The 67183-nt window shown below is 52.2% G+C and overlaps 3 protein-coding genes and 1 pseudogene across 3 annotated transcripts; all 4 read left to right on the top strand.

The window, feature by feature from the left end:
• The first annotated feature begins 6446 nt into the window (after nt 1–6446).
• LOC138063005 (olfactory receptor 10H1-like) lies at nt 6447–21082 on the top strand. Its single transcript, XM_068922681.1, has 4 exons — nt 6447–6468; nt 7629–7724; nt 12230–12405; nt 20129–21082. The coding sequence occupies exons 1-4, from the start codon at nt 6447–6449 to the stop codon at nt 21080–21082; spliced, it is 1248 nt and encodes a 415-aa protein (XP_068778782.1).
• Nucleotides 21083–34774: 13692 nt separating this feature from the next.
• LOC138063004 (olfactory receptor 14A16-like) lies at nt 34775–35621 on the top strand (annotated as a pseudogene).
• A 4737-nt stretch (nt 35622–40358) lies between these two features.
• Nucleotides 40359–41270, top strand: LOC104152665 (olfactory receptor 4E1-like). Its single transcript, XM_009688081.1, has one exon. It carries the CDS (start codon nt 40359–40361, stop codon nt 41268–41270), a length of 912 nt encoding a protein of 303 aa, XP_009686376.1.
• Nucleotides 41271–63421: 22151 nt separating this feature from the next.
• On the top strand, nt 63422–64544 carry LOC138063003 (olfactory receptor 12D1-like). The gene has a single exon (XM_068922680.1). It carries the CDS (start codon nt 63576–63578, stop codon nt 64542–64544), a length of 969 nt encoding a protein of 322 aa, XP_068778781.1. The 5' UTR covers nt 63422–63575.
• Nucleotides 64545–67183: the final 2639 nt, after the last annotated feature.

Here is a 67183-nt window from a genome sequence, read left to right as displayed (position 1 = left end):
GTCTCCTGTTCCTAGAAATGCTCTGAGCTCCCCCTGGCACCTTGTTTCCTCTCCAGGGGGATGGACATCTGCCACCAGCCCAACCACATGTGGCCCAGCCTCAGGATGTAACTCTGGGATCATTCACCGTCTCCATGGACAGATGGCCCAACAAGGAAGCCCTGAATCTCACCCTCCTTCCCTAAGAGGACACCATTCCTCGGCAACATTTGTGACTCCAGCTTTGGAAGAAGAGCCCAGCATTCAGGTACTGAACTGAGGAGATTGCTTTGTATTGCAGAGATGCTATTAGAGAGGTCCGCTCTGTCCCAGATGAGGAAGCCCTTCATGTCCTCACAGCTGTCCTCTTCCCCCCGGGCAGCCACGTGCTGAAACAGAAGGGAACTTTCTGTCAACAACCAAGCGCTCTCCGCGCTCTCCCTCCAACCTGCCTCTTTCTCCATCCTCCCACAACCTCTCAGCCCTCCTGCGCTGCCCCTCGCCCTTAACTTGAGCACTTGAGCTTGCTCTGCCTCCCAGGCTACAAATGCCTTTGAGCTAGGCTGACAAGAGGGCTGGACGGTTAGGGGCTTTGGGGGAGCAGCTTCGGGTTTAGGCCTCACAGAATCAAAGAATGGTTTAGGTTGGAAGGGACCTCCAGAGATCATCTAGTCCAACCCCCGCTGCTCAAGCAGGGTCCTCTAGAGCACGTTTCCCAGGATTGCATCCAGGCAGGTTTTGACTATCTCCAGTGAAGGAGAGGGACCTCCGGAGATCATCTAGTCCAACCCCCGCTGCTCAAGCAGGGTCCTCTAGAGCACATTGCCCAGGATCGTGTCCAGACGGGTTTTGAGTATCTGCAGCGAAGGAGACTCCACAGCCTCTCTGGGCAACCTCTTCCAGTGCTCAGTCACCCTCCCAGTCAAGAAGTCTTTGGAACTGCCTGTGTTTCAGTTTGTGCCCGTTGCCTCTTGTCCTGTCGCTGGGCACCACGGAGAGGAGTGTGGCCCCATCCTCTCGACACTCTCCCTTCAGATACTTGTAGACATTGATGAGATCGCCTCTCAGTCTTCTCTTCTCCAGGCTCAAGAGGCCCAGCTCTCTCAGCCTTTCTTCAGGGGAGAGAGGCTCCAGTCCCCTCATCATCTTTGTAGCCCTCCGCTGGACTCTCTCCAGGAGCGCCATGTCTCTCTTGTACTGGGGAGTCCAGAATTGGACACAGTACTCCCAAGTGAGGCCTCCCCAGGGCCAGGTACAGGTAGAGGTAGTAGAGGTATACAACTCCCACCCCAGCCTTTGAGCCTCCTCAGCCAGCATACTACACAAGATGTTATGCCTTTTAATCCGGGCGTCCAGAACAGCAGGACAATATCCAGTAATAGGAGAACGAGCTTCCCATTCCGCTGGACAATGCCCGCACCCCTTCAGAACACCCTCTCCCAGTCCTCACGCCAAATACTCCCGCATGGGATAGACATTGGCACATCGTTGTATTGCTGCTGTTAACTTCCTGTGAGGAATGCCCCGATTGTGGACCAGCCAATCATTACTAATGGCATCGTTTTCACAATTTATGATGCCGCGGCCTGGAGATGTTAGGTTGGCCCAATTCTCTAGCTCGTTCTTCCTCCGTTTGCTAGGAACAGGATAGAGGACCGTGGGAGCTGGAACTTCCCTTTCGGCCTTTGTCTCGTCACCTTCCAGGGCAGCGGAGATGACCATAGGGGACTCCTCCCCGATGAGCGGAATCTTGTCGGCCCTTCCTCCTGCGGCAATCCACACCTTCTCAAACTCCTTCTGGATGCCTTCTGCGAGGACCACTGTCCTCGTGATGTCATCGGAGGACTGGGCGACACGATGGAACCGATGAGCCTGGATATTCAGAATCTGGCTCGCCAGCCGCCCGATTCTGAGACCGCCGTCCTTGTAGCTGGCGTATAAGATGGCATCACAAGTACTGGAAGGTAAGTGAAGCCAGCTCTTCACCGCAGATCTTATCATCAGGTCCAGGGAGTGGAGGTACGTGGCGTTGACACTGGCCTGATCCGCTGCATACAGCAGCCGTGGGATGGCATAGGTCCTCAAGATCTCCACTTTATGGAGCGGTTTAAGCAGGGCTACCCCAATGTTTTTAACCCATGTGCTCAGTTTTTCTTGCAGCTCCGGACGGGAGAGACCCACCCCAGGATCCACCCCCAGGCCCAAATACTTCTCAGAGCTGCCGGGCTCGATCATATTGAGCGGAATGCCACCGATTGTCCAAGTATCACAGTTGTTAACCGTGAAAGAGTCTTTTGTAGGCCTGATCATAAATCCGTGGCATTTTTTTGCTTGCACGCGTAGCCCGGACAGATGACAAAACTCCTCAACCGCTCTAATGTTCTTCTCCATGCCTTCCCACGAGTCACTCAAAAGGACTAGATCATCCGCGAACGCCAAAGATGACACAGAGCGATCGCCGTACTTAAATCCGTTCTTAGAATCTTCCAAGCTACATAACAACGGGTCCACTGAGAGGTTGAACAGAAGCGGGGACATTGGATCTCCTTGCTTCACCCCGGTGAGGATCTTAATTCCCTCGCAGGACGCTTCCCCCACCTCCCGCCGAGTCGCACAGTTGGAATACATATCGGCAATGGTATTGATCACATGACCATCCACGCCTTTTTGCTCGAGGACTCGAAGGATGTGTCGATGGTGGACAGAGTCAAAGGCTTTCGCCAAGTCCACAAAGACCACTGCTAACGCCTTATGATCTCTCTTGGCGTGCTTGATGAGCATCTGGAGGAGCTTCAGATTTTCCGCGCAGCCCGGGGCTGAAATAAAACCCCTTTGGCGGCTGTTAATTGGACATGCTCGTCGCAGGCGTGCCGTCAAAATTCGAGAGAACAGACGCAAAATAACCGACCCGATGGTGATGGGCCGCCAGTTGTTAATGTCCCCTCATAAGCTAGGGTCAGCAGACTTAGGTATTAAAATAGTTCTACATTCTTTGATTCCATCAGGAATCTTCCCGGCCAGCAGCCACAAGTTGAACAATTCAGCTAACTGGGTGCCTTGGGGGGTCTAGTTTGACAACATCTCCCAAAGTCAACCCATCCGGGCCCGGGGCGGAGCTCTTATTCGTTTCTGCAATGTTCTTCCTGACCTCCGCAGGGGAGATCATCTTCTTGAATGCAGAGTTGTCCGCCTCTCCCGCACTACAGAACGTACCGAGACCAGCGAAGGGGCCGACCTCCTCCCACTTCCTTCTGAACGTGCAATACAGCACATCCATCAGGAGGGGACACTTAATACTCTCGATGTTATCCAAAATGATACCAGCGAGCTTTCTACGATCGAGCCCAAAAGCCGCTGGTATCTCAGGTACAGGCCTCTTCTCGCCGCCCTGTTCTTCATCCACCTCCTCTCCGCTTTTTCCGGCACGGGTTTCGCTCGGTACTTCCTCCGATGTTTCAGTCTCACTGCGGCGGTACGTCCCACCAGCTGCGTCAACCACTCCTCCGACGTTTCCTCAACGATGTCCCGGAGGTCTTCCTCCACACCCTCCAACGCCCTCTCAAGGGTGCTCTTCTGACCAGGGGTGAGGGAAGCCCCTCGAACCTTTTCCGCAATAATCTTCCTATATTCCATCCTAAGCATTTCAATCCTCGCTCTCTCAGCCGGTGCCTCCCCTTCGCACGAACTTACAGCTCTTCTCGGCGATGGGAGTCCCTTGGCACCAGCCGCCAGCTGCCGTCTCTTATCACTGATCTGCTTTGCCGATTTTGTGGGCAAATGCTCAGAAATCCGCTTATTGATGTTTCGTGCCTCTCTAAACCTCTGTTCCAGCTCCCTCAGCAGAGCCCTCTCTTCCTCTGACCAAACGCTCTTGTGCATACCCTGCAATCCCTTTCCCTTCGCGCAAGACGCCTCAATCCTTTCCCTGTTCCTAGTCTTCGGGTGAACGAGACGTTTATGTTGGGAAAGGCCGCTCTTTGTCTTGAACGCCCGGTCGCATTCCTCACAGTTCCATGGGAGAGGGGCCTCCGAGGCTTCTTCCTCTTGCACTTCCCCCAGGGTTCCGCGGCACCTCGGGAAGCGGCAGGCAATGCTATGATGTTTCTCATTCAGCCTCCCACACCGGGAACACTGAAATAGCACTCGTTGCCGACCGTGGGCTCTCTGCAGATGTTCGGTCAACGCCGCGATTTTCCCTACCTTGACTCCACAGCATGGACATGCTGGATGTTCATCTGGGATCTTCACAACCGGCATGCCACCGTCAGCTGCTCGCCCCCGCCCCAGAGTCAAGGATAGGGGTCGCCAAAGCCGGTAAGATTGCCTTGCGAGAGGGAGACTCCAGAACCGCTCCTGCCGCCACCTCCCCCCGGGCTTCATCAGCCCGGCCTACCAGGGGCGAAACGACAGGGGATTCCAGAGCCTCATAAACCTCTGGCAGATCTTTCACGCAATCGAGACTTGGTCCGGGAATAGTCCCATGCCAAGGGTCATAATCCGCGTTATAGAACGTCAAATTCTGCAACACAGCAGGCCACCCATTCGATGTTAAAGTCACCGGCCTGACGGCAGTGACATGGACAGGAAACTCACCTGTCTGGGTGCCCACGGAAACAAAATTGACAACCCAAGGTCTTACTAGGTTGTCGAACATGACTATGGGGCTTCGGTATACAGCAGAAGAACCAGTCCCCCAAGGTCAACTGGCATGCCTGAAAGCAGCCCCTAGGCCAAGGGCTCTGGACTGCAAGTAAGCCAGTTACTTAGCAGTTGAAATTTTGATTCACCTCGAGGAACTATCGAGTGGTCGGTGAAGCCAGTCGATAGGGAGGAAGCAGCTATAACACTGCACACTGGGGCAGAGGCAAACTTGGTTACCCACGAATGGGCATCCAGCGGGACCACGAGGAGGTGTTGCCTCCGCAGCTCAGCCCAGTCAGTAACTATGGTCCTGTCTTCAGAGAGTCATAGTTACTCCCGCCTCTCATGTCTCTTCACAGCGCCAGACTAGAGTCAAGCTCAACAGGGTCTCCTTTCCCCGCTGGTTCCGCCAAGCCCGCTCCCTTGGCTGTGGTTTCACTGGAGAGTAGGTAGGGACAGTGGGAATCTCATTCATCCATTCATGCGCGACACTAATTAGATGACGAGGCATTTGGCTATTTTACGAACCATAGAAACTCTAGGGCACCTTTTCCGGGTTGAGATGACGGGCGGCCCGTCCGCCCGTGTCAAGATTAGTGGTCATTAGGGGACGAGATCACACAGTCCCAAAGGTAAAGCTCGACCACACAGAGAGCTGGGCAAGAGCAAAATTCAACAGGTACAGAAGACAGAGCAAGCTCAGTCGTCTGTGTGAAGAATTTTACTGTTGCCTTTCCGAAGAAGGCGTACAAGTAGTCATATCAAATTAAAACTAACACATCTTACCTTTACTCGCAAAGATGTGTAGTATATCCACAGAAGATAGGAGAGCTCTCCGCGAGAAGAGCCTCGCTATCTTCTTCATGCGGCTTCCGGAGAGTCCAAGGTCGGCGAGGAGAGCGTCATTGCCAGCATACCACTTCCCTCTTGCTCCAAGCGGAAACCCTAGGAATTGGACCTCCCCAGCTCTTGTCAAGCTTCTGACTTGTTCGTCCAAGTGTTGGTATTTTCGGACTTTCTCTCCTGCTGCGTCACCTAAAGTTGACAAATTACTTTCGAAACGGACTGTAACATCCACCACCCTCGCCCCGCCCTCTTTTACAACAATCAAATCTGGCTTGAGGAACTCGTTGTCGCGTCCCCTGAGGTGGGGTTCAATAAATACTTCCCACCCCAGCTTCTTGGCTTCCTCCGCCAGCAAACCACGCAAGACGTTATGTCTCTTAATCCGGGCGTCTTGCACAGCAGGACAGTAGCCGATGATGTGGGCGCAAGTCTGCCACTCTGCAGGACAATGCCTGCACCCCTTAGGGACACCCTCGCCCAAGCCCCGAGCCAAATACTGGTGAGTGGGATAGACGTTGGCTCGAAGCTGTAACGCTCTTATTAACTTCCTATGAGGAATGCCCCGGTAATGAACCAGCCAATCATTACTAATGGCATCATTTTCAAAGTTCCTGATGCCGTGGCCTTGAGATATTAGATTGGCCCAGTTCTCCAGTTCTTTCTTTCTCCGTTTACTAGGAACAGGGTAGATGACCCTGGGAGCAGGAGTTTCCCCTTCGGATCTCGTCTCGTCACCTTCCAGGGCAGCGGAGATGACCAAGGGGGACTCCTCCCCGATGAGCAGAATCTTGTCCGCCCTTCCTCCTGCGGCAATCCACACCTTCTCAAACTCCTTCTGGATGCCTTCTGCGAGGACCACTGTCCTCGTGATGTCATCGGAGGACTGGGCGACACGATGGAGCCGACGAGCCTGGATGTTCAGAATCTGGCTCGCCAGCCGCCCGATTCCGAGACCGCCATCCTTGTAGCTGGCATATAAGATGGCATCACAAGTACTGGAAGGTAAGTGAAGCCATCTCCTCACCGCAGATCTTACCATCAGGTCCAGGGAGTGGAGATAAGTGGCGTTGACACCAGCCTGAATTGCTGCATATAGCAGCCGTGGGATGACATAGGTCCTCAAGATCTCCACCTTCTGGAGCGGTTTAAGCGGGGCTATCCCATTGTTCTTAACCCATGTGCTCAGCTTCTCCAGCAGCTCCGGATGGGAGAGACCCACCCAAGGATCCACCTGACCCGATGGTAAGGGGCCGCCAGTGGTTAATGTCTACTCACAGACTAGGATCAGCGGATTTCGGTATTAAAATCGTTCTGCAGAACAGCCTTGTTCTCACCGCCGTGTTCTTCATCCACCTCCTCTCCGCTTTTTCCGGCGCGGGTTTCGCTCGGTACTTCCTCCGATGTTTCAGTCTCACTGCGGCGGTACATCCCACCAGCTGCGTCCACCACTCCTCTGACGTTTCCTCTACGATGTCCCGGAGGTCTTCCTCCACACCCTCCAATACCCGCTAAACGCAATCTTCTGACCAGGGGTGAGGGAAGCCCCTCGAACCTTTTCCGCAATAATCTTCCTATATTCCATCCTAAGCGTTTCAATCCTCGCTCTCTCAGCCGGTGCCTCCCCTTCGCACGAACTTACAGCTCTTCTCGGCGATGGGAGTCCCTTGGCACCAGCCGCCAGCTGCCGTCTCTTATCGTTGATCTGCTTTGCTGATTTTGTGGGCAAATGCTCATAAATCCGCTTATTGATGTTTCGTGCCTCTCTAAACCTCTGTTGCAACTCCCTCAGCAGAGCCGTCTCTTCCTGCGACCAAACGCTCCTATGCATACCCCGCAATCCCTTTCCTTTTGCGCGAGACGCCTCAATCCTTTCCCTGTTCCTAGTCTTCGGGTGAACGAGACGTTTATGTTGGGAAAGGCCGCTCTTTGTCTTGAACGCCCGGTCGCATTCCTCACAGTTCCATGGGAGGGGGGCCTCCGAGGCTTCTTCCTCTTGCACTTCCCCCAGGGTTCCGCGGCACCTCGGGAAGCGGCAGGCAACGCTATGATGTTTCTCATTCAGCCTCCCACACCGGGAACACTGAAATAGCACTCGTCGCCGACCGTGGGCTCTCTGCAGATGTTCGGTCAACGCCGCGATTTTCCCTACCTTGACTCCACAGCATGGACATGCTGGATGTTCATCTGGGATCTTCACAACCGGCATGCCACCGTCAGCTGCTCCCCCCTGGAGTCAAGGATAGGGGTTGCCAAAGCCGGTAAGATTGCCTTGCGAGAGGGAGACTCCAGGACCTCTTCTGCAGGCCAGCCTACCAGGGGCGAAACGACAGGGGATTCCAGAGCCTCATAAACCTCTGGCAGATCTTTCACGCAATCGAGACTTGGTCCGGGAATAGTCCCATCCCAAGGGTCATAATCCGAGTTACAGAACGTCAAATTCTGCAACACAGCAGGCCACCCATTCGATGTTAAAGTCGCTGGCCTAGCGGCAGCAACATCAATGGGAAACTCATCCATCTGGGTGCCCACTGACATGAAATTGACAACCCAAGGTCTTACTAGGTTGTCAAACATGACTGCGGGAGTTAAGAACATGCCAGAAGAACCAGTCCCCCAAGGTCAACTGGTATGCCTGAAAGCGGCCCCTAGGCCAAGGGCTCTGGACTGCAAGTAAGCCAGTTAGCCGCAATCAAAATTTTGATTCACCTTGAGGAACTATCAAGTGGTCAGTGAGGCCAGTCGATAGGGAGGAAGCAACTGTAACACTGCACACTGGGGCAGAGGCAAACTTGGTTACCCACGAGTGGGCATCCAGCGGGACCACGAGGAGGTGTTGCCTCTGCAGCTCAGCCCAGTCAGTAACTATGGCCCTATTTTACGAACCATAGAAACTCTATGGCACCTTTTCCGGGTTGGGATGACAGGCGGCCCGTCTGCCCATGTCAAAATTAGTAGTCATATGGGGACGAGATCACAAAGTCCCAAAAGCGAAGCTCAAACCACATAGGGAGCTGGGCAATAGCAAATTTCAACAGGTACAGAAGACAGAGCAAGCTCAGTCGTCTGTGTGAAGAATTTTACTGTTGCCTTTCCGAAGAAGGCGTACAAGTAGTCATATCAAATTAAAACTAACACATCTTACCTTTACTCGCAAAGATGTGTAGTATATCCACAGAAGATAGGAGAGCTCTCCGCGAGAAGAGCCTCGCTATCTTCTTCATGCGGCTTCCGGAGAGTCCAAGGTCGGCGAGGAGAGCGTCATTGCCAGCATACCACTTCCCTCTTGCTCCAAGCGGAAACCCTAGGAATTGGACCTCCCCAGCTCTTGTCAAGCTTCTGACTTGTTCGTCCAAGTGTTGGTATTTTCGGACTTTCTCTCCTGCTGCGTCACCTAAAGTTGACAAATTACTTTCGAAACGGACTGTAACATCCACCACCCTCGCCCCGCCCTCTTTTACAACAATCAAATCTGGCTTGAGGAACTCGTTGTCGCGTCCCCTGAGGTGGGGTTCAATAAATACTTCCCACCCCAGCTTCTTGGCTTCCTCCGCCAGCAAACCACGCAAGACGTTATGTCTCTTAATCCGGGCGTCTTGCACAGCAGGACAGTAGCCGATGATGTGGGCGCAAGTCTGCCACTCTGCAGGACAATGCCTGCACCCCTTAGGGACACCCTCGCCCAAGCCCCGAGCCAAATACTGGTGAGTGGGATAGACGTTGGCTCGAAGCTGTAACGCTCTTATTAACTTCCTATGAGGAATGCCCCGGTAATGAACCAGCCAATCATTACTAATGGCATCATTTTCAAAGTTCCTGATGCCGTGGCCTTGAGATATTAGATTGGCCCAGTTCTCCAGTTCTTTCTTTCTCCGTTTACTAGGAACAGGGTAGATGACCCTGGGAGCAGGAGTTTCCCCTTCGGATCTCGTCTCGTCACCTTCCAGGGCAGCGGAGATGACCAAGGGGGACTCCTCCCCAATGAGCAGAATCTTGTCCGCCCTTCCTCCTGCGGCAATGCACACCTTCTCAAACTCCTTCTGGATGCCTTCCCCGAGGACCACGGTCCTCGTGATGTCATCGGAGGACTGGGCGACACGGTGCAGCCGATGAGCCTGGATGTTCGGAATCTGGCTCGCCAGCCGCCCGATTCTGAGACCGCCGTCCTTGTAGCTGGCGTATAAGATGGCATCACAAGTACTGGAAGGTAAGTGAAGCCATCTCCTCACCGCAGATCTTACCATCAGGTCCAGGGAGTGGAGATAAGTGGCGTTGACACCAGCCTGAATTGCTGCATATAGCAGCCGTGGGATGACATAGGTCCTCAAGATCTCCACCTTCTGGAGCGGTTTAAGCGGGGCTATCCCATTGTTCTTAACCCATGTGCTCAGCTTCTCCAGCAGCTCCGGATGGGAGAGACCCACCCAAGGATCCACCCCCAGGCCCAAATACTTCTCGGAGCTGCCGGGCTCGATCATGTTGAGCGGAATGCCATCGATTGTCCACGTCTCGCAGTTGTTAACCGTGAACGAGTCTTTCGTGGGCCTGATCATAAAACCGTGGCATTTTTTTGCTTGCACACGTAGCCCGGATAGGTGACAAAACTCCTCAACCGCTCTAATGTTCTTCTTCATGCCTTCCCACGAGTCACTCAAAAGGACTAGATCGTCCGCGAACGCCAAAGATGACACAGAGCAATCTCCATACTTGAATCCGTTCTTTAAATCCTCCAATCTACATAACAACGGGTCCACTGAGAGGTTGAACAGAAGCGGGGACATTGGATCTCCTTGTTTCACCCCGGTGAGGATCTTAATTCCCTCAGAGGACGCCTCACCCACCTCCAGCCGAGTCACACAGTTGGAGTACAAATCGGCGATGATACTGATCACATGATCATCCAAGCCTTTTTGTTCGAGGACTCGAAGGATGTGTTGATGATGGACCAAGTCGAAGGCTTTCGCCAAGTCCACGAAGACTACTGCTAACGCCTTATGGTCTCTTTTGGCGTGCTTGATGAGCATCTGGAGGAGCTTCAGATTTTCCGCGCAGCCCGGGGCTGAAATAAAGCCCCTTTGGTGGCTGTTAATCGGACATGCTCGTCGCAGGCGTGCCGTCAAAATTCGAGAGAACAAGCGCATGATGACCGACCCGATGGTGATGGGCCGCCAGTTGTTAATGTCCCCTCGTAAACTAGGATCAGCAGACTTGGGTATTAAGATCGTTCTACATTCTTTGATTCCATCTGGAATCTTCCCGGCCAGCAGCCACAGATTGAATAATTCAGCTAACTGGGTGCCTTGGGGGTCTAATTTGACGACATCTCCCAAGGTCAACCCATCCGGGCCCGGGGCGGAGCTCTTAGTCATTTCCGCAATGTTCTTCCTGACCTCCGCAGGGGAGATCATCCTCTTGAATGCAGAATTGTCTGCTTCTCCGGCACTACAGAACGTACCGAGACCAGCGAAGGGGCCGACCTCCTCCCACTTCCTTCTGAATGTGCAATACAGCACATCCATCAGGAGGGGACACTTAATACTCTCGATGTTATCCAAAATAATACCAGCAAGCTTTCTACGATCTATCTCAAAAAGCCGCTGGTATCTCAGGTACTGGCCTCTTCTCAGCGCCCTATTCTTCATCCATCTCCTCTCCACCTTCCTCGGCGCGGGTTTCACTCGGTACTTCTTATGATGTTTCAATTTCACTGCAGCGGTATGTCCCACCAGCTGCGTCAACCACTCCTCCGATGTTTCATCGACGATGTTCCGAAGGTCTTCCTCCACACCCTCCAAAGCCCTCTCGAATGCGCTCTTCAAACCAGGGGTGAGAGAGGCCCCTCGGACCTTCTCTGCAATAATCTTCCTGTATTCCACCCTAATCAGCTCAATCTTCACTCTCTCAGCCGGGACATCCCCTTCGCACGGACCCGCAGCTTTTCGCAGCCACGCGAATCCTTTGGCACCAGCCGCCAGCTGCCGTCTCTTATCACTGATCTGCTTCGCCGATTTTGTAGGCAAATGTTCAGAAATCAGCTTATTAATATTCCGTGCTTCTTTAAACTTCTGTTCTAACTCTCTCAGCAGAGCCGTCTCTTCTTCGGACCAGACGCTCTTATGCATACCCCTCAATCCCTTTCCTCTTCCGCGAGACGCCTCGATCCTTTCCCTGTTCCTAGTTCCTGGGTGGACAAGACGCTTATGTTGGGAAAGGCCGCTTTTGGTCTTGAACTTTCGGTCGCATTCCTCACAGCTCCACGGGAGGGCGGCCTCCGAGGCCTCTTCATCTTCCCCTTCACCCAGGGTTCCGCGGCACTTCGGGAAGTGGCAGGCAATGCTATGATGTTTCTCGTTCAGTCTCCCACACCTGGAACACTAAAAAAGCACCCGTCGCCGACCGTGGGCCCTCCGCAGATGTTCTGTCAAGGTCGCAATTTTCCCTACCCTGACTCCACAGCATGGACATGCTGGATGTTCATCTGGGATCTTAACAACTGGCGTGCCGTCAGTTGCTTCCCCCCCGGAGTCAAGGATAGGGGTCACCATAGCCGGTAGGATTGCTTTACCAGAGGGAGACTCCAGGCCCACTCCTGCCGGCACCTCCCCCCGGGCTTCATCAGCCCGGGGTACCGGGGGCGATGCTACAGGGGACTCCAGAGCCTCATAAACCTCTGGCAGATCTTTAACACAATCCAAACTTGGTCTGGGAATACTCCCATCCCAAGAGTCATAAGCCGAATTGTAAAATGTCAAATTTTGGGTCACAGCAGGCCACCCATTTGATGTTAAAGTCACCGGCCTAATGGCCGTGACATCGACAGGGAACTCACCTGTCTGGGTGCCTACTGATACGAAATTCACAACCCATGGTCTTACTAGGTTGTCAAACATGTCTGTGGGGGTTCGATATACGCCAGAAGAACCAATCCCCCAAGTTCAACTGGTATGCCTAATAGAAGCCCCTAGGCCAAGGGCTCTGGACTGCGGGTAAGCCAATTACTAGCAGTCGAAAATTTGATTCACCTCAAGAACTATCGAGTGGTCGGTGAAGCCAGTCGATAGGGAGGAAGTAACTATAGCACCGCACACTGGGGCAGAGGCAAACTTGGTTACCCACGACTGGGCATCCAGCGGGACCACGAGGAGGTGTTGCCTCCGCAGCTCAGCCCAGTCAGTAACTATGGCCCCGTCTTCAGAGAGTCATAGTTACTCCCGAGTTACTCTCGGCCCTCCTGGGCTACCCCTCGCCCTTCACTTGAGCACCTCCCCAGGTCAGCCTGCTGCTTCCTCACCAAGCAGCTTCCTGCAGCACAACTGACCTCACCACCTACAGCCCAGCCCTCACACCTTCACCTCCAGCTCCCTCTCCCCTGCCCTTCCCCTTCCCTCTCACCTCCCTGTGTGCTTTCTCTCCAGCACCCCACACACCCTGCCCTTCCTCTGCCTCCCCAGCCCCAAACGCCTTCCAGCTAGACTTACAAAAGCAGCTGGACGGTTAGGGGCTGTCAGGGAGCAGCTTAGGCCTTAGGCTTCAGGCATCCGTGCAGGGTTTGGGGCTTTCACAGAATCCCAGAATGCTTGAGGTTGGAAGGGACCTCTGGAGAACATCTAGTCCAACCCCGCTGCTCAAGCAGGGCCAGCTAGAGCGCCTTGCCCCACTTTGCGTCCAGATGCCTTTTGAACATCTCCAAGGATGGAGACTCCACCGTCGCTCTGGGCAACCTCTTCCAGTGCTGTCCCGGTCCATAGCAGAGGAGCGCCCACACCAATTGAAGGGCATTGTGGGAAAACTGATTATTCTCCTCGGGACTTACCAAATATAAAAGAATTGGGTTCGTTTAGGCAGTATAGGGTTACACTACTCAGATCAATGGATTTACAGATAATCTAACTTTACTAATTTCAGTTAAACAATCAATACAAACATACAGTAACTATACAATGGTAAACAGTCAAGACAAACATATAGTAACTATATACAATGGTATTTAGTGGGAGCTTCCAGGAAAAATAACAACAAAGCAAATAAGGTTTCACAGCAAATAAAATTATGAATGATATTGACGTGCCTTTATAAAAAAAGAGAAGGGGTGTGGGGGCTGCGGGGGTGGGGGGCATTGCCCTGATCAGGCCCTGCTGGACAGGCGTGCCAATCCCCGGGAACAAAGCCCGTAGAAGTGATCTAGCCACACTGGGTGGGTAGGTGGGTGGGTGGGTGTGCTGATCCTCGGTATAAAACCGTGTTCAGGTACAACCCGTATTTGCGATCCGGCCGCACCAATGAGGTATGCCGACCCCCGGGAACAAAGCCTGTAGTGGTTAACTTACAACACCTCGTGCAGCTGCTCAGGAGTGGTGGACTCCGGCGGGCTTGTCCTGGTCCGGCGTCCCCTACCAGGAGGGAGTGGGCGGGGGAGCACTGAAGGAGCACTCGTCTTCCTACCCGGTGCTTTTGCTCCCAATGACGGCTGTCCCGCAGCCATGCTCCTTCTCGGTTCTTCTCTTCTTTCTTCGGTTACCACCACCAACTCCGGCAGCCCCCAGAAGCTCCCCTGTGGCGCCAGCAGCCACCTTTTATACCAAGGGCCAATTGTGGGCGTGGTCATGCCAAGCGTGGTTTCCGCCTCTCTTCTGGAAAGCTCCTGGTGATGGACAGCCAGGGACCCTAGTAACATGTGACCTCTCTTCACCAATGAGTTTAAATGGACACTGGCGGGAATCCCAACCAGGGCTGGGCAGTCTGATGGAGGTCAAATAAAGGTGAACTGCAAACCCCAACAAGTGCTCAGTAACTCTCACAGTAAAGAAACTTTTCCTCATGTTCAAAGAGAACTTCCTGTGTTTCATTTTGCGCCCGCTGTCTCTCATCCTATTGCTGGGCACCACGGAGAAGAGGCTGGCCTCATCCTCTTGACACCCTCTCTTCAGGTATTTATGCACAGTGTCCAGATCCCCCTTGAGTCTTCTCTCCTCCAGGCTCAACAGGCCCAGCTGCCTCAGCCTTTCTTCAGAGGAGAGAGGCTCCAGTCCCTTCACCATCTTAATAGCCCTCCGCTGGACTCACTCCAGTTGCTCCATGTCTCTCCTGTACTGAGGAGACCAGAACTGGGCACAGTACTCCCAAGTGAGGCCTCCCCAGGGCTGAGGAGAGGGGCAGGAGCACCTCCCTCCACCTGCTGGCAACACTCTGCCTAATGCACCCCAGGATCCCATTGGCCTTCTTGGCCACAAGGCCACATTGCTGCCTCTTGGTCAACTTGTTGTCCACCAGCACTCCCAGGTCCTTCTCGGCAGAACTGCTTTCCAGCAGGTCAACCCCCAGCCTGTACTGCTGCATGGGGTTATTCCTCCCCAAGTGCAGGACCCTGCCCTTGCCTTTGTTGGATTTCAGGAGGTTCCTCTCTGCCCATCTCTCCAGCCTGTCCAGGTCCCTCTGAATGGTAGCACAGCCCTCTGATGTGTCAGCCACTCCTCCCAGTTTAGTATCATCAGCAAACTTGCTGAGGGTGTACTCTAGCCCTTCATGCAGGCCATTGATGAGTACGTTGAACAGGATTGGCCCCAGTATGGATCCATGGGGGACACCGTTAGTTACGGGCCGCCAACTTGCCACTGACCACAACCCTCTGAGCTCTGCCATTCAGCCAGTTCTCCATCCACCTCACTGTCCACTCACCTAGCCCGCACTTCCTAAGCTTGCCTATGAGGATGTGATGGGAGACTGTGGCAAAAGCCTTCCTGACAACATCCGCTGCTCTCCCCTCCTCTACCTGGCCAGTCATCCCATCGTAGATGGCTATCAGGTTGGTTAAGCATGATTTCCCCTTCATGTATCCATGCTTTTTGAATCCATCTGTGTCGAGGGCACTTTCAGGGGAGCCTGCAGCAGCAAGTGCAGCACCTTTCCAGGGAGGCCTGCACCAGTGGGTGCAGCATGCAGTGCACTTTGAGGGGAGCCTGCAGGAGCAGGCTCAGCCCCCGAGGAGAGAAGGGAAATGCTCTGGCTGAAAGGCCAGTTTCCTCTGGGCTCCTGTGCTGGGCAATGGCATTGTCTCGCTCTCCATGCAGCAGCTGGTAATGTTGGCTGTTCTCCAGGGGAGAACTGCAGCCCCAGGAGGCGGGAGTGCGCATTCATTAAGAACTGCTATGTGCTCACCCCGTGCTAGACATCGGGAGTTGGTTGCAATGGGCATAAGTAAGAATCGACCTGCCTGAGGCATCCTGACAATACCCTCAGCAACTCTCAGCAGTGGATGTGTGCTGAACTCAAGACACAGCGCCTTTTGCTAAGCAATAACTGGGCTCCAACAGGCACTTGTAGGTCTTTCTTCCTTGCTGGAAGTGGGCCCCAAAAGTTTCTGCAGCAAGAGTGGCCCTGCCCTTCTGTGCTCCTTTCCACCCCGTCGCAGCCCACCACCTCTCCCTGCACCAGGACAGGGCCCTGAGGTGTGTGCTGTGACTCGGTGCGGACAGTGGTGTGATGGGCCAGCAGCAGCAGTGTGTTTAAGAGGTAGCACTGCCCAACCCTCGGTGAGAGCCGTCTGTCCTTATCTTGACTCGTCTGAAACGCACAGCTGTGGTGCACAGCTCTTCTCCTGAGCGAGGTGCCAAACGCAGGCCAGGGGCTCGCTCCCTGCAAGGGCCCTTTTCTCTCTGCTGGGACAGGTACAAATGTCTGTGCTGCAGCGAGAGGAGACGAAACCATGCGTGTTACCAAGAAGCCATGGCTGAGCACACAGCAACCCCTGCCAGGTGCCTGTCTGGGGCTACGAGCCACTTCTGGAGAGGAGGTAGAAGGTGAAGCAAGACCTTGCGCTCCGTAGGAAGGCTGTCTCCATGTGCGTGTTGGAGGTGGAGGAGCCGCTGCTGAGCAGATTGCGGACTTTTGGGTCTCTGTTCTCCAGGCTTGAGAACATCACCTGGGCTGCAGACAAGGGGGCTGTTGCATCGACTCACCGCTAGCTCCCCCTCCAAGCTCTCAAGGCCTTGGGCATGGAGGGGTGGGGGAGGACCATCTTCTGAGATGGCTGTGTCTCCAGGGTAGGCCCCTACACTGAGCAGGTCACCCAGGCCTGCCTGGAGTGGAGCCTTCAGCAGAGATTTTGCCAGACTGCACAAGGAGGTCAGTGTGGTTGGTGGGAAGGGCACACGTGTCCTTGGTCAGGGGAATGTTGCTCTCAGCTCTGCTGGCAGCAAGGACTAGGTCCCTGCTGGCTCTAAGGGAGCTCTGGAGGATTCCCTCCGGGATCAATGCCAAGGCCATGGAAAAAGGCGTTCATCTCCCTCTCTTTGATGCCTCCAGCTCTGAGACAGTCCCTCGGGCTCCTTTGATAGTGTGAAGAGCTCATCAAGACCAGCAGAGTTGGAGGGGCGCTCCTCCACCGGAGCAGCTCTCAGAGACATCTTTCATGTCATGTGACACTGCAGCCTTCCTCTCCCAGCCTGTTAGGTGAGGAATAAAAGCCCTTTTTTGCTTTGTGCCTTAACCTGCCTTTCCCTCCATTTCCCCCAGAGCCAGCCTTCCTTTGGGAGTCCTCAGGCTTTGCGGGGTTGAGTGAAAAACCACGCTGTGAGACAACTTGGCCTCCCTGCGGGCAGACCCAGCACCCTCCCTTGCTCCTGCTGCTGCTGCTTGGGATGCCTCATCTGTGCCAGGGCCCCTCCAGGCCGACTTGGCCTGAGTGGTCTTGGCTTCCAGATCTCTCTGAGTGTCCTGAGAGCTTCTTCCTTCAGGGACCCCCTGCAGGCATCTTTGTTGTCCTCCTCTGAGCTGAGGTGGGCAGGGGAGATGGGTCACTTTGGGGGTGGTTTGCCCAGAACTATCTTGCCTGCTGAAGCTGAGTTGGGCGCACACACTGCTGGCACGGACAGTCAGAGAGTCCGTGCAAGGTTTGCCAAGGGCATTGCTGGCACATGCTGCTGCTTTTGGCTTCCATGCCTGGCCTTCTGCTTTTCCAGCCACCGGAGGAAAGGGGTTCAACATGCACATGGAGCAGTTCTGGACAGCCCGGACTTGGGAAGGGGAGCCAATTCTCCCAAGGACTCTTGTCCCGTGTCCCCAGAGCTCTCCAGACTGGCTAATGCCAGGTAGCAGTAAGGTGGGACACTGGAGCAGGCCAGTTGCTGGGATGCTCTTGGCTGTCCTGAGTTGCCCTTGACGGAGACGGAGACTGAGGGTGTGCAGTAGGATGAGCTTGTCTCAGAGGAGGCTTTGCATTTCCCTCTGCATTCAGGCAGCACCATATGAGCCATGCCTTGGCAGGGAAGCCAGGGAAGCTGGATCTTGGTGAGAAGGTCCTGAGATATGGTGTTCTCGCCTCCTACTGGTGCACGTGCTAAGACAATCTTTGCCAAGCTCTCAGGACGTCATATACCTGGCAGAGCACCAGCTCGCTAGGTACAGTCCCAGAGAGCTTGATCAGCTCTTCACACCGACCCTGGAGAAATCTGTGCCAAGACCCTCTGACTAGAAGCTTCGGGAGTGCACTGAAGATCTGCTTTGGAGCGGGTGCCGTGGGCTCTCTGGGTTGTCAGTGCAGGGTGCATTGTAGCACAAGACCCAGCACATCCTGGAAGTGGGCATCCATGCCTGGGAGATGAATTGTGCCTGGACTCCATGGTCTAGCTCTTCCCTGGCTACCTAAGGAGTCCAGTGAAGCAGCTCCGGTGGAGATACTTGCACTGAGGACTTGTGGAGTTAGGTGAGCGGAATCCTAGCCCTACACATAGAGTAGGAAACCAAAAGGCCGCGATCTACCTGCCCACCCATGGGTTTTCACTGGAGACCTGGCTTGCCCAGAGCATGACCCTTGAAAGGCTGTGAGAACCTCCCCCTCCTCCCACCACCACCACCTTCTTATTTTGGGGTCATTGTTGTACTGTTCAGGAGTTGCCTTAATCTACAACATGACACGATCTCAGGCCCAAGGAGAGGCCCTGCGGTACCCCAAAGAGCCCTTTGCTTTGTGTGAAGGGGCATTGGGGTGATGGCCAGGAGCTTGCTGGGAGTGGTGGGGGTGCAGTGCCACCTCCTGGCTGGGCTCTTTGAGCATGGTCCTGAGCTCTGCTCTGCAAGGAGAGCAGACTTGCCCATGGGGCACACAAGGAAGATGCTGTGGTGCCAGGGAAACCTGGGGGAGATCTGCTGAAGCCAGGGCCCGTGGGGTGCTGACCTGCTGTTTGGCTATGCAGCGAGCTGCTTGTTTTGCTAACGGTCCCGTGGGGGATGCCTGGCCTCTGGAGACCTCGAGGAGGGAGCCTCATCTCACAGCTCCCCATGGACTCTTCCTCCAAGCCCTGGTGTCAGTCTCGTGGGGGGCCGGGCCAGGGGCAGGACTCTGGTGCCTCCTTGTACTTCGGCATCAGGCTGCTTGCAAGGGGGAGGCAGCATCAGATATGCAGCCCCTGCTGCTGGCCGGGCACCTGCACTCCAGTCTTTGGAGGCACGGGTGTAAAAGCAGGCAGCATCTGGCCTCGGATAACAGGGCTCAGTCTAGTGCTCCAGGTGGGGGCTGAAAGCTATTGAAACCCTTCTGTATGAGCCATGCCTGTGGGCAGGTCGGAGCTGGGGAGCAAAGGGCCGTGGGATCATCACGGGGCTGATGCAGCTGGGGGTGGTGGGTCCATCCTTCCTGGAAGAGCAAGTGCTCACCACTTCATCAGCGCTGTCTTTTCCTTCTGAAGCCTGGAGGGCAGAAGCAGTAGCAGGAAACGCAGGCAGAGTTTTAAAGGTATTTTTCTCACCCTTTGGCTCCCTCTTATCTGATCGGGGATTGTACGGGCTTGTGGCTGACGACTGCCATTAAAAAGTCAAGCAGTACAAACTCTTTCCAGCTCATGGGCAGAGCCGGGAAGTTGATAATGTTGTATGTCAGGTGAGGTCCTGTGGCAAAGCGTGACCTTTTTTTTTAAGGTGAGATGCGTGGGCCAGAGCTTGCTCTGAGAGCAGCCAGGCTTAGAGTCTCATTGCTCGCAGGGAGATGAAGACCACCCCTTATGTGTGGTCCCTGTAGGACAGTGGCACGGGGCAAGGCAGAGCAGGGAAGGAATTCCTACAGTGCCAGGACAATGACCTCAAAATGCATCTCCCCTGATTTACACCACCTTCCCTGTCCATAGACATCCCCCCACAGCAGGTCACGCGGGGCCCCTCTTTGACAGTGACGGGGACAGGCACTTGTGGAGCGTGAGCCACCTCCTCCAAAGGTAAATGACTGATGGGATCAGAGGAATCGCTGTGAGAAATGCCTCTTCCCCTCTAGAAGGAGAAGAAGAGACACCGCTCAGGCAGAGACATGTAAACGGTGGACATCCAGAATCAGGGGAGATGATTTTCCCCCCTCACCCAGAATAAATAGTGCCACCACCCACGTCCTCTCCAGAAAGCCTCCTCAGCAGCTATGGTGGCTGCAGACCCGAGGTGGCAGCAAAGTGCTGAAACGTGATATTGCTCTATCAAGAAGAGCAATGCTGGAGAAGTGAACATCATTTTTTGCAATATTTCCCCGGGGAGGTAAAAGGCAGGAACTTGTGTCTGATGTAGATGCTGTTTTCTCTGCAGAAAGCCGATCTGACGGTGCTGTTAGAATGTCGTTGTTGTCATGCTCTTTTCAGACAAAGCACAAATGCGAAGGGGGAATCAAACCATCCCGGCAGGGCTCGTTTAGATTGGATTTTCCCGCTTTCCTGAGCCCCGGGTCGTGCTGTTCGTGCTGTTTCTCCTCATGTACCTAGTGACCCTGCCTGGAAATACTGTGATAATGGTTGTTATCAGGGTGGACCGGAGCCTGTACGTGCCCATGTATGTTTTCCTAGGTGCTTTGTCCTTCTCACAAATCTGCTACTGCTACACCTTCTCCATCACCCCGAAGATGCTGTCTGGGTTAGTGCTGGGGAGCAGAGCCATTTCTTTCCTCGGGTGTGCTGCACAGATGCATTTCTCCTTCATGTTTGGCTTCATGCACTCTTTCCTCCTGGCGGCGATGGGCTATGATCGCTACGTGGCCATCTGTCACCCCTTGCGCTACAATACTGTCATGACCCCCCGAGTCTGCACTCGGCTGGTGGTCGCCTCGTGGGCAGGGAGGGTTTTCCTGGGGCTGCTGGTGACCGGCGCTGTGTTCCAGTTCCCCTTCTGCCAGTCCCACCGCATCGACCATTTCTTCTGCCACCTGTCCCCCATCCTCCAGCTGGCTTGTGTTGGTGACGATGCGGTTGGCACCGTGCTCAATGCCCTTTGCATTGCCACCCTGCTGTGCTGCTCTCTCTTCATCCTGCTCACCTACGCCTTCATGCTGGGCCGGATCCTGCAGGTGCCGTCAGCGGAGGGGAGGTGCAAAGCTTTCTCCACCTGTGCCTCCCGTGTCACCGTGGTGGTGGTGCACTACAGCGGTGCCTCCGTTGTCTACTTGAAACATGGATCACCCAGCGCTGCGGGAGCTGGTGCTCTGATCGACATGGCTTACACCGTCTTCACGCCCTTCTTGAGCCCCATCATTTTTAGTCGGAGGAACAGAGACTTAACAAATGCCTTCTGGAAATCTCTGAGGAAAAGCTTTGTCATCAGGAATGCAAATGTTTGCCCAGGATGGAGCTTCAGTGGCAGGAGTGGCTATTGCTAAGCTTCGTTCTCTTTTTCTTTTTCTTTTTCTTTTTCTTTTTCTTTTTCTTTTTCTTTTTCTTTTTCTTTTTCTTTTTCTTTTTCTTTTTCTTTTTCTTTTTCTTTTTCTTTTTCTTTTTCTTTTTCTTTTTCTTTTTCTGCCTGTGGTGGTTCCTTGCTGCTTCCCAAACAACACCTATTTTCTTTCCAGGCAAAGGAGTCGTGCACGTGGCTCTCGTGCCTTTCGTAACCCTTGCTGGGGTTTGCAGGCCTTGCCGTGAGACCTGGCTGAAGCGTTTTGGTTTAACTGGTCACACCCTAAGTTCAGCATCACGCAGAGGCAGGAGCTGCAGCTCTCAACCCTCCCAGGGGCTCCTGTGCCCTGAAGGCGGAAAAAAATCACAAGAAGATCTCCGGAAGGTTGTGTGGCAGCTCCTGTCTCCCCATTTTACCCCGTACGTGCACGGGAACCCTCAGCCAGCCAGACCTCAAAAGGCGGCTGCTTTTCCCACAGTGTGCAATCACACTCAAGTCATTGCCGCAGGGTGTAAAAATGGCTGGAAAGGGCTAAAAAGAAGCACTCTAGAGCAAGAATGCTGGGAGGCAGAATGAGCCATGAAGTGCCAAAGGGGTTGGATTTGGAAACAGCCTTCCCACAGGAAGGTGTGAGGGAGAAGCCTCTCCGGTGCAAGGTGGAGGTTACTGGAGGAGGCTGGTCACACGCTTGTGTGCCACACCAGAGGGTTTAATTTGGGGCAAGAGCTCATCCCTTCTAATCTCCTGTCCTAAAGCACCCTACCAGGTAGGCATGGGTGGCCTGGAAGAAATAGCACATTTCCTACATCCAGCCTCCTGGCTGGTATCAACCACTGTCGGTGGCAGGTCCCTAAAGAGACTAAAGAAATCATGGGGTCCAAGGCATGAGGCAAGGCCAATGTATGGTGTTCCTGCAGAACTTGACGTAACTTCCAAGCGATCAGCAGCAGAAAGGTGTCTTTGTCTCCTGCACAGCTAGCTGGCATTCATCTGACTTTTCCAGGGGTGGGAACATCCAAGTGAAGGGCCTTAGTCTCCCTTTGTGCTCAGTGATCTAGTCCCTATGGTCCCTGCGGGTCCCTCTCAGCCTAAAGCAGCCGCCCCGCAAGTGTCTCTTTGTAGAGACACAGAATAATGGAGTGTATAAGACAATAAAGTTTCATTTTAAGGTGCGTCTCTGCCTTCCTCTGTCGGTGTGCGCAACAGAGGTCCCTCCTGCCCCGGATCTTAGAGGAGGGAACTGCATCCTCTCCATGCGGCTTGCTAGATCCATGGCAGCTGGAGCCATGGCAAAACACGCTCTGTCCCCTTTTGTGGATAACAAAAATCACATTACTTCTATTGCCCAAGCTGCTACTGCAAGACCCATGCGCCGTGTGCTGCATGTGGCATGAGAGCCATAACCTGAGATCCTTCTGAGCTGATGGGCTTCCAGGTGGTGAAGTGTGATGCTCCATCCACATGCTACCAGGCACCGTTGCCATCTGCAGCCCAGCTGCAGCTGCACCAGGCAGGCTCTGGCTCTCCTCTGCCACTGCTGAGCCCTGCTAGGGAACAGCTGCCCCCAGCAGAGGGACCAGAGTAGGTTTCCCCTTGTGCCAGAGAGGTATGGGGAGGCTGGCCTTACTGTCACTACCTACATGGGTTTTTAAGCGGGAAATACTTCCCATGCCAGCAATAGCTACTACTAAAAAGTTACCAAAAAAAAAAAAACAAACCCAAAAAGGACTCTGAAAGGACTCTAGGTATTGGGGCAACATAGAATAGTCAGTAAAGGAAGCTTATTGCATTGAAGAAGTTTTTCCTCATGTTCAGATGGAACCGCCTGTGTTTCAGTTTGTGCCCGTTGCCTCTTGTCCTGTTGCTGGGCACCACGGAGAGGAGTGTGGCCTCATCCTCTCGACACCCTCCCTTCAGATACTTGTAGACATTGATGAGATCGCCTCTCAGTCTTCTCTTCTCCAGGCTCAAGAGGCCCAGCTCTCTCAGCCTTTCTTCAGAGGAGAGAGGCTCCAGTCCCCTCATCATCTTTGTAGCCCTCCGCTGGACTCTCTCCAGGAGCGCCATGTCTCTCTTGTACTGGGGAGCCCAGAACTGGACACAGTACTCCAGGTGAGGCCTCCCCAGGGCTGAGGAGAGGGGCAGGAGCACCTCCCTCCACCTGCTGGCAACACTCTGCCTAATGCATCCTCTGGATCCCATTGGCCTTCTTGGCCACAAGGGCACACTGCTGCCTCTTGGTCAACTTGTTGTCCACCAGCACTCCCAGGTCCTTCTCGGCAGAGCTACTTTCCAACAGGTCAGCCCCCAGCCTGTACTGCTGCATGGGATTATTCCTGCCTAGGTGCAGGACCCTGCCCTTGCCTTTGTTGAATTTCATAAAGGTCCTCTCTGCCCATCTCTCCAGCCTGTCCAGGTCCCCCTGAATGGCAGTACAGTCATCTGCTGCAGCAGCCACTCCTCCCAGTTTAGTATCATCAGCAAACTTGCTGAGGGTGCACTCTGTCCCTTCCTCCAGGTCCTTGAGGAATACACTGAACAAGACTGGACCTAATGTTGACCCCTGGGGGACACCACTAGCTACAGGCCTCCAGCTAGACTCTGCACCACTGACCACAACCCTCTGAGCTCGGCCATCCAGCCAGTTCTCCATCCTCATCTCAATCACCCCACTGTCCACTCATCCAGCCCACACTTCCTGAGTTTACCTAGGAGGATGTGATGGGAGACAGTGTCTCCCAAGTGGCCTGTCCCTATATTCCTCCCAAGTGGCCTGTCCCCTTTCCCACATTCTGTAGACTTCCTTCTGCTGTTGGAGTTTTGTCAGGAGCTCCTTGCTCATCCATGCAGATCTCCTGCTCACTTTGCTGGACTTCTTACTCAGAGGGATGCACCTGTCTTGAGCCTGGAGGAGGTGATGCTTGAATATGAACGAGCTCTCCTGGACCCCCCTTCCTTTTAGGACCCTACCGCAAGAGATTCCCCTAAGTAGGTCCCTCAAGAGGCCAAAGTTAGCTCTCCTCAAGTCCAGGGTTGTGATCTTACTTATTGCCTTGCTTCCTCCTGGTAGGATCCTGAACTCCACCATCTCCTGATCACTGTGGGTCTGTGGTATCACTTCTTTGTCTGGACTTGTCAGTCAGGGCTTCTTAGAGGGTGTGCCCCCAGGCTGCAGCAACCCCACAGTGTGGTGGTGCAGATGTTTGTTAACTCCCGGGGATCAGCACAGAGCAGACGCCTCTTCTACGGGCTGCACCATCCGGAGTCCCACGCTTGCCTGTGTGGTGCCTGTCACAACCCCCACCACAGTCACTGCAGGAGATGGGAGCATGCTTGCACTTCCCCTCCACCTTCAGCTCCACAGGGGCTCTGGCCTCCCCTACCTCCTGTGCAATAGCTGCCAGCGCCAGGGAAATACCTCAGAAGCACTGAGGCCTCTAAAAGTGGCACCTAATGCTTATGTTTGGGAAACTGAGTTCTGACTGGAAGGTTACTTGGAGGGTGAGGGTCAGAGCCAGCCCTGGTGGCCTCATGGAACTGTTCCCCAGCTACAGCACCGCACAGGGCTGCCCCTAGAAAGGCCCGTGTTCCTGGTGCGGTGCTGCACCACACCAGCAGTTGTCTGGGTTGCATGGCTGCCATGACGGCGTCTGAAGGGAGCTGTCTGCGGTGACCTCCTGTTGTGCAGTGACCAAGCAATGGAACTGCACAAGAGTGGTGCCAAGTACAGCAGCCCTGCAGCATAGTGGTGCCCTCAGCACAGCACAGCCTCAGCACCAAGGTCCCTGCCTCACTGCAGCTGCCACCAGAGCCACAGCCTGCACCAGGAACTGAAATGGGCATTCATCAGAGCCCCCTTCCTAGTCGACCCAGACCCCAGCCTTGAGCTCCACCCCTCCTTTCCTGATGAGGTGCTCCACCCTGCCTGGTGATGGGGCAAGGGCAGCTACTGGCTGCCACAATCACTGCTGGGACTCACTAATTACATGATGAGGCATGTGGCTGTTAATTGACCCCCCCCCCCCCAAAATGCAACACCTTCTTCACAATGGGATTGGAAGGCTGCCCATCCATCCAAGACAAACCTAGTGGATGACATCATTTGGAGACGAGTTAGCTTGTCCCCCTGCCTCCTGGGGGAAATTGGCTGGACCTTCAGGCCCAAAGTGTGAGGACTGGCATGCACAGTCCTGGGCAGGAAGTGTTTTGGGGGGCACTAGCTTCTGTGCATGATGCAGAAATAGGCTTAGAATGGTGTAGGCCAGATGCATAGAAAATGCCAATAACAAAATGAAACAGTAAAGAAATTAAGGAAAAGAAATGAAGCAAATGGGATAGTTTATTATAGTTTTCTTTTTTATGTGTGTGTGTGTTCTCATGGGCTTCCTTTTGTTTTGTTTTAATATATTGGACTCTGGGGAGTTGTAATGTTTTTGTTTGTAAGGGAAACCAATTTTCAAAATTGGGGTGAGATTCAGTTACAGAAACACAGACCTCTTGGTGCCACTACAGACAGCCTGCTGTACCCTCTGTCAGCCTCCACCTTCAGCTCCACAGGGGCTCTGGCCTCCCCTACCTCCTGTGCAATAGCTGCCAGCGCCAGGGAAATACCTCAGAAGCACTGGGGCCTCTAAAAGTGGCACCTAATGCTTGTGTTTGGGAAACTGAGTTCTGACTGGAAAGTTGGAGAATGTTCTTCAGCATCTGGGGGGGAAAAAAAAGGTTACCAGCTGAAATCATTGACCATTTTAAATAAAATGTTAATGTTTTCCCACAGTGCCAAACTGGACATTTCCAGGAAGTGTGTTAACCTCAGGAGAAGAAAGATTGTTCTTCCCCAGCACTTGTGTTGCTACTGCTCTGCCTATCACACTGTGTATTTAATCCCTGTAATCTTTCCTGTCTTTCTGCACGTCCTTACTAAGCTGACCATTTCTAAAGTCATCTGTTCAGCAGACTATCTGGACGTACACAGTAGCCATTGTCCATCCAGTTTTCCTCCTCCCATTATTCTTGGTTCATTCAGACACCTATCAGCCACCTAGCTGCTGCTGCTTTGAACTGCAGGGATTTTAAAGCTTGCCTCCTCTTTCAGTAGTTTGTCTAATTGTCCTGTTAGCCAGCTCCTTAACTGTGTTTATAGCTATCCTCTCCTAGCTCTCTATCTACAACACTTCCAGGGAGGCTATTCCCTGTGGAAAGTGGCCTTCAATGGCGACAACTTGGTCTCAAGGTACAGTGGAGGAATGTATTTCTGTTTTTGTTTAAATTAAACTGTACCATGTTTTCTCTTTTTCCACAGCCAAGAAAAATCTTCCTGTGTCTCTCTGCAGGTAGTTCTCTAAATAAAGCAGGTGGGAACTGATGCCTATGAGCTGTAACATTGGGCTGCAGACTTCAGTGGGAAAAGGAGTTATCTGAGTCCCAGGTGGCTGAGAAGAGAAATGGTGGGGCTGGGGGCCCAGGGGAGAAGATTGTCTGTGCCGTGCCTGACCACAAGTATCCTCCTTTTCCTACATGTCTGAACTTTGTTAGGAGACACTCTGGATCAACATCAGTTATAGAATGCTGATAAAACTTATTCTTTAAGGGGAACATTGAGGAAAATTAAAAAAAAAAAACAACAAAAAACAGAGCTCCTTTTTTGTTAGGTGCTTATTGAAACCTTCCTTTTTCTGCTACATTTCTGCTACATAATCTCTCCAATTAGCGGCATGACACTTGAAGACTTGAAGAGAGTTATGGGAAGAGAGATGGCTCCTTTGGGTACTTTTTGTGTTTAATGAGCCCTCTGGTGCATTCGTGCAGATACTGAAAGGAGATGGAAGAACCCTCTCCAGAAGTTAAAGTCAGAAGCAAACCCAAAGGTTTCTTAGAGCGTTAATGGGTCCCACCGAGGGCCATTACCAACACAGCTGTTAATGGGGACCACAAGTCGAGGTGCCCTTCCCTGGAGGCTGGTTAGCGTAGCAAGTCAGAGGCACCGGTTGCAGTTAGTGAAAGGAACTGTACAGGAGGCCTCAATTCCAAGTAAGCCCTTAACGTGTGTTATCAAGCAAAACGGTCAAGCACAAGCATCCGGCCCTGCAGAAGGGCGATCCTTTCCCTGCCACGTTGCTCAGGGCTCTTCCTGGGGCGGGTAGGAGGGGCAATGCCAAGCGTAGGACAACGGTACGACACCTCCTGGGCTCCCTGAGGGGTAAGCAGGCAACGAGGCCCTGGTGCTGTAAGGAAACGATGTCTTCTTGCTGGCAGAGACAGCAGCCATAGCCAAGGTGACAAAGACCTCAGTTCTGTCAGGGGCTTTCAGCCTTGCCACCAGCCTTGGCCGTCCCCATCACAAACACCCTCCACTGTCCCATGCTTGCTCCTGTTTCCCTGCACACCTTAGCCACCTTCTCCCTCCCCACACACTCTGTTTCCCCACCTTACTTTGACCTTTTTCACTCTCCCTCCTTCTACTGATGTCTCTCCATCCTCACCGGGTGTTGCTTGAAAAACAAAGCTATGGGCTCCTGTGAATTTGCTGATGCCTGAGTTCCCCAGCAAGCCACCTGCCTTCTTTCCAAGCCCTGCTAGAGCTCCTCCCTCACCTAAGAAATTCCAGCCCCAAATGTGCTTGCATCCTGTGCAGTCCATCCTCCTTCTTGTGCTCTCCTAAAGTCCCAGTTGCGTTTCCCTTAAACGTGACCATGGCATGCTCCCTGTGTTCTCCATCCTACCTGCATCAGCCTCACGCCTACATGTACCCGGCTCCTTCCCTGCACTCCTATGTGTCCCGGTAATGTTCCTGCTTCCCCTGCTGTAGTGGGACCTCACTCCAGGAGGTTCACACATCCTCCAGGCTCATAGGTGTTTCCTGAGGTCCAGCCTCAGTGTGGGGCATGAAGGCGAGAAAGAGAGACAGGTCAGCTCTTTGGGCATGATGGAGCTCTGTCCCACCCATGCCCCCAGCGGCATGCATTCCCCATCTCCCAGGCTAAGGCATACATGCCAGATGGAAATGTCTCTATCATCGCTCATATGGTGAGAGGCCTTCAGCCCTGCCATGTTCCTGGGACTCAACTCCTCCCCCTCTACCCACAGACATAATTTCCTTAAATTGTCTGGGCTCAAACATGTGTGTTTCTCACTGCCTTCTGCACAACCCTCTAACCCACTGGTCAGCGCTGCCTCTCAGCTGTGACCCACTGGCCCTTCAGAAGTCTTGGGCTTCCGGAATTTTCCTGGTGCTTATTACAACCTTTCTGGCTCCCTCCAGAGAGCTTAGGATGGCACAATTTGCTCTTGGCTCTCATAGGGGCCTTGATGTCCCTCTTTTATGAAATGCTTGCATCTGAATGACTCCCGTGTGTGGGGGGGGGAGGAGCAGAGGTGACGGAAAAGCACCAACTATACCAAAGCAGGCAGCGAGCGGACTGCCAGGAAGAGCCATCTGAGAGGTCCACAGGCCTGTGGCTTCTCACCCTAGAAGTGGGTTCAGCCTCATCCACTCTCTGGAGAGGGAAATCAGCAGTGTCCATGCCATGGGAGGACTCAAGGGGTGAGTTTTGGTGAGACCACCCTTTGTCTGGCCCATTTTACCCATGGGTACTTTAGGATGGGGAACCATGCCTTGTATCGATCATGTTGATGACATTGACACTGCCTACGCAAGAGGTCCTCATGTAAGTGAGGTTAAACAGGGGAACTAAGCCCTGGCTCGCCCTTTGGGGCTTTTTGGAGATGCATACATTTGCTTTTCATCAGTCTCAGGATCTCCATGACCTTTCAAAGATGACAGAGAGCGGCCTCACTGTGACCTTGGCCTGTTCCCTCAGCATCCTTGGATGCAGCTCCTCCAGTCCCATGGACTCTTCAGGACTGAGTTTGCTCCACACCCCTGACTTGAGTCTCCTCTGCTAACGGATGTTGTTTTCTTCCTGGAGTCCTGACCCTAGGCACAAAGGCTTGGAAGGCTCTGCCAGCAAAGAGTGAGGCAAAGAAGACTTTCAGTACCTCAGACCTATCTGCATCTACTCTCCCTAAATTCTCTGCCCCATTCAGAAGTGAGCCCACGTTTTCCTTGTTTATTCTTCTCTGTTCTACTGTTAATGAAGCAGTATCAGCTCTTCTTGGTGCCTGTGATGTCCCTTGCAACTGTCGGCTCTAGGGGAGGTTTGCTTTTCTTAATGCCATGCCTCGATAGCATTCCTAAATTTCTTCTTCTTTGTAACCTGTCCCTGCTTCCTCTCCCTGTTTATTGCTCTTTTGCTGTGGAGCTCAGTCTTGAGTTGCTTGTGTGGCCAAGCCATCGCCTGAGATGAATGCTTGTTTTCCTGACTGTCAGGATGGACCATTCTAGTGCTTGAAGGAGGCTGTCCTCAGAGACCTGCCAGCTTGCCTGAGCTCCTTTGCTGGTCAGAGCTGCTTCCCACAGGATCCCTCTTACCGGTGCCCTGAATATGTCAAAGTCTGCCTGACTGATGTCCAGGGTCTGAACCCTGCGACTCTCCGTTGTAAATTCCCCTCAGGATTGGAGATGGTCCTATTTTCATGGTGACTGCAACCAAGGCTGCCCCTGAGTATCACATCTCCAAGCAGGTCTTCTGTGCTTGCAAGTGCAGATCCAGGTGACTCACCTGGCAGCTGGGCTAAGAAATTGTCCTACTATCCACCAGGTGCCTCCTGGACCGTTTGCACCCTGCTGTGTTGCCCTTCCAGGGAATGCCAGGGAGACTAAAATCCCCCACAAGGACTAGGCTCATTGCTCTGGAGACTTGCTCAGGTTGCTTAAAGAACACTTTGTTCACTTCCTCACCCTGTTGCAGTGGTTTGTAACTGCTTCCGCAATGCCACCCTTCCTGGCCTCTCCTCTGATCCTCACACGTAAGCATTCACGCAGCCTGTAACCCCTCCCATCGAGGAGCTCCACACATCTGAGCTGCTCCTTCACACAGAGGGCAGTTCCCCTCCTCCTCTTTCCTGCCTGGCTTTCCTGAAGAGCTTCTGTCCATCCATTGCAGCACCCCAAGCCCTGTGAGTGATCCTACCACAAATCAGTCATGCCCACAATGCCAGCACTTCTGGGACCACGCACAGAGCTTCAGCTCCTCCTGCCTGTGCCTAGGCTGAATGCAGTTGTGTACATTTGGGCTGCAGAACCTCAGCCGTGGCACCAGGGCTGAGCACAGAATTGCCATGGCGAAACCTGTTGCCCAAAGCCAAGCACCCTGTGTATGCTAAGGCCCCATTTTGGAGCAGAGACATGCTGGACTTAAGGCCACAGGACAACGCCATGATGAAAGGAGGTTCCCGCTAAGAGAGCAAACCCTGCAGTCCCCAAAGCCAGGCAGAGACAGCGCCTGGTTGCGCAACTATGGCAGGAGGCAGTTTTCTGCTTGAGCTGTCTCTGCAGCCCCATTGGGCCTGCAAGAGAAATGAAGCCAATCTCTAGGAAGGAGTAGGTGCTGCTGAGAACATCCCTGGAGGTGGGCAGCCTGAGATCCAGCTACACTGTGATCATGGTTAGCATGTTCCCTGTTCCTGTCATCAGGTGGCTGAGTGAGGTTCAGGGAGAGGAGAACCATAAGGGTGTGAGAACATGGGTGCATGAGTGGAGATGCTGATGTGAAGTGCCTCCCATTCCTGCAGCACCTTTGGACATAGATGGGATGGGTCTTGCCTCTGCCCCGTGGTGTTGGCATTCAGTTCCTGACATACAGGCATCTCACCCCTCTGAGATGCCCTGGGGAGTCTGTCCAGCACCCATCCAAAAGGGCATGGTGTTCCTGTCGGTCCTGTGCTGTATTTTCCAGGGGTTGTGCTGGGCACCCCAACTGCCTGACACAGCACTAGAAGCCTTTTTTTATTCCTTATTGACATGAGAGCCCTGAGTTAAAGTAGGACTCTGCAATGCAGAGATGAACACTTGTCTTAGCTTTGCAGTAACTTGAGCTCTAAGAAATGCAGTTGATGGAGCCTAGAGAGACACCTCGCTCTCCTTATGGTGCACTCCTCCATTTGGTCCGCTGAGTAGGTCTGCAGGCTGCCAGGATCTGGTTGATTAAGGCATGCTCAGATGCCCTAAACCTCTACCTCTGGTGTCATTTCAGGTCACCAAGGACAGTTCCCCTCCAGCCTTCCCCAGGCCATGGCTGATGCTCTGGAAGGATGTGGGTCTTTCACAATTGCTCCATAGGAGCTGGAAGACATTTGAACATGTCTTGGATCACCTCTGGCACCTCAAATGTCACCAGGTGTTTGTGTGTGAGCAAGTGACTCCTCCCCTCCATCTCCCTTGATCAGAATGGGAGCTTAGTCAAGGAGCACACATTTTGTGCCCACCTGAATTGAGGGAAGAGGAATCCTACCTCCCCTGGGTCTGTGGCATGCACAGGAGGGAGTTGGATTGCCCCAAAGCCTCTCACCAAAGAAGAGACACCTGTGTTGACTCATCTGAATCACTGCCCTACATGGGAAAGCAAACCTCTCCCTATCACTTTGTGCATGCCCTGCCTAATAGCTGGGGAGGAATAGGGATTTGCAGAGGGGGACAGTTCCACCTCTCTTAGACAATGATGCTCTGATAGGAGAAATCACACTGCTGGACTCCACTGCTCCCTCCGCAGGTTAGAGAGGGAAGATAGGTGATTACTTTAGCCTAGTTGAACGTACGTTCCCCAGGAGGGACCCTGCTGCCTTTCAGGAGCTGTCAGCCCTGGAGCCCCTGGGGACATCTCGAGAAAGCCGGTGGGGCAGAGAAAGTCACGCCTTTGGCGGTGCCTCTGCTGCTGAGCTGGACCAGGCTCCTGGGACTGGGAGAGCTCATGGTGACCTGGCAGGCTGTGCAGAGAGCTGCTCAGTCCAGGGGCAGCTCCTCTGCAAAGAGCAGCAGGGCTCGGGGCACCGCCTGCAGGTGCCCAGATGAGGTGAGCACCTCAGAGAGAAGTTAAGGGCAGTCTGGAGTGGGGGGACAGCTGAGAGCTCATTGGGGAAGAAACCTTCAGAGCCCTTACCACAGTAAGTCTTTGGCCACAGGCAATGCAGCTGTGCTTCCTAGAGGGGTTTCCTAAGCCTGGCACCTCCCACAGCTCCCACAGAGGATCTGCCAGGATGGCTATTGTGGTTTCTGTGATGTGGAGGAGGAGGATGTGCTGCAGAGCAGGGATTCCCTGCCACACCACCAGAGGGACAAGACCTCACCATTACCTTCTCCTAGGGATGGCCTCAGGTGTATGAAGCCAGCGTGTGCACACATATCTGCATGGGGCTGCAATTCAGAGCAGTGTGTCTGCAGCCCGGGGTACTGTGTGCCTGGGGCAGTGACTGCTGCCTGCAAGGGTCAGTGCTCAGCCTGGCCAGGGAACTCCCCAGGTGCAGCAGGGAGAAGCTCTGGGTGGAAGGAGTGACCTCCAATAGGGCAGGTTCATTCTCCATAGGTCAGGGCTGCTCCCAGCTCTAACTCACCATGAGGACGTTTCCAGATGGGGACTTTTCAAAAGGAAGGATGAGTCACTGGGTACCTGAAAGGAAGAAGCTTTTCTCAGTCTGCGATGTCTGTTTTCTACCACTGGCAGAGGGGAAACGGAAGCAGGTTAGGGGGGTTTAGACATGGGGATGAGACTCCTAAAATGTTACTTTGAACGATCAAGAGGTCTGTGAGGGTCCTGAGAAAGCCTCTTCATTCCCTCTACCCCCACCCCAACACAGGTAGCACCACCATCACCTTTGCAGTTATCATCATTCTCCTCAGAGCTTTTCTGAGCTGCTCCTTAGCAGCTGCAAAAGCAGAGATGCTCCTGGAAAGTGTCCTGCCCAGGAGGTTTCTGTAGGGCAGAACGACATGCCCAGAGGGTGGGATGAGGCCCATGAGCACTGCTAGGGAAAAGACAGAGGGACAGAGAAAGAGCTCCAAGCAGGAACAAGTCAAGGCGGTGGAGATGGAGTCAGGGAGGGAGGGGAAATGACTAACAGAGACTAACAGAAACATGGTGGGAGAGGAGATTCAGGCAATGCCCTTTGGCCTCTGCAGTGCAGATGCCTTCCTCTGAACAAGCCCCCTTGTCTCTCGTCCCACCCAACAGAGCGCTCTGCCCTCAAGGCTGTGGGGTCCAGGGCATGAGTCGCTTCCTCTGCCGCCAGACCTGCAGCAGAGGAGAGGTGCCTCTCTCCTGTGACATGCCCATTTCCTGCTGCACGACAAAGGGGCTGAGAGGGACTGGCCTGCAATGTCACCATCTGGGAGGTGGCATGTACGCCTAGGCAAAGGGAAGACTTTCCTTTTTGCCCATCTCTCTCTCTCTCCTTGCTTCCTTCTGTAGGAGGATCATGGTGACGCTCCTTGTTTCTCCAGCTGTCTGGGCTGCTTGTGTTTCTGTTTTCAGGATCTGTGGGGATAATGGGAGTGGGGTGCAGCTGCAGTTCAGCTACTGACCCTGGGGTTCCTTCCAGGGAGGCATCTTCATGGTAGTGAGATGCCCAACTGCCTTTCTAAGCAGTGGAGCTCTGGGCAATGCAGTGCATGGGGCTGGGGAATGAGCCCCCTCCCTCCTGAGGAGACCCACCTTCAGGACACCTGACTTCTTCCCTGGGGTGTCCTGGCAGGCTGTGAGCAGCACTCCAGAGCAGCACAGCTCTCCTGCAGGGTCCTTCTGATAGCTGGCAGTCTTTGGTTTGGTCATCTGAGTCAGGAGCCCTTCCCAACCCTCTCTAACAGTCTCTCCCCATCTGGACTAAGAAAGAGAGAGGACTTCAGAGGTCTGCACTTGGAAACTGGTCTCCTCTGTTCTCAGCACAGTCTAGATTCTTTTTCAGAGGAATATGTGAGTGCAATCATCCTCTAGCTGAGAGAGGGGCAAGCACAGGGCAGCTGGCAACAAGACTAATGAGCAGACCAGCTCTGCTGAGGCTGCACTAGGTGACAGGGAGCCTTTTTGCCTCTAATGACTCACTAGTGCTCACATGGAGAGCAAGAGAAAAGTCAAAGATTTCTACCGTTGAAAACACCATGTGATGGAGGCATCTGAAAACTAAAGAAGTGTCCAGCTAGACTCATCTGCTGCCCCTCGTTTCCTGGAGAGCAGGGTGTGAAAATGCTGAACCTTCACCTATGGAAGGTTAGGGTGTCTCACCCTCTGTTATCCATATAGAGCCTGGAAAAATAGTGCACCTGGTAAATTGGTGTGAGGTCAGGGACAAAGCCCTCTGCAAGGGGTTGGGCCACCTGTGCCTTCCCTTGCCTTGAAAGAGGGCTGATGGTGATTGATTCCAACACAGACAAATCTGCCCAAGAGGGGAAAGGAGGAGATCAATCCCTTCCTCTTTCCTCTAAGGAGCACCTGGGCATGCTGCTTATTTCATCTTTCGTGGTGGTAAATGAGATTATACGCACTGGGTCACTGGACTAACTCCCCTTCACTCAACTCAGGGCCTCCATCCCCAGGAACTGCCACCTCCATGTAGTCACAGCTATAGAGCAGGACTAAATCCTCTGTTGCCCACGGGCAGAGGTCGCTGATCCTCATGGTGCACACAAACTGGAGTTCAAGCTAGGGAACTGACAGAAGGTCCTCTAGAGATGGAAAGGCAATGTGGAGGGTTTCTGTATGCAATGGAATGTACTTTGCTCAAGAAAGTCCATCTTAGCTTCTCAATACCTTTTCCTCCACAGACAGTCCCCCGTGGCCAGAGGGAGGAAATGTCCAACAGCAGCTTCCTCACCGAGTTTCTCCTCCTGGCATTTGCAGACAAACGGGAACTGCAGCTCTTGCACTTCTCCCTCTTCCTGGGCATCTACCTGGCTGCCCTCTTGGGCAACATCCTCATCATCTCAGCCAGAGCCTGCAACCACCACCTCCACACCCCCATGTACTTCTTCCTTCTCAAGCTCTCCATCCTGGACTTTGGCTCCATCTCCACCACTGTCCCCACATCCATGGCCCATTCCCTCAGGGACACCAGGGCCATTTCCTACTCAGGATGTGCTGCCCAGGTCTTTTTTCTCTTCTTCTTCATTGGAGCAGAATATTTTCTTCTCACTCTCATGCCCTAGGACCGCTATATTGCCATCTGCAAAACTCCTGCACTATGGGAGCCTCCTGGGCAGCAGAGCTTGTGTCAAAATGGCTGCAGCTGCCTGGGGCAGTGGCTTTCTCTCTGCGGTGCTGCACACTGCAAACACATTTTCACTCCCACTCTGTGACGGTAATATTGTGGACCAGTTCTTCTGTGAAGTTCCCCAGCTCCTCCGGCTCTCCTGCTCTGACTCCTACCTCAGGCAAAGCTGCGGTTACTGTGGTTAGTGTCTGTGTAGCTTGTGGGGGTTCTGTGTTCGTTGTTCTGGCCTACGTGCAGATCTTGACGGCTGTGCTGAGGATTCCCTCTGAGCAGGGCCAGCACAAAGCCTTTTCCATGTGCCTCCCTCACCTGGCTGTGGTCTCCTTGTTTGTCAGCACGGGCATGTTTGCCTACCTGAAGCCCCCATCCATGTCCTGCCCAGCTCTGGATCTGGGGTGGCCATTCTGTACTCTGTGGACCTCCAGTAATGAACCTGCTCATCTACAGCATGAAGAACAAAGAGATCGAAGGAGCAATGGTGAAATTGATTCACTGTATAGTATTTTACCAGTCATAAGCTGCCCTTCTCTCTTCACAAGTGATTCCCAGTTTCTCTCAGGCTGGCTTTTGCTTTTTTTGGTTTGTTTATTCTACCTGTGAAAATCATTTCCATGCATAGATATTTGTATTTATCACACTTCTCCAGAGGCATGAACCTGGTCTGTCTGACCAGAGGCCTTCTGTAAATGTGTCCATCACTGTGTCAGAGCTGGCCTCTGTAATAGCATCTCTGTAATACACGGGGATCTTCTCAGTGCAGTGCCTGAAGGCCAGGCTCTTCTTACACTAGGAAGGGAGACTGGAGAGCAGCAGTAGCTGCCTGAGGAGCTGTAGCAGCAGGACACTTGTGCTGGCCTCGGGAGCGGATCTAGTAAGGAGGGGCTTGCAGGCAGTTTAGGTGGGTGTTGTTATCCTAGAGACAAGAGCAAGGGGGAAAGAGAGTGACTGGCCTCCATTTCCAAGTGCCATTGCTGGCCTCAGGCATTAGGGCTGGTGGGGAGCTGACAACCACTCTCTCCCACCTCAGGAGCTGCTGTGCCCGTCCAAGGGGCTCAGACTTGATCTTAGTTTCAAGTGCCCAGATCCCTGCAGACCCTGTGGTGGGCACTGCCACAGGATGATTCCTAGAGTGTTTTGTTCTGCTGGGCTGGGCTGAGGAGAAGTGAGGGGAGGTGGGGAGAACTGGGGAGGGGGCTGAAGTGGGCTAGAAAGTGCCTAGGAGAGGGAAATACCACTCTTTAGATAACTTGTATGAACAGACAGGGTGGGGAAACATACCAGTGCACGTGGGATGCAGAGCCAGACTTCACGGCAAAGGAATTGAGACATAAAAAGTGCACAAGAGTGTGGTCTGTGCCCTCTGTCTGCTTCTTCTGCAGACCTATGGGGTACAACCAGAAGGGACTTTCCAATGTGGCTAGTGTTCCTCCTTCCAACTCCAATCTCCCACTGCTATCTTTTTCCCCGAAGGCTGGCTTCCATAGGGCATCTGAGCCCATGTCAGAGCTCAATGTGAAGAAAAAGTGTCTTAAGAGTCACAGAATCACAGAATCACAGAATGGTTTAGGTTGGAAGGGACCTCTGGAGATCATCTAGTCCAACCTCCCTGCTCAAGCAGGGTCCTCTAGAGCATATTGCCCAGGATCGCGTCCAGGCAGGTTTTGAATATCTCCAGCAAAGGAGACTCCACAGCCTCTCTGGGCAACCTCTTCCAGTGCTCTGTCACCCTCCCAGTGAAGAAGTTTTTTCTCAGGTTTAGGTGGAACTTCCTGTGGTTCAGTTTGTGCCCGTTGCCTCTTGTCCTGTCACTGGGCACAATGGAAAAGAGACTGGCCTCATCCTCTCGACACCCTCCCTTCAGATACTTGTAGACATTGATGAGATCGCCTCTCAGTCTTCTCTTCTCCAGGCTCAAGAGGCCCAGCTCTCTCAGCCTTTCTTCATAGGAGAGGTGCTCCAGCCCTCTAATCATCTTTGTAGCCCTCCGCTGGACTCTCTCCAGGAGTGCCATGTCTCTCTTGTACTGGGGAGCCCAGAACTGGACACAGTACTCCAGGTGAGGCCTCCCCAGGGCTGAGGAGAGGGGCAGGAGCACCTCCCTCCACCTGCTGGCAACACTCTGCCTAATGCATCCTCAGGATCCCATTGGCCTTCTTGGCCACAAGGGCACATTGCTGCCTCTTGGTCAACTTGTTGTCCACCAGCACTCCCAGGTCCTTCTCGGCAGAGCTGCTTTCCACCAGGTCAACCCCCAGCCTGTACTGGTGCATGGGATTATGCTTGATAATAATTCAAGATAATGCTTGAATTCCATTCATTAGGCATATTATTTATTAATATTTCTCTCTTTTTTAAAGGAAAATCCCTTAAGACAAATGTCTGAAGCAGCAATCCTTTGTCAGTTCTCTATTGGGGCTTCTGCTAACTCAGTTTGCGATGGTTGTAGTTTGCAGATTTTCAGCTTGACAGCTCTTATTCACAAGTCTTCATCCACATTCACTTCATGATCTCTTTCCTAAGTCCAGGTCATGTCGGCAGAGCTCATGGGCTGTATTCTGCTCTCTGTGTGTAAACTTGGTATTAGTTCACTAAGAACACCTTTAAGAAGGCAAAGTGAGTTATGTGGCATGGGTGAACGTTTATTCTTTGTCTCCAAAGGCTGTTGAAAGAGACTTTGAACAATTGTGTGAGCTACTACAGCCACACAGATTTGCTGGGTGACCAACTGGACCCAGAGCTCTACTACCAAGGGAGTTATTAAATCTCTTCTGAAGCTTATATTGTCAACAACCTAGGATGATTTAACAAATCCCTTTGTGACTCAGTAGTAAGGCATGAATTTAACGTTCTTTAAGCTGCAGATCTATCTTTCTGACAAGTACACAGCCCAAGCTTTATCAGTTTTCTATGACTTCATCAGAGCACAAAAGGTTCTGTACTTGGTGTTGAGAGTAATTGAGAACCACAAGTTCTTGCTCTCCAGACTAGCTGTTACGGAGGAGGCTTGAAGGTGTAAGTCACCTCTACATCCCTGTTTATCTTGTCAGTGTTAAGCTTCAACTTCTGGTTTGGGGGCATGTTTTCTTCATATTGACAGGAATGCTTTGGAAGTAGGCAGGAAGTTCAGTTTCTATTTTGATTTTTGCATTGTTCATAAAGTAATCAATTAATAAATTATTTTTGGTTTTGGTTCTGTTTTTTAAAGTAAAGGCTTGCACTAGTTAAATATCAGGACAATCTTCCAGTACGAGCGGGCCATCTGCTCAAGATAACTTGGGTATATTAGAGGGACTGAAAAAAAAAAAATCGAAACCAAAACCAACTTGGCCTGTTCAGTTGCAGGAATTATCATTTCCTCTGGCTAGAGGAATTTATGGATGCCGATAAAAAAAGAAATTTGTTTATCCATCTCCACTTTTTAGACCAAAAATTACTTTTTCTTTTATGGAGAAAAAGCACTGGAATTCAACTCACAATCATTCTTTTTCCGGGCACCACTGGAAACTACATAAGTAAGCTCACCTTTCCTTCCTACTCTGTTTCCTTTTGGGTTTGTTGCGGGGAGAAGGGGTTGAGACATTGACTGGAAGGAGAACACCACTTTAATTTGGTTCCTTTTCAGTTGTTTTTCTAATACCTTCAGTACAGGAGCAAATCAGGCATTTAATTCTAGCAGGTGTCTTTGGAGACATCAGTATCTGTCTCTCAGCAGACCCTAAATGAAGACAGGAGCCTCTATGCATGTTCTTGGCAACTTTAGAGCCCTATGAAAATGTTAGTTCTGGGAGATGTGGCAAGTGAAAATACTAGTGCAAATCTTCATTTTACAGGCTTGTGGCTCCACTTGTAACAGACCACTTTTTGGGTATTCATTCAGCCATTTCTGGAGCATCTATATAGTGTTACAAATGTAGCTATCATTCAGGTGCTCAATTAGCCGTTTTCAGAAGCTCGGTGTATCAGCAGGAAAGAAACCACAGTGACATCCATTTCTAAATACAAGAACCATGGGTTCATACTCAGCGATGGCTCCATTTTAGTGAAGTGGGGAACTTTGACATGTCCTGCCATTTCCTACGTAATTTTTGTTGTAAGATCATTCTGAACCATGCACTGTAAAAAAGCTTTCTCCTTTGTTGGACAGGGTTCTTATTCAATGTCCTCGTCTCACTTCTATTCCAAAGACAAGATTTGTGTTTATGCATCTGTACTTTCAATTATTTTGCCAAAACTTTTAAATTTTCATTTCAAAATGAAAATAAAATCACAGAAAAACTAGAATATGGAATGAGCACAGATATTCAAGGTCACTGAATTTGTGACTGCAGATGTTGCATTGCTTGATTCCTCATAAACATATAAGCATCAAGCAACTAAGGTTTCTGACTGGTTCCTGACTGAAAACCAGGTGAGTCTGTTCTCCCCAAGCAAGGCTGTAGCTGGGAAATCTAGCAGGAAAAGAAAGTGTCATACCACTCTTGGAGACTGTGCTGGGTGTTCTTTAGGGAAGAGGTTGGAAAGCCAGACAAGACTCAGCAAACAGTAGCAACAAGTATTTAAGGTCTAAAAAAGGTTTTTTAGTGAAAGCCTAAATCCCTAGTCAATCACATCTATGAAGAAGCTAGCAGTGACTTCACTGACGTCTATTCAGATGTCATCTCACTAAACTGAAATGACCAACACAGAAGTCTTCCACTAATCATTTGGTTTCCTCTACAGTGAAGTAAGAGAAATAACTGCAGGCATAGATTCATGCATTTTATGTCTGACAATTGCAAACAGGTAGCTTAGACTAGACACCTGAGATCAGGAAAGATGGATCCTGAGATACATTCCACCAGGAGGCAATTCTTTCTGCTATCTGATAGCTCTTGACTAAGTCAGACAAGTAAGTCAGTTTGCACTGCTTTGTCTGGAAACTGAAGAAATCCCACAGTCCCCCTTGAAAACCCGTTACAGTACTCACTTGTTCTTCAAGCTCAAATACTTCTGCTAATATTAGGCATCACCTTTCAGGTGAAACTACTAGGCTTCACCCTGTTCTGTCTTTATTCCTCCATATAGCTCAAATTTGTATGATTGCCATCATGTTCTGTACTCTCCTACCATAAATTTAATTCTCCTTTCACCACGTCCTTTCTCCTAGGTGCAAGGCAGCAGTAAACATGGCGTGGCAGAATCACTCCACAGTGAGTGAGTTCTTCCTCTCAGGCCTCACCAGCAATCATGCTGTAGAACTGGCCCTCTTCACCTTCTTTGTGGTCATCTACGTGCTGATTATTTTGGGCAACATCTTCATCATCTTCATGATTGCACATGACCAGCAGCTACATAGTCCCATGTACTTCTTCCTCAGCAACCTCTCTGTCATTGACGTCTGTCACTCCTCGGTGGTGATGCCCAAGATGCTGGCTGACTTCCTGGTGGACAAGAAGAGCATCTCCTTTGCGGAGTGCATGGCACAGATGTTCTTCCTCCACCTCTTTGCCTGCACAGAGATCTTTCTCCTCACCATCATGGCCTATGATCGCTACATAGCAATCTGCAACCCCATGCGTTATGGCACCATCATGAGCCAGAAGATGTGCCTCCAGCTCACTGCAGCCATGTGCATGGGAGGGCTGATACATTCTGTGGCCCTCACTGCCCTGACCCTCAATCTCCCGTACTGTGGTCCCAGTGCCATTGACAACTTCTTTTGTGATGTCCCCTTGGTCATCAAGTTGGCCTGCGTGAACACCCAGGTCTTCGAAATGCTCATTGTCTCCAACTCAGGCCTCATCTCTGTGGTCTGCTTCCTGGTGCTGGTGACTTCCTATGTGGTCATATTGGTGTCACTAAGGAACCATCTCTCAGAAGGGCAACACAAGGCATTATCTACCTGTGCTGCTCACCTGACAGTGGTGACACTTTTCCTAGGACACTGCATTTTCATCTATCTCCGGCCAGCCAAGAGTTTAGCTGCAGACAAAGTTGTGTCAGTTTTCTTCACGGCCATCACCCCTCTGATGAACCCGATTATCTATACCTTTCGGAACGAGGACATGCAAAATGCTCTGAGAAAGCTATTCAGGTGACAGGCTGATTCCCAAGACAAGTGACACTGTTGGGGGTGAATGGAAGGCTGCCAATCCCTGGGTATTGTCTGCCCGTTTGCCCTCCCTCCAGGGTATTCTCTGGGCATGTAGCTCCAGATTTTTGTCTTTTCTGCACGCCTAGCACTGAGTTGAAATCAAACAATGGCACTGGCTCTCATCCACAATAGGTTATTTGAGGGATGCTTTAAGCCATTTATCAGAGGGGAAGTGTTGAAATGTAAATGTCAAGGATATGCTAGATTACTATGCTCTAAGGACCCAGCTCCTTTGGGCTGTTAATCTAAGCAGCCTAAGTGTATTTTGCAATAACACTTCTGTTCAAATGAAATTTATCCCTTCACCCTAAGTACTGCTAGAAGAGGTTAATGCTTTAGCAAACACAAGCCTACTTATTCAGTTTACTCTTCTGGCCTATGTGGTTAGCCTGAATTTGAGAGTTTCGAACTTGTCCTCATTCAGGTAAGGATTTGATGGATATACATGTTTTGTGTATATTTTTACCCCAAACCCTACTGCCTCTTTTTTCACTGCATACAGCGTGACAGATATTTTCTTTGCTCAGAATGTTGATAAGCAAGCAGGTGGAGGTAGACTTGAGCTCTTTACCCATTTTCAGCAGGGTACCTGAATCAAATGATACTTTTAACTTAGATACAACTACTTATCTATTTTCCATATGGCTGCACAAATATGTTAGCACAACTTATGGTGCAGCTTATGATTTGGAATAAGGAGCTAGAGAAGATGGAAACTCCCAAGTTTTCACTGCCATCAGGGAAGATGGAAACTCCCAAGTTTTCACTGCCATCAGGGAAAAGAGTAGATAGACACATACTATGCAGATAGATGATGATACAGTAGCATTAGCTGAGGAAGCTCATAGTCCTTGTCCTCTGGGCCACAGGCACGCTCCCCTCTGAGGCAAAAGTATGACACAGACTCCTGCTGTGATGAATTGCCAAGAACCATAGTAGGGTTTTGCCTGCATGCTTTTAGACTCAGGTAATTGACCAATGTTAATGCTTAGCTCTTGTAAAACAGCCTCCTTCATCAAGCGGCATAAGAAAACAAACAATACTGGCCTCACAATCAGTTGCCTTCCTTTCCTATCCACAGGAAATCATCAGGAAGAGAACCTATCTGATGGGCAAATGATTAAATTTCAGCAGCCTCCCACTCATCCCCATTGCTCCTAATTTGTAGAATTTCATCTTAGGCTAAAAAAAATATTGAGACAGAATAGGGCATTATATCCTCACACATCCAGCTCTTCATGCAGTGCTGCAGATTTACAGGGCTCCTGAGAATCTCTTGGATTATGCTGAAGGAGGTAAAGGGGTGTTTTGTCTCCTGATCAATTAAAAAATCCAGCACAGATGCTTTTGCAGTGTCAAAAGGTACTTTGGAGGCCAGATTAGGGTTTGGTCCTGCCCCACCACCATTTAATTCATGCTCTTGCTCTGTCTCCATCATATGAATTACAACAGGTTAGAATAGCCAGTTGCTCTGAGTCCTGCTGTAAATCTTTCACTGAGGTTTTTTTCTGCTTCAAGAACAAGCAGTGCACGTCCAATTTAGCAAAGGTCCAATAGGGTGATGCAAACCTCAGTGTCTGGAGGGTACGTGTAATGATCTCATTGCCAGCAGGAGGGCAGGTACAAAGTCTGCACACACTGCAGGTGGCTGCATCCCTACCATGTCCCTTCTGGGCACAACTGCCCTTTGAGAGCCAGTGTGACCCAGGGAGGAGAAGCAACCCACCTAGGAACTTATCACGAGGTCAGCTCATGTCCATGGGCCTGAACCAGTCAGTGAACCAAGCAAACTTGGGAGGGTAGGAGGGGTTCAGAGGCCTCTGGGGATGGCGCTAATTCTGGGAAGGGATGTGCCCTCCATGTCTGCCCCATCTCCCTCCTCTCCTTCCTCTACCCTTTGGTTCCCTGCCCAGGGGGTCTCAGCGTGGGGAGGGGAGTGCCACACACTACACCCTAGGCCCCCCAACAGCAGGAAGTGTGTGGACAGGCACAGCTCCAACCATCTCCCCCATCATTGCCAAGTAATGGGGAACAGAGATGGTCCCCATGATGCCAGGGCCTGTGATATCAGGGGGCTCCTCTGCAGCTTCCCAGTGTAGACACCTGGTAGGGCCTCCACAGTGCCCTGGTGGGTGCAAGCAGGATGGGGATCTGCTCTGGGTTACGTCTGGGCTGGTGCCCTGGGCAGGGAGTCAGCCACAAGGGACTGATGCATGTGAGGTTTGACAGAGACGCCAAACTGGGAATGCCATAGTCTGGATGAGCTGCTAAAGATCACAGCCTCCACCACTTTTCTGGAGATCTTTGTAGGTGGGGCTTTAGGAAGGGTGTCTCCCTTTGAAACAATTTGGGTTCTTTGGACTGGTCCATGTTTGACATATGAAATCCTGCTGTAGGGTGGTGTAGACAGCTGACGGGGATGAATGTTCCTACAGTGGTCCTTTGCCTTTTCCAAAGCACAGTCTTCCGTTGACAGTCCACAGGTTTTGATTTTCTCCAGAATCGCCACACTGAAAGTGTTAAGTGCTCCTCTGAGTGGTGAAAGAAGTACAGCAGATGAGGGCCCTTGTGGTTAAGGTACATTTCCATATTTAAGGTTAATTCCTTCTCATTTCTGCAATTTAAAGGTTTCAGGTTTGTGAACCAGAGAAGAGGACTGGGTTCACCAAATTATCATTGCTAATTTGATCCAAAACTAATTTCAAATTTTTTTTTATAGCTTCTGTGTATCAGCATTAGTGGCTAAGCTGCCAGTTCTACATGTCCCCAGTGATTCTTTCCTTCTGCTCCAAGGACAGCTGTGGGAGAAACCTCCACTGGCTCCTGCTAGCTGTAAAATGTGGCTGTGATTAGAGTCTCTTGATAGGAACAGGAAAACATTTGATTTTCAGTGTAGTAAGAAGGTGGCATTAAGCTTGAGCTCTGCAAGTAAGAAGTTATATTCTAACATGGAGTGCAAATTTATGACAAAATCTTGCTTTATGGGAACACACCTTCTTTTCTCTTTCTTTTCTTCCCATATATTTCATTCTTTTGTCCATGTAAGAGCCCTAGGCCATCCATAACATCCACTGAAATACCAGAAACAGCGGTCTTGGGAAACTGTGATTTAAAAAGTCAAATGTCCCTACCTTGCTTCAGATGGAGAAGGGTGCCAAACTTAAACAAGATGCAAAGTCTTCTGAGCTTGTCAGGCAGCTTGGATACTTGTTTTCAAGCTTGGGACAATTCGTTTTCTGGAGCCAAACTCACAGAAGAGATACTGGTTTCCAATAGCTCATTGGGCCAGATGTTCAACATCCACAATCCCACGGGCTCCGATGAGAGATACCAATAACCCCTTCTGGGTGTAGTGCCAAAGCATCTTCTGGTCCTTGCTTCTGATGGCCTTCGGAGTAGATCTGAGCTAGTGCTGCAGAGTTGGCTGCGTCCAGCTGCAGCCTTGCAGCTGGTGCACTGGGATGTCACAGCTGTGATTGTTCAGCAATCACATTCAGCAGAGATGCATCAGTTCACTGATAACAGGCTGCTGAAAGGCTGCTGAAGATGCTAGAGTGGGTTGCTGTGAAGTGGAGGGGGGAGCAGCGGGTCTCTGGAAGAGAATGTAATGATGCTGCCAGTGGCTTGGGAGAAGTTTGCTTTGCAGTCTTTCCTTACCACTTGTGAATGGTTTTCTTTTCCATGGGAGGTCTCTAAATCAGGGCTCTTTCTCTTTGACACCTTTGCAGTGCCGTGACATGGAGTTTGAAGCCAGCTAGAATGTCTCACTTCTTTGTGACAGCCAAAGTGTGAACAATGGCTTAACCTGCAGACAGCACAGTTTTAGGGTCCTGACTGTTCTCTTGGAATGATCAGTTTGGGTTTCAAAAATGAACCTTCCCTGCCACTTACACACTCCTTTATTTCCTGTGGGAAAAGGAATTCCCACAGGAAAATGTATCAGGAGTCCTCATGGTTGAGACCACAGGCCAGAGAGTATGAATATGAGTACAGAGTATCAGTATGACAAGAGGGGAAGAAAGCCTTCTAAATGAAGCCTCAAGTTTACTCTCAGAATGGTAACTTGACCATTGCCTCTTCGGGTTTTTCTGTGGAAGGCAGTGAGAGTAAGATGTTGAAGGAAGACTGTCCCAATGACTAGAAGGAGAGAAGTCCCCAAGCCTTTCCTTTTGCAGCCTTGTGTTTCTTCTCTACTGACCATTACAGGGGAAGGCTTTGGGGAACAGAAGGTTGTGTGTGAGTGGATATGGGCAGCGGGGAGTTCCAAACTCCTTACGGTGTGGGGAAGGAGGCAGCTGGGAGGATGTGGAAAGGAAAGCTGAGCAGATGGATAAAGTTAGCTACTTGACAGTGACTTGATCAGGGAATCTGTTGCATGACCCTCTGTTTGACTATCTTCTTTCCCCTTGATGTAGGATCCTGGGACAGTGAAGGAGCCAAGGGGATTGTGAAAGGAGGCATATGTGACAATCCTATGGGACCAGATGTGATGACTCTGCATGTGCTGGACAGTTGGCTGATGTCATTGCAAGCCCACCCTCAATTATCTTGGAAAGGCGAGAGTGATCAGGAAGGTTCCTGATGCTTGGTAAAAGGCAGATGTCACATCTATTTGCAAGAAGGGCATCAAGGGAGATCCAGGGAACTACAAGCCTGTCAGCCTTACCTCAGTTCCTGGGAAGGTTTTGGAGCAAACATTCATGGAAATCATTCCTAAACACAGGAAGGACAAGAATGAGACTGGTGAACCAGTATGAATGACCAAGGGGATCATCCCAGTTGCTCACCTTACTTTGACTTTTTTCACTCCAGATCTCCCTCACTTTTCAGCAGTCTCTCCCTGCTTCCCCTGCTGTAGTGGGACCTCACTCCAGGAGGTTCACACATCCTCCAGGCTCATAGGTGTTTCCTGAGGTCCAGCCTCAGTGTGGGGCATGAAGGCGAGAAAGAGAGAAAGGTCAGCTCTTTGGGCATGATGGAGCTCTGTCCCACCCATGCCCCCAGCGGCATGCATTCCCCATCTCCCAGGCTAAGGCATACATGCCAGATGGAAATGTCTCTATCATCGCTCATATGGTGAGAGGCCTTCAGCCCTGCCATGTTCCTGGGACTCAACTCCTCCCCCTCTACCCACAGACATAATTTCCTTAAATTGTCTGGGCTCAAACATGTGTGTTTCTCACTGCCTTCTGCACAACCCTCTAACCCACTGGTCAGCGCTGCCTCTCAGCTGTGACCCACTGGCCCTTCAGAAGTCTTGGGCTTCCGGAATTTTCCTGGTGCTTATTACAACCTTTCTGGCTCCCTCCAGAGAGCTTAGGATGGCACAATTTGCTCTTGGCTCTCATAAGGGCCTTGATGTCCCTCTTTTATGAAATGCTTGCATCTGAATGACTCCCGTGTGTGGGGGGGGGAGGAGCAGAGGTGACGGAAAAGCACCAACTATACCAAAGCAGGCAGCGAGCGGACTGCCAGGAAGAGCCATCTGAGAGGTCCACAGGCCTGTGGCTTCTCACCCTAGAAGTGGGTTCAGCCTCATCCACTCTCTGGAGAGGGAAATCAGCAGTGTCCATGCCATGGGAGGACTCAAGGGGTGAGTTTTGGTGAGACCACCCTTTGTCTGGCCCATTTTACCCATGGGTACTTTAGGATGGGGAACCATGCCTTGTATCGATCATGTTGATGACATTGACACTGCCTACGCAAGAGGTCCTCATGTAAGTGAGGTTAAACAGGGGAACTAAGCCCTGGCTCGCCCTTTGGGGCTTTTTGGAGATGCATACATTTGCTTTTCATCAGTCTCAGGATCTCCATGACCTTTCAAAGATGACAGAGAGCGGCCTCACTGTGACCTTGGCCTGTTCCCTCAGCATCCTTGGATGCAGCTCCTCCAGTCCCATGGACTCTTCAGGACTGAGTTTGCTCCACACCCCTGACTTGAGTCTCCTCTGCTAACGGATGTTGTTTTCTTCCTGGAGACCTGACTCTAGGCACAAAGGCTTGGAAGGCTCTGCCAGCAAAGAGTGAGGCAAAGAAGACTTTCAGTACCTCAGACCTATCTGCATCTACTCTCCCTAAATTCTCTGCCCCATTCAGAAGTGAGCCCACGTTTTCCTTGTTTATTCTTCTCTGTTCTACTGTTAATGAAGCAGTATCAGCTCTTCTTGGTGCCTGTGATGTCCCTTGCAACTGTCGGCTCTAGGGGAGGTTTGCTTTTCTTAATGCCATGCCTCGATAGCATTCCTAAATTTCTTCTTCTTTGTAACCTGTCCCTGCTTCCTCTCCCTGTTTATTGCTCTTTTGCTGTGGAGTTGCTTGTCAGTCTTGAGTTGCTTGTGTGGCCAAGCCATCGCCTGAGATGAATGCTTGTTTTCCTGACTGTCAGGATGGACCATTCTAGTGCTTGAAGGAGGCTGTCCTCAGAGACCTGCCAGCTTGCCTGAGCTCCTTTGCTGGTCAGAGCTGCTTCCCACAGGATCCCTCTTACCGGTGCCCTGAATATGTCAAAGTCTGCCTGACTGATGTCCAGGGTCTGAACCCTGTGACTCTCCGTTGTAAATTCCCCTCAGGATTGGAGATGGTCCTATTTTCATGGTGACTGCAACCAAGGCTGCCCCTGAGTATCACATCTCCAAGCAGGTCTTCTGTGCTTGCAAGTGCAGATCCAGGTGACTCACCTGGCAGCTGGGCTAAGAAATTGTCCTACTATCCACCAGGTGCCTCCTGGACCGTTTGCACCCTGCTGTGTTGCCCTTCCAGGGAATGCCAGGGAGACTAAAATCCCCCGCAAGGACTAGGCTCATTGCTCTGGAGACTTGCTCAGGTTGCTTAAAGAACACTTTGTTCACTTCCTCACCCTGTTGCAGTGGTTTGTAACTGCTTCCGCAATGCCACCCTTCCTGGCCTCTCCTCTGATCCTCACACGTAAGCATTCACGCAGCCTGTAACCCCTCCCATCGAGGAGCTCCACACATCTGAGCTGCTCCTTCACACAGAGGGCAGTTCCCCTCCTCCTCTTTCCTGCCTGGCTTTCCTGAAGAGCTTCTGTCCATCCATTGCAGCACCCCAAGCCCTGTGAGTGATCCTACCACAAATCAGTCATGCCCACAATGCCAGCACTTCTGGGACCACGCACAGAGCTTCAGCTCCTCCTGCCTGTGCCCAGGCTGAATGCAGTTGTGTACATTTGGGCTGCAGAACCGCAGCCGTGGCACCAGGGCTGAGCACAGAATTGCCATGGCGAAACCTGTTGCCCAAAGCCAAGCACCCTGTGTATGCTAAGGCCCCATTTTGGAGCAGAGACATGCTGGACTTAAGGCCACAGGACAACGCCATGATGAAAGGAGGTTCCCGCTAAGAGAGCAAACCCTGCAGTCCCCAAAGCCAGGCAGAGACAGCGCCTGGTTGCGCAACTATGGCAGGAGGCAGTTTTCTGCTTGAGCTGTCTCTGCAGCCCCATTGGGCCTGCAAGAGAAATGAAGCCAATCTCTAGGAAGGAGTAGGTGCTGCTGAGAACATCCCTGGAGGTGGGCAGCCTGAGATCCAGCTACACTGTGATCATGGTTAGCATGTTCCCTGTTCCTGTCATCAGGTGGCTGAGTGAGGTTCAGGGAGAGGAGAACCATAAGGGTGTGAGAACATGGGTGCATGAGTGGAGATGCTGATGTGAAGTGCCTCCCATTCCTGCAGCACCTTTGGACATAGATGGGATGGGTCTTGCCTCTGCCCCGTGGTGTTGGCATTCAGTTCCTGACATACAGGCATCTCACCCCTCTGAGATGCCCTGGGGAGTCTCTCCAGCACCCATCCAAAAGGGCATGGTGTTCCTGTCGGTCCTGTGCTGTATTTTCCAGGGGTTGTGCTGGGCACCCCAACTGCCTGACACAGCACTAGAAGCCTTTTTTTATTCCTTATTGACATGAGAGCCCTGAGTTAAAGTAGGACTCTGCAATGCAGAGATGAACACTTGTCTTAGCTTTGCAGTAACTTGGGCTCTAAGAAATGCCCAATGCTTCAGTTGATGGAGCCTAGAGAGACACCTCGCTCTCCTTATGGTGCACTCCTCCATTTGGTCAGCTGAGTAGGTCTGCAGGCTGCCAGGATCTGGTTGATTAAGGCACGCTCAGATGCCCTAAACCTCTACCTCTGGTGTCATTTCAGGTCACCAAGGACAGTTCCCCTCCAGCCTTCCCCAGGCCATGGCTGATGCTCTGGAAGGATGTGGGTCTTTCACAATTGCTCCATAGGAGCTGGAAGACATTTGAACATGTCTTGGATCACCTCTGGCACCTCAAATGTCACCAGGTGTTTGTGTGTGAGCAAGTGACTCCTCCCCTCCATCTCCCTTGATCAGAATGGGAGCTTAGTCAAGGAGCACACATTTTGTGCCCACCTGAATTGAGGGAAGAGGAATCCTACCTCCCCTGGGTCTGTGGCATGCACAGGAGGGAGTTGGATTGCCCCAAAGCCTCTCACCAAAGAAGAGACACCTGTGTTGACTCATCTGAATCACTGCCCTACATGGGAAAGCAAACCTCTCCCTATCACTTTGTGCATGCCCTGCCTAATAGCTGGGGAGGAATAGGGATTTGCAGAGGGGGACAGTTCCACCTCTCTTAGACAATGATGCTCTGATAGGAGAAATCACACTGCTGGACTCCACTGCTCCCTCCACAGGTTAGAGAGGGAAGATAGGTGATTACTTTAGCCTAGTTGAACGTACGTTCCCCAGGAGGGACCCTGCTGCCTTTCAGGAGCTGTCAGCCCTGGAGCCCCTGGGGACATCTCGAGAAAGCCTGTGGGGCAGAGAAAGTCACGCCTTTGGCGGTGCCTCTGCTGCTGAGCTGGACCAGGCTCCTGGGACTGGGAGAGCTCATGGTGACCTGGCAGGCTGTGCAGAGAGCTGCTCAGTCCAGGGGCAGCTCCTCTGCAAAGAGCAGCAGGGCTCGGGGCACCGCCTGCAGGTGCCCAGATGAGGTGAGCACCTCAGAGAGAAGTTAAGGGCAGTCTGGAGTGGGGGGACAGCTGAGAGCTCATTGGGGAAGAAACCTTCAGAGCCCTTACCACAGTAAGTCTTTGGCCACAGGCAATGCAGCTGTGCTTCCTAGAGGGGTTTCCTAAGCCTGGCACCTCCCACAGCTCCCACAGAGGATCTGCCAGGATGGCTATTGTGGTTTCTGTGATGTGGAGGAGGAGGATGTGCTGCAGAGCAGGGATTCCCTGCCACACCACCAGAGGGACAAGACCTCACCATTACCTTCTCCTAGGGATGGCCTCAGGTGTATGAAGCCAGCGTGTGCACACATATCTGCATGGGGCTGCAATTCAGAGCAGTGTGTCTGCAGCCCGGGGTACTGTGTGCCTGGGGCAGTGACTGCTGCCTGCAAGGGTCAGTGCTCAGCCTGGCCAGGGAACTCCCCAGGTGCAGCAGGGAGAAGCTCTGGGTGGAAGGAGTGACCTCCAATAGGGCAGGTTCGTTCTCCATAGGTCAGGGCTGCTCCCAGCTCTAACTCACCATGAGGACGTTTCCAGATGGGGACTTTTCAAAAGGAAGGATGAGTCACTGGGTACCTGAAAGGGAAGAAGCTTTTCTCAGTCTGCGATGTCTGTTTTCTACCACTGGCAGAGGGGAAACGGAAGCAGGTTAGGGGGGTTTAGACATGGGGATGAGACTCCTAAAATGTTACTTTGAACGATCAAGAGGTCTGTGAGGGTCCTGAGAAAGCCTCTTCATTCCCTCTACCCCCACCATCACCTTTGCAGTTATCATCATTCTCCTCAGAGCTTTTCTGAGCTGCTCCTTAGCAGCTGCAAAAGCAGAGATGCTCCTGGAAAGTGTCCTGCCCAGGAGGTTTCTGTAGGGCAGAACGACATGCCCAGAGGGTGGGATGAGGCCCATGAGCACTGCTAGGGAAAAGACAGAGGGACAGAGAAAGAGCTCCAAGCAGGAACAAGTCAAGGCGGTGGAGATGGAGTCAGGGAGGGAGGGGAAATGACTAACAGAGACTAACAGAAACATGGTGGGAGAGGAGATTCAGGCAATGCCCTTTGGCCTCTGCAGTGCAGATGCCTTCCTCTGAACAAGCCCCCTTGTCTCTCGTCCCACCCAACAGAGCGCTCTGCCCTCAAGGCTGTGGGGTCCAGGGCATGAGTCGCTTCCTCTGCCGCCAGACCTGCAGCAGAGGAGAGGTGCCTCTCTCCTGTGACATGCCCATTTCCTGCTGCACGACAAAGGGGCTGAGAGGGACTGGCCTGCAATGTCACCATCTGGGAGGTGGCATGTACGCCTAGGCAAAGGGAAGACTTTCCTTTTTGCCCATCTCTCTCTCTCTCCTTGCTTCCTTCTGTAGGAGGATCATGGTGACGCTCCTTGTTTCTCCAGCTGTCTGGGCTGCTTGTGTTTCTGTTTTCAGGATCTGTGGGGATAATGGGAGTGGGGTGCAGCTGCAGTTCAGCTACTGACCCTGGGGTTCCTTCCAGGGAGGCATCTTCATGGTAGTGAGATGCCCAACCGCCTTTCTAAGCAGTGGAGCTCTGGGCAATGCAGTGCATGGGGCTGGGGAATGAGCCCCCTCCCTCCTGAGGAGACCCACCTTCAGGACACCTGACTTCTTCCCTGGGGTGTCCTGGCAGGCTGTGAGCAGCACTCCAGAGCAGCACAGCTCTCCTGCAGGGTCCTTCTGATAGCTGGCAGTCTTTGGTTTGGTCATCTGAGTCAGGAGCCCTTCCCAACCCTCTCTAACATTCTCTCCCCATCTGGACTAAGAAAGAGAGAGGACTTCAGAGGTCTGCACTTGGAAACTGGTCTCCTCTGTTCTCAGCACAGTCTAGATTCTTTTTCAGAGGAATATGTGAGTGCAATCATCCTCTAGCTGAGAGAGGGGCAAGCACAGGGCAGCTGGCAACAAGACTAATGAGCAGACCAGCTCTGCTGAGGCTGCACTAGGTGACAGGGAGCCTTTTTGCCTCTAATGACTCACTAGTGCTCACATGGAGAGCAAGAGAAAAGTCAAAGATTTCTACCGTTGAAAACACCATGTGATGGAGGCATCTGAAAACTAAAGAAGTGTCCAGCTAGACTCATCTGCTGCCCCTCGTTTCCTGGAGAGCAGGGTGTGAAAATGCTGAACCTTCACCTATGGAAGGTTAGGGTGTCTCACCCTCTGTTATCCATATAGAGCCTGGAAAAATAGTGCACCTGGTAAATTGGTGTGAGGTCAGGGACAAAGCCCTCTGCAAGGGGTTGGGCCACCTGTGCCTTCCCTTGCCTTGAAAGAGGGCTGATGGTGATTGATTCCAACACAGACAAATCTGCCCAAGAGGGGAAAGGAGGAGATCAATCCCTTCCTCTTTCCTCTAAGGAGCAGCTGGGCATGCTGCGGTTACTGTGGTTAGTGTCTGTGTAGCTTGTGGGGGTTCTGTGTTCGTTGTTCTGGCCTACGTGCAGATCTTGACGGCTGTGCTGAGGATTCCCTGTGAGCAGGGCCAGCACAAAGCCTTTTCCATGTGCCTCCCTCACCTGGCTGTGGTCTCCTTGTTTGTCAGCACGGCATGTTTGCCTACCTGAAGCCCCCATCCATGTCCTGCCCAGCTCTGGATCTGGTGGTGGCCGTTCTGTACTCAGTGGTGCCTCCAGCAGTGAACCCTCTCATCTAGGGCATGAGGAACAAAGAGGTCAAAGAGGCACTGGTGAAATTGATTCACTGTATAGTATTTTACCAGTCATAAACTGCCCTTCTCTCTTTGCAAATGGTTCCCAGTTTCTCTCACACTTCTCCAGAGGCATGAAGCTGCTCTGTCTGACCAGAGACCTTCTGTAAATGTGTCTGTCCCGGTGTTGGAGTTGGCCGCTGTGATAGCATCTCTGTAATAAACGGGGATCTTCTCAGAGCAGTGCCTGAAGGCTGGGCTCTTCTTACACTGGGAAGGGAGGCTGGAGAGCAGCAGGAGTTGCCTGAGGAGCCCCAACACGGGGACACTTGTGCTGGCCTGGGGAGTGGGGCTGGTTAGCAGGCAGCTGCACAGGGGGGTTGTTATCCTAGAGAGAAGAGCAGGGGGACAAGAGTGACTGTCCTCTGTTTCCTAGTGCCATTGCTGGCCTCAGGCATTAGGGCTGGTGGGGAGGCTAACACCGTGAACAGGATTGGAAGAGGTTTTGACCCCGGCGGGGACACCGCTAGCTACTGGCCTCCAACCAGACTTTGTGCCACTGATCACAACCCTCTGAGCTCTGCTATACAGCCAGTTCTCAAGCCTCCTCACTGTCTGCTCCTCTAACCCGTACTTGCTCAGCTTGCCTATGAGGATGTTCTGGGAGACTGCGTCAAAAGCCTTCCTGGCAACATGCACTGCTCTCCCCTCCTCTAGCCAGCCTGTCAGGCCACCATAGAAGGTTATCAGGTTGGTTAAGCATGATTTCCCCTTGGTGAATCTGGGATGACTACTTCTGATCACCTTCTTGTCCTTCTGGCAGGGGATCTGGAGGCAGCCCAGAGAGCACATGGGCTCTCCGGGGACACCACATGCTGGGGGCGTGCAGTGGACGGAGCCTCTCAAAAGGAGAGAACAGTCGATGCGTAGTTGCAAAAGGTGAAGACCTGTCGCCTTGCACTGGTAAATTCCAGCTCTGATTGTTCACTCCAGGCCTCGTCTCGGCATCTGTATTGAGAGGGAAAAGCTAGCCTTGAGCAGCCTCTGTCTTGCACCAGATGTTTCCCCACTCCTGAATGTACCCTGCCCTGGGAATTGCCTTCATGGCAGGTCTGCGGGGCCATGTGTGGGGCAGCAGGGCTGGGGGCAGACTGGAGCCATGCCACTCCTCACTGCTCCCTTTGTGGGGGCAGCTGCTCTGCACCGAGCAGGAACTGGGTCTCCAGGCACCACATGTCCTGCAAAGCGCATTAAGATGAGCAGCATTAGGGCAAGGGCTGTGGGGGGCTCGAGAGCTGCTTGGGAGCTCATTGGGGAAGGCCTCCTGGCACTGGTGTCATGGCCCAGCCCCACTACGGCAGCTGGCAGAGCATGTCCTGAGGCCGCACCACATCCTGATGGTCCCTGGCACTGTAGGCCCGGCTCATCCCCTCTGTGGAAGACCTCGGCCATAGCCATTTCCCACCCTTGTCCCAGGCCCGAGGAGTTAGTGATCCATGTAACAGTTAACCTGAGCAGGCACAGGCATGTGCTGTGCTGTGCCGCACTTTGCTGCACGTATAGCTTGGCCCTCAAGCCTGTGCTGTGCTGCACATGTCCCTTGGCTGCAGGATAAGCTTTCCTGGCTAATTAGAACACCTGCCTGTAGACAGCTCCCGTTTGCTATCAGCGATTATATCATCTGGGTGTCCTTGTCTTTATCTTAAGAGAAGGAGCAAGTTCTCATGCAAACCTCCTTTGGACGCTAGAAATGATGAATAGAATTGTTTCCTTCCAAGAAAATCCTGTAAGAGCTCTAAAGACCTCTCCTCAGATGGGATCTGCACCGTGTGCTGTGCTATGCCATGCCCTGATTGGAGGTCCATCCGATGCTGCACAACTCGGGGTTCCCTGCCCGCTTTGCTGGACTTCTTCCTCAGAGGGATGCACCTGTTTTGAGCCTGGAGGAAGTGACGCTTGAATATTAACCAGGAGGCCAGAGACCACATGCCTTCAGGGCAGAGGGCTCTATTGGGTGGGAGAGCAGACACAGGGGATTGCTCAGAGGAAGGTGCCTGCACTGAGAGGACCAAAGGGGAGTTGCCCCATGCCCCCCTTGCACTGTCAGCAGTCTTCTCTGACTCTCTGGCCGTGGCTCTGCTGCCTGCAGCTGTTCCTGTGCCTTGTCCCTGCCAGGCCTCACAGACCCCATGCCACCCTCTGTGCGCTCCGTTCTGCAGCACTCCGGTCCCCTCTGCCAATGGTGGAGCTTTGAGGTAGCTCCTGCTTTGACCTTCCTCTTGGAAGAGCCCCTCAGGAGATGTCCTGGCGGTGAGCTCAAGCTGTGAACAGCCCAGTCTCACATGGCACCCTCTGGATGGGAGAATGAACTTGCCCTGCCGGCGGTCACTCCTTCCACCCAGAGCTTCTCCCCACAGCATCAGGAGGAGTTTCCTGGGCAGGCTGAGTGCTGCCCTTCGCAGGCAGCAGCATCACTGCTGCAGACACACAGCATCCCTGCAGTGCCTGGACACTGCTCTGAATTGCAGCCCCATGCAGATATGCGTGCACATGCTGGCTTCCCATCCCTGAAGCTGTCCCCAGGAGGAGGAAGCGGTGATGCCTTGTGCCTCTGATGGTGGGGCAAGGAATCCCTGATCTGCAGCACCTCCTTCTCCTGCACCCCTGAGAAGCTGGGAGAGCCATCCTGACAGATTGGATCGGCCATGGGATGTGCCCGCTTTGAAGACCCGTCCAGGAACCCCAGCTGCCTGGCCATGCAGCCAGAGACTTACTGTGGTAAGGGCGGTGAAGATTTCTTCCCCAATGAGCTCTCAGCTGTCCCCCCACTCCAGACTGCCCTTAACTTCTCTCTGAGGTGCTCACCTCATCTGGGCACCTGCAGGCGGTGCCCCGAGCCCTGCTGCTCTTTGCAGAGGAGCTGCCCCTGGACTGAGCAGCTCTCTGCACAGCCTGCCAGGTCACCATGAGCTCTCCCAGTCCCAGGAGCCTGGTCCAGCTCAGCAGCAGAGGCACCGCCAAAGGCGTGACTTTCTCTGCCCCACAGGCTTTCTCGAGATGTCCCCAGGGGCTCCAGGGCTGACAGCTCCTGAAAGGCAGCAGGGTCCCTCCTGGGGAATGTACTTTCAACTAGGCTAAAGTAATCACCTACGTTCTCTTTCTAAACTGTGGAGAGAGACTAAATCCAGCAGTGCAACTTTTCCTACCGGAAGAGAGAGACATCTAAGAGAAGTGGATCTATCCCTCTCTGGAAGTCTCTCTATTGCTGTCACACAACTGCACAGGATGCCTTGACAGTGACGAGAAGGGAGTTCATTTACCCATCCTTCGGTTACTGATTCAGCTGAGTCAACCTAGGCATGTAATCTCAGGTTAGACGCCCAAAGGCTGGATGGGGAGTCAGCTCCATCCCATGCACACCATGAACACAGAGCAGGCAGGAGCTCTCTTGCCTTTGGTTCTCCTGAGCACAAAATAGGGGTGCGCATGCAAGCGCCTTGCCAAGCTGGCTGTGTAATCAATGGAGATGGAAAGTAGGAGCGCCAACAGAAAGGCCTGGTGACACTTGAGGGGTGGTCCAAGACGCGAGCAAGCGTTTGCAAGCTCTGATGAAGCAGTTAGGAGAGACTCGCATCGTTTTGCAGCATCAGCTGGAGGCCAGGAAGGGAATATCCTTGGCTGCCTGATATCACACGAGATGCTCACATTTAGGACAACAAAACCTGTCACTACTCTTTAAGTGCAGGACTATGGAGCTGACGGAAGGAAGAGCTAGCTCTCTCTCTCGCCTCCCTCCATTTTATTTGCTAGATCTCCTTTTGTCACCTGTATGTCCCTATTTTTCAGACACCTCATTTAATTCAAAGGCAGCAACTCAATGTTATATGGCCTAAAAATAGTCTTCCAGCATCATGGCAGAGGCTGGGGATGTCTAGCACAACCACATGTGGCTGGCAAGGAGAACACAGGACGACCAGGAAAGCCATGTCCTTTTTGATGGGTGCTGGACAGATGCCCCAAGGCATCGCAGGTGGCTTAGTGCCTCTGTACCAGCGACTGCATCCCACAACTGCAGGGAGGCAAGGGGCATCCTGCCTACACCCAGGGCACTGCAGGAATGGGTGGCATGTCACATCACATTCTCCACTCGCGGGCCTACACTCTCGAACCCCGATGGTTCTCCTTTCTCCCCTGCCTGACAAGAGGAAGAGGGAATCCACTAACAGTGTTCACAGTGCAGCTGTGGTGGTGGAGTGCGTGCATGTTGTTGTTTTGGCTGTGATGTGTATTTGTGCATGCCTGCATGCACGTGTGCATGCAAGCATACGTTTGCGTTCCTGTGAGATCACATCTGGCTGCACGTGTGTATTGGCACCCACAAGTGTGCTTCTGCCCATGCCAATGAGTGCAGGCACGTGTAGCTGATTGGCAGGTGTAGCTGTGTGTGTGCCCATGAGTACACATGCTTGCGCTCATAGGCACAGTTCAGCACATGCCTGGGGGGATGTGCCTGTCTGCACACGCAATGTGGAGGGCTTGCATGTGTTTGAGCAAATGCAGGCACCTCCATGTGCATGAGTCTGTGCACGTTCATGCGCACAAGACTGCATACACGTGTGCATATGTGCACCCTTTTTTTTTTTTTGTATGGGCATCAGTGTGTGTGTATATTTGTGCATGTGATAACATGTCTTCATGTGAGTGCATGCAGTTGTGAGCGCACTCACATGTGTTTCCTTGTCTGCGTTTGTACGCTTGTGTGTGTCTGTTTGTGCGCTGGTGTGTACGTTTTTGGGCTCTAGTGTGTGAGACTCTGTGTGAATGCACAAGGGTATGTTAACAGCAGTGACAAATCTTTCTCACTGTGTGTCTTTGACCCCATCACCTCTCCCCTCCGCAGTCCCTGCCCACCCAGGCTCCCGTTGGGATCCACGACCATCAGCTCAGGATGAATTTCCTCTTACCTGTGCCCTCACTCTTCAGATGGCAACTCCGGCCTCTGCCTTTTCTGCACATTGCTGCTGTGGACATTGGCCACAGTGCTTTCTCCTGATGCCACCTGAAGAAATGGGAGTCCCATGCATCAAAGGGCTGGCTTTCAGCAAAGGAAGAGAGACCCTCAAACAGCAGAGACATGAGACTGTTCCGCAAAACACAGCCTCCAGAGCTGACTGCTGGCAGGGACACTGCAGTCACAGTGGAGAACCAGGAGCATCACCTCATCTCCGGTTCCTGAGGAGTGTCAGAGCCTGGCCAGGGGTTCACTGCTCTTCCTAACTGGCAGGTCCGGACAGATGAGCCCAGTGACCCCTTCTTAACATAGGCTGCAACCCCAGCATGAGTGCTCAGCTCTGTCCTGCCCCTTGCCTGGAGCCTCTCTGCCAGCAGGGTTCGCTCCTGAGTCAGGAGAGGCACAACTGCAGCAGCCTGCTGCTACTGCCAAGGAGCTCGTTGACCTGTAAGCTCAGAAGGAATGATGTCCTCTCCCAGCAGCGCCTAGCAGTCACATCTCTGTGCTGAAGAAGGCCAAGGAAGGGCTTTGGCTGTGTTTCATGGGACAGCAGAAGTGAAGAGTACATTCTTGAAACACAGAGTAACTGCATCTTTTGAAGCAAGTTCCCAAAGCAGTAAGGGAATGCTCAGATGATGGCAGCCAAGAAGAAGTCAAAACCCCCTCCCCTTGGAGGTCAAGCCTGTGCAGATGAGGGGCGAGGTGAGAGGCTAACCTGAGCCATAACTGCAAAGCAGAAAGCTTCATCTGCTGCCTGAAGTCTAAGCCCTAAGAAGAAGGCCTACAGCCCTATGAGCCAGCTGCCTCCCTCAAACCCCAGAGCCTTTGCGGCATCTTCCAGGCCTAGCTTGAAGCTGGTTGACCAGTTGTTCCTTCACTCTGGGGCCTTCATGTCACTGGGGGCTGAGAAAGAATCCCCGGCCCCAGGCTGATTAGTGCTCCAAGGCACCTGTGGGGGGCTGGCCGGCCCACCGGGACTCATGAGCTTTTCTCCAGACACTCAGGGAAGGGGATTCCCTGTGCGGTGCCCATTTCCACTGACATATCCCTCCTCCCTGACCTGCCACATGGGGAAAGGTGCAGCAGACCAGTGAATGGGAGCTCTGAGGTTGGCTGCCCCAGGGCAGAGCATGCAGTGCAGCACAGAGAGGAGGTCAGTGCTGCACCCCCTCACCTGTTGGGACTGGGGGAAATGGCTACTCAGTGGCCACTGGGGCCAAGGCATGGGAGCAGCACTGCATCAAAACAGGAGAGAGTCACCAGCTCTACCCCCTCCAGCAGAGCAACACCATGTCTGCCCCAGGCCCAGCTGCACATGATTGCCCTCCCAGGGGCCGGCTGAGACTGGGATGGGAGAGCAGTACCACATCGACCCCTTGGAGAGCAACCCATAAGGATTTGTACTGAAAATTCAAGATCAAGTGAGCTTTTGCCCTTCTGCTCCACGGGAAGTTTCTGTCCTCCCTGAGGACACCTGTGTTATGGTTTGACAGGTGTACCGCCCCAGTCAAACTCCCCACCTGAGGCTGACCTCTGCCTAATGCACCCCAGGATCCCATTGGCCTTCTTGGCCACAAGGCCACATTGCTGCCTCATGGTCAACTTGTTGTCCACCAGCACTCCCAGGTCCTTCTCGGCAGAGCTGCTTTCCACCAGGTCAACCCCCAGCCTGTACTGCTGCATGGGGTTATTCCTCCCCAAGTGCAGGACCCTGCCCTTGCCTTTGTTGGATTTCAGGAGGTTCCTCTCCGCCCAGCTCTCCAGCCTGTCCAGGTCCCTCTGAATGGCAGCACAGCCTTCTGGTGTGTCAGCCACTCCTCCCAGTTTAGTATCATCAGCAAACTTGCTGAGGGTGCACTCTGTCCCTTCCTCCAGGTCCTTGAGGAATACACTGAACAAGACTGGACCTAATGTTGACCCCTGGGGGACACCACTAGCTACAGGCCTCCAACTAGACTCTGCACCACTGACCACAACCCTCTGAGCTCTGCCATTCAGCCAGTTCTCCATTGACCTCACCGTCCACTCATCCAACCCACACTTCCTGAGCTTACCTAGGAGAATGTGATGGGAGACTGTGTCAAAAGCCTTGCTGAAGTCCAGGAAGACAACATCCGCTGCTCTCCCCTCATCTACCCAGCCACTCATTCCATCCTAGAAGGCTATCAGATTGGTCAAGCATGATTTCCCTTTGGTGAATCCCTGCTGACTACTCCTGATCACCTTCTTGTCCTCCACATGCTTAGTGATGACCTCCAGGACGAGCTGCTCCATCCCCTTTCCAGGGATGGAGGTGAAGCTGACAGGCCTGCAGTTTCCTGGCTCCTCCTTCTTGCCCTTTTGGAAGACTGGAGTGACACTGGCTTTCTTCCAGGCCTCAGGCACCTCTCCTGGTCTCCAGGATCTTTCAGAGATGATGGAGAATGCCAGCTCTCTCAGCACTCGTGGATGCATCCCATCAGGGCCCATGGACTTGTGGGTGTCAAGTTTGCACAAATGACCTCTAACCCGATCCTCCTCCACCAAGGGAGAGTCTTCCTTTCTCCAGACTTTCTCTCTTGTCCCCAGGGTCTGGAGTTCCTGAGGGCTGGCCTTAGCAGTCAAGACTGAAGCAAAGGCAGCATTCAATAACTCTGCCTTCTCTGTAGTCTTCGTCACCAGGGCACCTGCCCCATTCAGCAGCGGGCCCACATTTTCCCGAGTCTTCCTTTTGCTATAGGTGTATTTGTAGAAGCCCTTCTTGTTGTCCTTGACATCCCTTGCCAGATTTGATTCCAAATGGGCCTTGGCCTTCCTTGTCGCATCCCTGCACACTCTGACAATGTCCCTGTATTCCTCCCAAGTGGCCTGTCCCCTTTTCGACTTTCTGTAGACTTCCTTCTGCCGTTGGAGTTTTGCCAGGAGCTCCTTGCTCATCCATGCAGGTCTCCTGCCTGCTTTGCTCGACTTCCTACTAAGAGGGATGCACCTGTCTTGAGCCTGGAGGAGGTGATGCTTGAATATTAAGCAGCTCTCCTGGACCCCTCTTCCTTCTAGGGCCCTACCCCAGGAGATTCCCCTAAGTAGGTCCCTCAAGAGGCCAAAGTTAGCTCTCCTCAAGTCCAGGGTTGTGATCTTACTTATTGCCTTGCTTCCTCCTGGTAGGATCCTGAACTCCACCATCTCATGCTCACTGCAGCCAAGGCTGCCCCCAACCTTCTCGTCTCCAACCAAACCTTCTTGGTTCGTTAGTACAAGGTCTAGCATTGCACCTCTCCTTGTTGGTGTCTCCACCTCCTGGGTCAAGAAATTATCATCAATCCTCTGCTGGGGTTCCCAGCATCTAAAGTGATGTAATACTATCTGGCCTCATTTTGTCCTTCCTGTCGTAGCTCCAAGAACAGGCATTTGAAGCAATACCTTACCGAGTCTGAATGCCTTTCTGAGTGTTCTGCTGCTGTTTTCCAGAAAACGCGGAGGAATTTGGCAACTTGTCAACCCCATGAGCCTTTTCCTAGCCCCGCTGGCTGCCAGCACCACAGGGACAGCTCCAGTTCAAAAGCCTGGGGCTCCCTGCCCAAAATCAAAAGCCCCACCAGCCTAAGGGCTGCTGAGAAATCAAAGACCCCGACTGAAAGGGAGACGGGCTGGGAGGAGGCGGTGTCCCACCAACCAGCATGGGCCCAGCCACAGACTGCCTCCAGTAGCCTGCAGACAGCCAGGAGGCCAGGCAGAATGAGGGCTCTGACAGGCCAAGGCAGGGCGGAAGGATGCCAGGCAGGACTTCCTCAGTCCAAAGAGTTTCTCCGCTCGGCTCTACACTGGCCTCCTTCCCCACAGCCTCTCTCTCTTCCTGGTACAACTGCTAAATGTTAGTGCATGCAACGAGAACACCTTGAGGCCAGCCACATGCCTGGGCCTTTGAGAGCTTCCACAAAGTGCTCTGTAGGCACAGAAGGAAGGCTCTGCTTCCCCCACACCTTCTCCACGTCCCCTTGCCCTTCAGTGTCCAGCAGCACCAGAGTGTGTCCAGGCTGGCAAGGGTGAGGAGCACACCACATCCGGATATGTTTGGTGTGGGACTGCATGGTGAAGGCCAGGGAGAAACCTGCTGGGAGGATGCAAGGGGCTCAGCAGTGTTAGACACAAAGCGGGAAAACCAAGGCACCTTGGCTGCGCGGGGCTGTGACCTGTGCAGCTCACCACCTCTCTCACCCATCCTCTCCTAAGCCAGCCTGTTCATGAAGTGGGACTTGCCAGTGCAGTACACTCCTGCCATGGCCACCACCACCACAGTCTGAGTGAACTCTGACAGCACCTGCAGGCTCTTCTGCTGCACCCCCAGCCCCCGCCTCTGTCTGTTTTCCATCAGGCAGATGGACACTTCTACACAGATTTCAGATGCCATTGCTCATGGCAAACACAGCTTGCAGAGGGGACAGTGAGACAGGTATTTGAGGCCTTCAAAATCATCATCGTTTGCCATCTCCATCTTTAGAAGTTTGTTCTTTTTTTTTTAAAGGCATTTTAACATCTTTATTGACTCTAAAGGCAGCCAAAGATGTTAAGGCAGAGGCAGGGTTCAGCTCTGCAGTTGTATCCGGTCAAATGAAGCCAGGATACTTATTCACTCTATGACGCTTGGGCATTTCAGAGAGATGTAAAAAAACTTCTTGGCAAATTCCCCATTAAAACTGTTAGTCTTCCTGAGAATTATCTGCTCTAACCTTGCAGAGTTCAATAAATGTCTTTTTGATTCTACAGCTTCCTCCTGCTTATGAGAGCTTGCTGTAGAAAAGAGTCACTAATCAGTTCAACTCCCCACAACATCATTAGCTTTCTGTGTCCCTGAAATGCTATGCCTTGATGTTTTCCCAACGGAAGCCCCATAAGGTTCAGAGGCTTGGTCCCAAGGGGAGTTTTCAGAGAGACGGAACTTTTCCTGTGCTGGAAAGAAATGTGATTGTTTCGGTGACAGGGAGTACTATGGAAAGGCTTTCTGACTCCACTGAACAACCAGAATGAATCCTCTTGGAAAGCTGGGTATTATATGTGATCCAGTAGGCTACTATAATTCTTTCAGCTTTAGGAGAGAGACAGTTTATTCAGCTAGGAACTGGAATGAAGAAAACATATGAGAGAACCCTTCTTTGATTTAAAAAAGGAAAACCTGCAGGATTTCAGAGTGATCTTCACGTAAACATTAGGTAACCTACCTTCTTTCCTCCCTCCTTCCCTCCCTCCCTCTCTTCCTTCCTTCCTTCCGTCCTTCCTCCATCCTGCCCTCCCTCCCTGCCTCATAATTTTCTTTTCTCGCTGTTCTCAAACACGCCGTTCCTTTCAGTAAGCTGGTACACAGGCGGCAGTTCTGGCGTCAGTACTGGCCATCTAGGTTACAACAGTTTCCAGTGTTTGCTGAAATAGCTGGGGTGGGAAATCAAGGCATTCTTTCATGTCACTTTCCAGACTCAGCAGCTGATCTTTTCCATTCATGCGGCAGCATCAGCTGAGGATGCACCTTACGGAAGAGGACTCTGGGGAATGGAAATAGCAGCTCAGGACAGAAAGAGAGGACGTTTCTGCTAAGTTATTCTCTCTTTCCCGGCAGGGATGGATAACCAGACCGAGGTGAGGAAGTTCATCCTCCTCGGTCTGAGCAATCTTCAAGGGCTGCAGCAATTCCTGTTCATGCTATTCTTACTGCTCTACCTGTCTAGCCTGCTGGGGAATACGGCAATCATGGTTGTGGTGATATGTGAAGCCCGGCTACATACCCCCATGTACTTTTTCCTCTGCAACCTCTCCTGCCTGGATATCTTCTACTCCACAGTTACTGTGCCCAAGATGCTGGCTGGGCTCCTCTCGGGGCACCAGGGTATTTCTTACCCTGGCTGCCTCAGCCAGCTCCACTTCTTCCACTTCCTGGGCAGCAGCGAAGCTTTGCTCCTGGCTGTCATGGCCTATGACCGCTATGTGGCCATCTGCAGCCCCCTGCGCTACACCCTGATCATGAGCCCGCGGGCCTGCCTGCTGCTGGCTGCAGCCGCTTGGGCTACTGGCTTCCTCCATGCTCTGATGCACACACTCATGACCTCCCAGCTCCATTTCTGTGGCCCCAACCACATCCACCACTACTTCTGCGACATCAAGCCCCTGGTGAGACTGGCCTGCAATAGCAACCAGATCAACCTGAGCCTGCTCAGCATCGTCACGGGGAGTATTGGGATAGGCCCCTTTGTCTTCACGCTCTTTTCTTACCTGTACATTTTTTCCTTCCTCCGGCTGAAAGTCCAGTCCAAGGAGGGAAGGAGGAAATCCTTGTCCACTTGCATCTCCCATCTCACAGTAGTGGCCTTACTCTATGTCCCTGTTATTTTTAACTACGTGCCACCTTCCTCACGGAATGCACCCAGGCGGGACATGATAGCCACCCTTATGTATAATGTTGTCTCATCCGTCCTCAATCCTTTGGTCTACACCCTGAGGAACGTGGAGGTGAAACAGGCTCTAAAGAGAAGACTTTTCTCCAGAGAGTTACTAGTACAGAAAATGTTCTGCCTTGCAGCTTGTGTGGAGTAGTAGGCAACGGGCAATGCAATCAGAGGAGCTTTTGGCTCAAGAATGTGTTGTGCAGAAATGTGCTTCTCACTGCCAACAGCCTGGCAGTGATACCCTTCAGAAATACCCTACCTACTGCATATGGCCTCAGCTCTCCTATCCTGGGCAATATCTGTGCGTAAAGATGAACATATGTTGGCGGAACAGCCACTCCTATTCATCCAGTTGGAAAAGAGAAGCAGCTCCAGAGAATGATACTTCAATAAAAACATCTTCCTTCGACTTATTTACCTTCTAACGTCACTTGATACTTTTCTTTTTTTCTTTTTTTTTTCTTTCTTTTAGGCAGCTGAATCCCACCCGCAGTCAGAGCTGTCAAGAGAAGTCAGGCCATGACTCATCTTATCCTAAAGCCGATAGGCAAGGAGGGATTCAGTTGTTGCCGTGTGATTCAGTTGGCCACGTACAGGCATGTCTGTCTTGCCACTTGAAATACTCTGGGTATCTCAGCTGGTGTCTCTCTGCTGCCCCAGGAAGGCATAGGTCTCCTGTAGGCCCTGCACCAGATCTCCCAGCCCTGTATGGAGGTCAGAGATCCTCGGGCCTCTGACATGGTGCTAGGCACCTTTGTGTAGGCAACTGAATTCCACCGCCATTGCCTAGGTCCCCAGTGGTTAAACCTGCTGTTCAGGCTCTTGTCTCACAGGGAGGAATGGGCATTTGGAACCCCAAATTTAGTGTCCTGGTCTCAAGTTGAATCTCTCCCTTCATTCCCACAGTTCGTCTGTGAAATCCCCTTACTGTCTTGCTCCGATTCATACTCTGGGGAAAACGGGCTTCTTGGTTTGGTGACTAGAGACATGGCCTCTTTTCTAGTCATAACAGTGTCACAGTGGTTAAGACCTTCACGGTGGTTCTACGAATACCTTCTACAGGAGGGCGGCATGATTTCTTGTTGTCTGCCTTCCTGCTGCCTCCTTCCTTGTTTGCACTGCTGCACTCACCTACGCAAAACCTGCAGCTACTGCCTCATCTAGCTCTACTAGCCACTAACCTCACAGGAGCTCTTGGTTTGTTTGTGTCTTTGTTTGTTACTGGGATCAATGCAGTCATTGATTAATGCAGTCATCTACAACAAGAGCCAGAATGAGATCCAGTGTTTTCTCAGGAAGTCGTTTGCAAGGGCTGGGTTAAGGTCACCAAGAAGCAGCTTCCTGTCTTCTCCCCTTTCCTGCTGTTTTCTTACTGTTCAACCTTAGCTAGTGTCTCTGTTTTCTTCAGAATAGAGTTTATGGAAAAGCAGATGACACTGTGCCCAGAGCTGCCCAGTAACTCCTCTGCATACAGTTTATGTGGCTTGTTAACACTTACAGCAGATATGGGCCAAACGCTGGACTAAATGGTAAGTCGATGTGTTTGAAGGCTAGTCACCACCCATACAAAGAACAGCTGAACAGTGACGGCAGAGGAATCCCAGTAACCTAATCAGCGCAAAGGAGCACTCTGACTCGGATGCTCCCAGGACCATCACAGGAGAGCAATTAGCCCATTGTCGCTGGTGCCTTGGAGAGTGCGTAGCCTCCAAGATGAGTCCACGTGAGTGACTCTCCTTGAAAGCCTTGTGGACTGAAGGGGTTATTGCCTAAAGGCCTATAGGATTTACTAGGGGACGTGAGACAAGAGCATGTGAAACTGTGTACCAGTTTTAAGGGGACTTAAGGAATATGTGAGACTTTAAGGGATCTTTAGGAGAAGGACCAAAGGTGGGGAAAGGGAGGTATTGGAGTGGGTGGATTGGAGTTTAGAAAGGACTTGGCCGAGTGTGAACAGGTCAGTATGTTTGTCTAGCCCTGCCCTGCACCTGAGCAACCCCACCTAGCCGACTGAGTGAAAGAAAACATCAGAGGAGTGTCCCACTTATTCTACAGAGTAGATTCCCACTTATTCTCCTCTCATGTCTCGTCTCAGTGTCACACTAGAGCCAACCTCCACAGGGTCTTCTTTCCCAGCTGATTCCACCAAGCCTATTCCCTTGGCTGTGGTTTTACTGGATGGTAGATAGGGACAGGGAGAAGCTTGCTCCTCCATTCCTGAGCCCATAGGAAGCTTCATGAGCCCATCTCCATCATTCTAAACAGATCATGTGGCATGTGGCTATTCTTTAAACACCTGTGTCCCTCCAGCCTGCCCCTCCCCTTCCCTCTCACCTCCCTATGTGCTTTCTCTCCAGCACCCCATACGGCCTGCCCTTCCTCTGCCTCCCAGGCCACAAACACCTTCCAGCTAGCCTTACAAGATGCCTGGATGGATAGGGGCTCTGAGGGAGCAGCTCAGTCCTTAGGCTCCAAGCATCAGCACACGCTTTGGGCTGTGTGCCTAGTGGGACTGGGGAAAGCTTGTGGGTTCTGCTGGAGTGTTGGGCTTGGGCTTTGTGCTTGGCCTTTGGGGTACGAGCTAGATTTGAGGAATAGGGCTTTGGGTTTGAGTGGGGCTGAGGGCTCGAGCCTGCCCTAGGCAGGGGATCGGGGCATGGCGCTAGCTTCAGGCACAGGCCAAAAGGAGATGAAGCTTGCCTGAGTCTGAGGAAACGCCATCTCATTTGGTGAGTGCTACTCAGTTCTTCTCTTTTAGAATAGGCTTGGAGGGACTCAGGCATTTCC

The sequence above is a fragment of the Struthio camelus genome, chromosome 31 (genome assembly GCF_040807025.1).
Source record: "Struthio camelus isolate bStrCam1 chromosome 31, bStrCam1.hap1, whole genome shotgun sequence".
NCBI classification, from domain to species: domain Eukaryota; kingdom Metazoa; phylum Chordata; class Aves; order Struthioniformes; family Struthionidae; genus Struthio; species Struthio camelus.
Note: the sequence above shows the minus strand (reverse complement) of the source record. Positions and strands in the feature narration are given on the sequence as shown.

Excerpts from the sequence above, each read along its gene's own strand:
- LOC138063005 (XM_068922681.1), top strand. The coding sequence starts at position 6,447 with ATGGCATCACAAGTACTGGAAG. Across the intron at positions 6,469-7,628 it reads GGCATCACAAGTACTGGAAG|CATGGACATGCTGGATGTTC; the intron begins GTAAGTGAAGCC and ends TTGACTCCACAG. Across the intron at positions 7,725-12,229 it reads GATAGGGGTTGCCAAAGCCG|CAGGCCACCCATTTGATGTT; the intron begins GTAAGATTGCCT and ends TTTGGGTCACAG.
- LOC104152665 (XM_009688081.1), top strand. The coding sequence starts at position 40,359 with ATGGCGTGGCAGAATCACTCCACAGTGAGTGAGTTCTTCCTCTCAGGC.
- LOC138063003 (XM_068922680.1), top strand. The coding sequence starts at position 63,576 with ATGGATAACCAGACCGAGGTGAGGAAGTTCATCCTCCTCGGTCTGAGC.